Source organism: Dicentrarchus labrax, unplaced genomic scaffold (genome assembly GCF_905237075.1).
Source record: "Dicentrarchus labrax unplaced genomic scaffold, dlabrax2021, whole genome shotgun sequence".
In the NCBI taxonomy this organism is placed as follows: domain Eukaryota; kingdom Metazoa; phylum Chordata; class Actinopteri; family Moronidae; genus Dicentrarchus; species Dicentrarchus labrax.
The window spans coordinates 34,448,977-34,519,068 of NW_026136720.1; the positions used below are offsets into that span (position 1 = coordinate 34,448,977).

The 70,092-nt window shown below is 42.8% G+C and overlaps 5 protein-coding genes and 2 long non-coding RNA genes across 12 annotated transcripts; 1 reads left to right on the forward strand and 6 right to left on the reverse strand.

Moving 5' to 3' along the window:
* Positions 1-6,144: 6,144 nt before the first annotated feature.
* LOC127352626 (scavenger receptor cysteine-rich type 1 protein M130-like) lies at positions 6,145-10,463 on the reverse strand. Its single transcript, XM_051381162.1, has 6 exons — positions 10,431-10,463; positions 10,201-10,233; positions 9,614-9,893; positions 7,102-7,416; positions 6,725-7,009; positions 6,145-6,170 (listed from the first exon to the last, which is right to left on the reverse strand). The coding sequence occupies exons 1-6, from the start codon at positions 10,461-10,463 to the stop codon at positions 6,145-6,147; spliced, it is 972 nt and encodes a 323-aa protein (XP_051237122.1).
* A 6,882-nt stretch (positions 10,464-17,345) lies between these two features.
* On the reverse strand, positions 17,346-26,469 carry LOC127352697 (tubulin-specific chaperone E). Of its 3 annotated transcripts, none has more exons than XM_051381307.1 (17): positions 26,362-26,469; positions 24,418-24,541; positions 23,788-23,872; positions 23,319-23,483; positions 22,938-23,023; positions 22,693-22,792; positions 22,506-22,608; positions 22,302-22,378; positions 22,128-22,220; positions 21,372-21,436; positions 20,412-20,476; positions 19,371-19,523; positions 19,121-19,259; positions 18,952-19,020; positions 18,696-18,755; positions 18,529-18,620; positions 17,346-18,051 (listed from the first exon to the last, which is right to left on the reverse strand). In XM_051381307.1, the coding sequence occupies exons 2-17, from the start codon at positions 24,530-24,532 to the stop codon at positions 17,956-17,958; spliced, it is 1,563 nt and encodes a 520-aa protein (XP_051237267.1). In that variant the 5' UTR covers positions 24,533-24,541; positions 26,362-26,469; the 3' UTR covers positions 17,346-17,955. The 3 variants fall into 3 exon arrangements, with proteins under 3 accessions (XP_051237267.1, XP_051237268.1, XP_051237269.1); XM_051381308.1 differs by having other exon boundaries at positions 26,325-26,440; XM_051381309.1 differs by lacking the exon at positions 26,362-26,469 and adding an exon at positions 25,946-26,194.
* A 167-nt stretch (positions 26,470-26,636) lies between these two features.
* On the forward strand, positions 26,637-31,915 carry rbm34 (RNA binding motif protein 34). Of its 2 annotated transcripts, XM_051381315.1 has the most exons (12): positions 26,637-26,856; positions 27,619-27,790; positions 28,246-28,305; positions 29,145-29,269; positions 29,361-29,574; positions 29,791-29,850; positions 30,333-30,376; positions 30,468-30,551; positions 30,644-30,707; positions 31,064-31,106; positions 31,187-31,305; positions 31,398-31,915. In XM_051381315.1, exons 1-12 carry the CDS (start codon positions 26,834-26,836, stop codon positions 31,779-31,781), a joined length of 1,392 nt encoding a protein of 463 aa, XP_051237275.1. In that variant the 5' UTR covers positions 26,637-26,833; the 3' UTR covers positions 31,782-31,915. The 2 variants fall into 2 exon arrangements, with proteins under 2 accessions (XP_051237275.1, XP_051237276.1); XM_051381316.1 differs by lacking the exon at positions 28,246-28,305 and having other exon boundaries at positions 26,639-26,856.
* A 1,062-nt stretch (positions 31,916-32,977) lies between these two features.
* tomm20b (translocase of outer mitochondrial membrane 20b) lies at positions 32,978-36,117 on the reverse strand. Its single transcript, XM_051381355.1, has 5 exons — positions 35,874-36,117; positions 34,819-34,865; positions 34,305-34,386; positions 34,065-34,207; positions 32,978-33,527 (listed from the first exon to the last, which is right to left on the reverse strand). The coding sequence occupies exons 1-5, from the start codon at positions 35,995-35,997 to the stop codon at positions 33,483-33,485; spliced, it is 441 nt and encodes a 146-aa protein (XP_051237315.1). The 5' UTR covers positions 35,998-36,117; the 3' UTR covers positions 32,978-33,482.
* A 21,151-nt stretch (positions 36,118-57,268) lies between these two features.
* LOC127352738 (uncharacterized) lies at positions 57,269-59,633 on the reverse strand. Its single transcript, XR_007881174.1, has 2 exons — positions 58,304-59,633; positions 57,269-57,855 (listed from the first exon to the last, which is right to left on the reverse strand). It is a non-coding gene; the product is annotated as an uncharacterized LOC127352738 (long non-coding RNA).
* Positions 59,634-61,987: 2,354 nt separating this feature from the next.
* Positions 61,988-63,318, reverse strand: LOC127352731 (uncharacterized). 2 transcript variants are annotated; one of them, XR_007881164.1, is made up of 3 exons: positions 62,311-63,318; positions 62,205-62,259; positions 61,988-62,149 (listed from the first exon to the last, which is right to left on the reverse strand). It is a non-coding gene; the product is annotated as an uncharacterized LOC127352731 (long non-coding RNA). The 2 variants fall into 2 exon arrangements; XR_007881165.1 differs by lacking the exon at positions 62,205-62,259.
* A 184-nt stretch (positions 63,319-63,502) lies between these two features.
* On the reverse strand, positions 63,503-64,991 carry LOC127352713 (uncharacterized). 2 transcript variants are annotated; one of them, XM_051381338.1, is made up of 7 exons: positions 64,881-64,991; positions 64,791-64,820; positions 64,672-64,716; positions 64,567-64,626; positions 64,029-64,058; positions 63,700-63,759; positions 63,503-63,594 (listed from the first exon to the last, which is right to left on the reverse strand). In XM_051381338.1, the coding sequence occupies exons 1-7, from the start codon at positions 64,916-64,918 to the stop codon at positions 63,528-63,530; spliced, it is 330 nt and encodes a 109-aa protein (XP_051237298.1). In that variant the 5' UTR covers positions 64,919-64,991; the 3' UTR covers positions 63,503-63,527. The 2 variants fall into 2 exon arrangements, 1 of the variants encoding a protein (XP_051237298.1); XR_007881160.1 differs by lacking the exons at positions 63,503-63,594; positions 63,700-63,759; positions 64,029-64,058; positions 64,567-64,626; positions 64,881-64,991 and having other exon boundaries at positions 64,687-64,701; positions 64,776-64,873.
* Positions 64,992-70,092: the final 5,101 nt, after the last annotated feature.

A 70,092-nucleotide genomic window follows, 5' to 3' on the forward strand; every position in this document is an offset into this window, starting at 1 on the left:
CAGCTGCTGTTTCAGTGTGGGTATTTACCAATGGTGCTGGGATCATTACTGTCATATTTCCTTTGTAGCAGAGAAATAGAGCTGCTGTGTTTGAACTACTTTGTTGAGGATAACTGCCAACTTTGATTCAATCCTGCTTCTTGTTACATCTCACAACCTTTCAATCAGGAAAGACCTTATTTTGGAGTGGACAAATATATTTAGATGATATGTGCTCAGTGAAGAGGAGAAATGTAAAAGTCTTTGGCGATTAGACCCCATCGTAAAGTCATCGTATTTGAGGGGGTTGGTGGAGCTGTGATTAGTATAGGGAACCCCCAAAAGAATAGAAAAGAATGAGAAAGGAACAACGAACCAGGTAAAAATGCTTCAATCCTACCGTACCAGACAGCAGGGGATCACTTAAAATATGTAATATGTAACAGGAACATATAGCTGGAAGTAAATGATTGTACAATAATGCCATACTGAGGTTGTATTGACCATGACGTGGCAAATGAGATCGGACTAAATTACAACAAGCCGGCAAATGTAAAGGAGTGTTTTCACAGAGGAAATGTGAGCTTGATACTAGAAGAAAATGAGGTCAATTATATGAAATAATGATTAAGATCAGTATGTAACATAATGGAAAGTTCATAGGACCAAACAGAAATATAAAATATCATAATACCAAGTAGAAATTAAAGTCAGCAGTCACAAACTGAAAATGCAGATTTGTTGCATGAGGTCAGGGAGACCATAGGTGTAGCATGTGGAACCTAATAAAAGGTCATAAGACCGAACAACACCAACTTAAATAAAATGGAAAACAGAACTTAACGTCTGACAACTAAACAGAAATTAAAGTCAGAGATCGCAAACAAAAAATAGGGTCCGACAACCAAACTGAAAACAGTGAGTTTGTTGGGTCGAGGTCCTGCACACAGAGAAATAGGGGAATCATTTCTGTACCCAAAGGTACATTTGTTACAAAAGTCCCGTCTAAGGCACGAAAAAGGTCCTTAAGGTGATAAATGTGGACCTTTGTTTAATTTTAAAGGTACAAAACATGGCTGACAGAAAGGGGAACATAATTGTAACAAGCTTAAGGTAGAGGAAAATGTTTCAGCAAATCAGTGATCACAAAATCTTGATTTAAATAGAGAGTTGGGCTGACTGAAATAAAATAGGCTACTAGTAAATTTCCATTCAATTATTGGTCTGTGTGGCCTGGGAATAATTTCATGAACCAAAGAACTAGGACAGCACTTCCATTCAACTTTTTTAATTTTGCCACAAGGACGTTTCAGCGTGTATTGGCAAGTTCACAGTGGATCTATTTGAGTGATTTTGTTCATTTAATCCCGTAGCTAATTGTCAGTGTAGCAGAGTGGAATGCTTCCAGTAGCCATTACCATTACTCACAACTGTATTTTATTAAGTATTATCAATTCAATTCAATTCAATTCAATTTTATTTGTATAGCGCCAATTCATAACAGAAGTTATCTCAGGACACTTTTCAAATAGAGCAGGTCTAGACCGAACTCTTTAACATTAATTACAGAGACCCAACAGTACCACCATGAGCAAGACCTTGGCGACAAGGGCAAGGAAACACTGCCTGTTAAAAGGCAGAAACCTAGGACAGATCCTCCGGCTCAAGGTGGGTGGTCGTCTGTCTCGACCAGTTGGGGTGGAGAGAGAGAGAGAGAGAGAGAGAGAGAGAGAGAGAGAGAGAGAGAGAGAGAGAGAGACAGACAGACATACAGGTGCACAGCAACAACACTATTGGCAATGGCCGTCAAGCAGGACCATGGCAGGAGGCTCCACCAGGATCCATGAGAACCTGCGAGACGAGAAAGCACAGGAACTCCGGGGAAGAAGTGGAGTTAGTAACATGCAGTAATGGGACATGAATGAGTGCAGAAAGAGAGAGGAAGAGAGTAGCTCAGTGCACCATGGGAAATCCCCCGATAGTCTAGGCCTATAGCAGCATAACTAAGGGATGGTTCAGGACTCACCTGATCCAGCCCTAACTATAAGCTTTATCAAAGAGGAATGTCTTAAGCCTGCTCTTGAATGTGGTGAGGGTGTCTGCCTCCCGAACCACAACTGGAAGCTGGTTCCACAGGAGAGGAGCTTGGTAACTGAAGGCTCTGGCTCCTGTTCTACTTTTAAAGACTATAGGAACCACAAGTAGCCCAGCATTCAGAGAACGTAATGTTCTAGTGGGGTAATAAGGTACTATGAGCTCTTTAAGATATGAAGGGGCCTGACCATGAAGAGCTTTATAGGTGAGGAGGAGGATTTTAAATTCAATTCTACATTTTATAGGGAGCCAATGCAGAGTAGCTAGTACAGGAGAGATGTGATCTCTTTTTCTAGTTCCTGTCAGTACTGTGCTGCAGCGTTCTGAATTAATTGGAGCGTTTTTAATGGACTTATTGGGGCAACCTGATAATAAAGAGTTGCAGTAATCCAGCCTTGAAGTAACAAATGCATGGATTAATTTTTCTGCATCTGTCTGTGATAGTATGTGTCTAATTTTTCTAATATTACGTAAATGAAAGAAGGCGGTCCTAGAGGTCTGCTTTATGTGGGAGTTAAATGACAAATCCTGATCAAAGATAACTCCAAGATTCCTGACAGTGGTGCTAGAGGCCAAGTTAATGCCATCTAGAGTAACTATATCTTTAGACAATGAGTCTCTAAGGTTTTTGGGGCCAAGAACAAGAATTTCGTTTTTTTCTGAGTTTAACATCAGAAAATTGCAGGTCATCCAGGATTTTATGTCGGTAAGACATGTTTGTAATTTAGATAATTGATTAACTTCATTGGGTTTGATTGATAGATATAACTGCGTATCATCTGCATAACAGTGAAAGTTAATGGAGTGATTCCTAATAATGTTGCCTAAAGGGAGCATATATAAAGTAAATAGTATTGGTCCAAGTACAGAACCTTGTGGAACTCCATGACTAACTTTAGTGTTTATGGAGGATTCATCGTTAACATGTACAAACTGAGAACGATCTGATAAGTATGACTTAAACCAGCTTAGGGCAGTTCCTTTAATGCCAATTTGACGCTCAAGTCTCTCTAAAAGAATATTATGGTCAATGGTGTCAAATGCAGCACTAAGATCTAATAATACAAGTACAGAGACAAGTCCATTGTCAGAAGCAGTCAGAAGGTCATTATTAACTTTAACCAGAGCTGTCTCTGTGCTATGATGAACTCTAAATCCTGACTGAAAATCCTCAAATAAGCTATTGTTATGTAGAAAGTCACACAACTCTTTGGCGACTACTTTCTCCAGAATCTTAGAGAGGAAGGGGAGGTTAGAAATCGGTCTATAGTTGGCTAAAACCCCTGGGTCAAGAGTGGACTTTTTAAGAAGGGGTTTAATTACAGCTACTTTAAAGGACTGTGGTACATATCCTGATAATAAAGAAAGATTAATCATATCCAGTAAAGAAGTGCCAATTAAGGGAACAACTTCTTTAAGCAGCCTAGTTGGGATCGGGTCTAATAGACAGGTTGATGGCTTCGATGAAGAAATGATTGAAGTTAACTGATGAAGATCGATAGTAGAAAAACAGTCTAAATATATATCTGAGTTTACATTGGCAGAAGTCCCTGAACTTGGAGAGCCACTGATAACTGTTGATGGCAGTTGGTGGTTAATTTTTTCTCTAATAGTAATAATTTTATTATAGAAGAAGCTCATGAAGTCATTGCTACTTAAGTTTATGGGGATATGTGGCTCGATAGAGCTGTGACTCTCTGTCAGCCTGGCTACAGTGCTGAAGAGGAACCTAGGGTTGTTCTTATTTTCTTCTATTAGTGCTGAATAATAGGCTCCTCTGGCATTACGGAGGGCCTTTCTATAGGTTTTAAGATTATCTTGCCAAATTGAGCGATATTCTGATAATTTGGAAGAGCGCCATTTCCTTTCAGATTTCCTAGCTATTTGTTTTAACTGGCGGGTTTGGTGGTTATACCAAGGTGCTAGTCTCCTATGTTTTAATAATTTCCTTTTTATAGGAGCGATAGAGTCTAATGTTGATCGTAGTGAGCCTGCAGCACTATCAACAAGATTATCAATTTGGGAGGGACTAAAGTCGTTATAGGACTCTGTTAAATTCAGACATGGCATTGAATTAAACACTGAAGGAATGTCCTCCTTAAATTTAGCTACAGCACTGTCAGATAAACATCTGCTGTAGGAAGTTTTGCCTAATGGCTTATAATCTAATAGTATGAATTCAAAAGTTATTAAATAATGGTCAGATAGGAAAGGATTATGTGGGAAGACTATTAAATGTTCAATATCAATGCCATATGATAGAACAAGGTCAAGAGTGTGATTAAAACAATGAGTTGGTTTATTTACACTCTGACAGAAGCCAATTGAGTCGATTAATGATATAAATGCATTACTAAGGCTGTCATTGTCAACATCCACATGAATATTAAAATCACCTACAATAATTACTTTATCTGATTTAAGGACTAAACTTGATAAAAACTCTGAAAATTCAGATATAAAATCAGAGTACGGTCCAGGAGCACGGTACACTATAACAAATAGAACTGGCTGCAGTGTTTTCCAGTTTGGGTGAGAAAGACTAAGAACAAGGCTTTCGAATGAATTATAATTTAGTTTAGGTTTAGTGTCCATTAAAACGCTCGAATCATATATGGCTGCCACTCCACCTCCTCGGCCAGTGCCTCGAGGAATGTGAGTATTAATGTGACTGGGGGGGGTGGATTCATTTAGGCTAACATACTCCTCGTGGGACAACCAGGTCTCAGTAAGACAAAGTAAATCAATATCATAATCTGATATTAATGCATTCACTAAAACAGCTTTAGAGGACAGAGACCTGATATTTAACAGCCCACATTTCATTCTCTTATTTTGTGCTACTGAGGAGTTGGTTTTAATTTTTATTAGATTTTTATGTTGAACTCCTCTTGTTTTTATTTCTTTAAATAATTTAGGTGGTCGGGGGACAGACACAGTCTCTATGGGGTTTTGGGTGGGTGACTGTTCTAAAGAAAGAGCAGAGAAGTGTGTAAGACAGCAGCTATCACTGTTTTATTGTCAATGTATTTTCTCATTCTTTGTATTCCACGTTGGGGACTTGTTTTTCTGTATTTATTTAACTTTATTTGATGCTGTAGCCCTCCCTTATGGAGCCCCTGCGGAGTTGTGTAGTGCAACCTGTTTTTCCCCCTGCAGTCTGCTGTGGCATGAAAAGGTACTGAAAGTGTTAAAAGATGTAAACTAATTGTTATTTCTTTAAATACATTTTGGTGAATAATTGTAAAGCGGTGGCCTAAAGGCGGGTGGGGAAAGTGAAGAAGCAGCACTTGCCCCTCCCTCAATACCACCACTGATGTGCCCTTGAGCAAGACCCTTAACCCAAAACGCTGCTGTACAGCTGCTCAGTGGCTGTGCTTGTACTGGGCAGCTTCCAAGTATGAATGTGTAACAGTGGCTTCCTCTCAGTGAACCCTCCCTGAATAAATAAAGCTAAAAAACATTGAATTTAAGTGGTTTTGCCACATAAAGGTACAGAATGCCATGTTGCTCCAGCAGTACCTCATTAGACCAGAGAGCTGTTGCAACAGAGACGAAAGGTGATGAGCGCCCTGTGAAGCCCTGCTGAACACAGAGGCCAGCTGCATGTAGGCTTGGCAGCGACGAGGGACGCTGATTGGAGACATTGAGGAATTTTCTGGGAACTGATCGGTATGTGAGGACAGCTTGTACCTGACTGTGTTGATCTGGTTTTGTAGGCTACTGGTATTGATGCACGGTGAAAATTTCAGAAGTGAAAACATATTGCTGTGATTTGTTTGTTGGTGGTATACTGGCATTGATACACGATGGAAGATTTAAGGCAACAAAACATACCGACACAGGACCATGACTGGGCCCACTGCTAAAATATAGACTTGATGTGGTGCAGTAGTGGTTTGATCAGCCTCTCTCCGTCGTTATCTTAACATTGAATATGAATTGAGCTGAAGAATCCAAATCACATTTGCACAGAAATGACAGCTGAAAGCAGCAGAGAAAAGACCAGATTTAAAGTTTAACAGCAGCAACATGATTGGCTGGAGGAGATTGTGGCTAAATCTGATTGGATTAACTGAAAGAGTAAACGGCCATGGCTGATTAGAAAAGAGAGGGAGAGAATTGTGAATGAATGAGGCATAATGAGAAGGTCTTCCTGATTGAACTTACACTGAGCTTCATTAGGCCTGTAGGGTTCATCTGGAAACAACAGCAGTGAATACAATGATGTTGTTTTTAAGAACTCTTGGAAGCCATTGATTTACTGTTTCATTGTTATTGAACAGAAGAAAGTAGAGATAATCTGCCAACTAGTGTAAAATAACACGATGCTGTGGGTTGGTTTTCCTCCTGTCCTCCACAATGTTTGAGTCAGCAGCCACTGATGCACACACAGGACCTGGACACATGCATTAGTGGACAGATGTCAGAGTGATGAGGCTGCCACACAGTCGCTGCTCCAAGCAGTTAGGGGTTCAGTGCCTTGCTCAAGAGACCTCGGCAGAGCCCAGGAGGTGAACTGGGATCACTACAGGTGTGTGTGTGTGTGTGTGTGTGTGTGTGTGTGTGTGTGTGTGTGTGTGTGTGTGTGTCAGCATGGGTACATTACTGTCATTAATTATGTCATTGATGATGTCACTGATGGGCTTACCTGAACAGGTGAGTTTCAGAATGGAGGAAGAGGATTCTGATGTTGCACAGTCCCTCAGAGAAGATCCAGACTGAACACAGTAAGAGTAGATCCACCACACAGGTCTGTCTGAAGACTCCTCTCTCTCTCCTACAGAAACAGCAGAACCACAGTCCAGATTTCTACAGACAACATTTGCTCTCTTCAGGGTCCAGCCTAAGCCCCTCACTGGTCTCCAGTCTCCATTATGTTTCAGCTCCAGTGTTCCTGCACAGCGACTGTCTCCTCCCACCAACCTGACAGAATCTGAACAGAAACAAGAGAGTCATCAGTAAAAGAATAAAGTGAGTTTCATCAGAACAGAAATGAACCAATCAGAGCTGCAGCTCCTCTTCTACCTGAGCAGGTGAGTCCAACAGCTTTTCCAGGTGAGCAGGTGTTTCTAGCTGAGCCTGAGCTTCTACAGTCCAGGAGAGCAGACTCATGGCCTCCACACTGGAACTCTTTGGTCCACATTGGAGCCTCCACTTCTCCATAGAGCGCCCCCTGGAGGACTGAAGGAGCCCCACAGCCGAGCTCCCTACAGACCACCTCTGCATCCTGCTGGTCAAAGTCATCTTCACACACTGAGGACCACCACTGGTTAGACTGGTCAGACTTCACCTCCAGTCTGCCTGAGCACGGACTAGTCCCATCCACCAGCCTGACAGAGTCTGGGCAGATAATAGAAGATACAATAGAGAGAGAGAAAAGACACCAGACACAAATAAAAAGATGTCATCAAACATAATATAATGTTATTTTAACATTACACACATTGGCCTTAAATACACACACGTTCACTAGGGGATGCTGGTCCGTAGAGGCAGGGGAGGTTGTTCCTCCTCTATTGTTGAGAGGAAAGAGGGAAATAAAACTATAAAAAGATTGGTAACACTTTATAATAAGTACACACTATTAAGCATTAGTTAAGCATGAATAAATAATGAATTCATCATTTATAACACATGAATACACATTAGTATGTAGTTTATAAACACAGTTAAAAAAAATGTATTCATCATTGATAAGCACATTAGTTATGGATTAGTAAATACTGAATTCATCATTTATAAAGCATGATTCTGCTGTAAATAGTCATTACTATGTGGTTTATAATCACAGTTATAAATGTTTTACTCTTCATTGTACTGTACATTTCTGCATGCACTTGCACATCCACTATTCAGACATGTATTAATGATTAGTGACTGTGTTAGCAGATGTTCTATAAAACTCACAACAAATTCATTATTGTTATTAATGCAGGAATTCATGAACTGAGGCAGTTACAAAGCACTTACTACTCGTTAATTAAGTATTTTGTGCGAGCTCATCTAAAGTGAGCACTATCTATGGCTTATTAAGCATTTACCAATGAGATATAAAGGCTGACAATGCCTCGAGACTCACAAAATGTTCAGTTATCTTAACAGACGAAGGAGAGACACAACACAAAGGGATATAGAACATATTGTATTGATATTTACTGCAACTTCCCAACATATTGTATGAAGACGAACAAGGGTGGTTTATGAAGACATGCTATTGTTGTGATCTTCTCTGTTTGGGACGTGTACGTTGAGCTCCCGCTCTCAGCACGTCATCAGTGTGATGACGGTGGGAGGCGGGATGTTACGTCATATTTACGTTAACTCTCCGAAGTTTCTGACAGTGCAGCCAAGGGGAGCATGGAGAAGCACATTGGAGTCGGCGGCCGTCAGCGGCTCTAGAGGTGAGTATGTGTCTTTGTTTGGTAGCACACATTATGGTTGAAAGATAATGTTAGCGTTAAAGTTACCGACCCGCCCGCGGTGGCTAAGCCGACCTAGTCTAGTCTCGTCTAGCCGGGCGAGGTGAGTGCCTAGCAGCGGCAGGTCGGCTTAGCCACCGCGGGCGGGTCGGTAACGGTAGTAACGTTAGTCGGGGAGCGAGACACCTGCAGCTGCTGAATAATGTGTGCTACCAAACAAAGACACATACTCTCCACTAGAGCCGCTGACGGCCGCTGACTCCAATGTGCTTCTCCACGCTCCCCTTGGCTGCACTGTCACAAACTTCTAAAGGTTGTGACATCTGTCATATATATTTCCTTTGTAGCAGAGAAATAGAGCTGCTGTGTTTGAACTACTTTGTTGAGGATAACTGCCAGCTGTCTCTGAATACAAAGCACACACTACTTTAAAAAGCCCTGGTGAACCTGGACTTGTGATAACGCATCGTTGGGAATAAAATATTGGAAGTGAAAGTACAGTAAGCTTCGTCTGTCTGATTGGAAATGGGGCCAGCTTTGATTCAAGCAGCAAGTAGTCATCATCAGTCAGCACACTTTCCTTCAGGTGTTGAACACTGGCTGCTTCTTGTTACATCTCACAGCCTTGATAAATACTCTGTCTTCTGCATTAGGCCTGTAGGGTTCATCTGGAAACAACAGCAGTGAATACAATGATGTTGTTTTTAAGAACTCTTGGAAGCCATTGATTTACTGTTTCATTGTTATTGAACAGAAGAAAGTAGAGATAATCTGCCAACTAGTGTAAAATAACACGATGCTGTGGGTTGGTTTTCCTCCTGTCCTCCACAATGTTTGAGTCAGCAGCCACTGATGCACACACAGGACCTGGACACATGCATTAGTGGACAGATGTCAGAGTGATGAGGCTGCCACACAGTCGCTGCTCCAAGCAGTTAGGGCTTCAGTGCCTTGCTCAAGACACCTCGGCAGAGCCCAGGAGGTGAACTGGGATCACTACAGGTTGTGTGTGTGTGTGTGTGTGTGTGTGTGTGTGTGTGTGTGTGTGTGTGTGTGTCTCAACATGGGTACATTACTGTCATTAATGATGTCATTGATGATGTCACTGATGGGCTTACCTGAACAGGTGAGATTCAGGATGTATAAAGAGGAAACTGATGTTGCACAGTCCCTCAGAGAAGATCCAGACTGAACACAGTCAGAGTCGATCCACCACACAGGTCTGCCTGAAGACTCCTTTCTCTTTACTACAGAAACAGCAGAACCACAGTCCAGATTTCTACAGACAACATTTGCTTCCTTCAGGGTCCAGCCGAAGCCATCCACTGGTCTCCAGTCTCCATTATGTTTCAGCTCCAGTGTTCCTGCACAGCGACTGTCTCCTCCCACCAACCTGACCTCCTCAGACTCTGAACAGAAACAAGAGAGTCATCAGTAAAAGAATAAAGTGAGTTTCATCAGAACAGAAATGAACCAATCAGAGCTGCAGCTCCTCTTCTACCTGAGCAGGTGAGTCCAACAGCTCCCAATACACTGACACTGAATACACTGGAACACTTGGTATCCATTTTTAAACACTTTCAAACAATAAAACAACATCATCATCTGCAGATTCATCTATTCTGTTCCTTCTGCTCAGGTACTCCACAATCTTTGCTCTCCACACAAAGACGATTCTTTACTTCTCTTTTCTTTCTCTATTTACCTGTTGAGTTGGGTGTTCCTTCAGTCTGCAGTGCTGAGGAGAAAATCAGAAAATACTCATCAGTATGAAACAGCATTTTGAAAAGAGGACAGTCGATCCAAGTTTCTTGGAGCTCAGAAACATCTCAGTGAACTCTCTCTGGAACCGTTTTACCAGTTTACTATAGTTGAGATGAACATGTGAATGAACACGAGTCAGCAGACTGGTTTACACTGAGTTAAACTCAACACCTGCACACCAGGGGTGGACTGGCCATCTGGCATACCGGGTATCGTCCCAGTGGGCCGTTGACCCAATGTGGGCCGGTCCGGTCCGCTATGTGTTTTTTTATTTTATTCCTATCAATCATCTGTGAATCACTTTGAGCTGCACTAAACTGTATGAATGGAGCTATACTTATAAAGTTAGAGCTCCACATCCTCCAACTTACCAGCTGTTGATGGTCATTTTGGTCGTAGGTAATAATTTATTTAATTTTAATTGTACCAACACAGTAGTTGTCTTTCTTTGTATGGGTCCATTAAAGGTGATGTTGACATCCTGCAGTTAAACTCTCTGAAGTGCATTTCTGTGAAACACTGTCCCTCTGATAAATGTTCATTTGATCAGAATCTGCTGACAGATTACAGATTACAGGACTGTGGTTCCGTTAGCACGCTGAGCTCTTACTATCACATTAATGCTGTCAGCGTCAGGACATGTGACATGTGTTCACTAATTACCTGATATTTATTAGTTCTGATGATTTAGTGAAGTTGACCTTTGACCCCACAGACGCACAAACAAAAACAAAACAAACGTCAATATCTCAGCAACAACTTCCCAGTGACAGTACGCACACACAGCTACACACACCTTCTGACACCACTGAATTATTGCAGAGAGATAATTACTAAAAAACAATCATTGACTAAATAGTTCATTAAAAACTGGGTTTGATTTGATGAAAATCTGAAGGATTCAAACTTTACTGTGTACAATTTTACACTGTTTTCCTTTTTTTCTTCCTTTCATACATCAATGTGTGTGTGTGTGTGTGTGTGTGTGTGTGTGTGTGTGTGTGTGTGTGTGTGTGAGAGAGAGAGAGACACACAAATATTTCACCATCTTTAAAGCAGAGTCCTACCTGAGCTCCACAGCAACAGCAACAGCACCAATAGGTGATCCATGTCCAGGTAGAGCGTCTCTCTGCCCGTCTGTCTGCTGTCTGCTCTGATGTCTCACATGTGCTGTCCTCAGTGTCTGTCTGCGTACAGGAAGAGGTGGAGCTTTACTGGAGTATATCTGACTGACTCTGTCACAGTAGTTATAAAACAGACACAGTTAGAGTCTTTAAACTGAATTAAACTGATTTAAACTGAATTAAACTGATTTAAACTGATTTAAACTGAATTAAACTGAATTAAACTGATTTAAACTGAATTAAACTGTGTGTGTTTCCTGATGGTTCTCTTTGTTAAATAAAGTTTTAGTCCATTAAAGGTGATGTTGACAGTGTGTGGTCTGCAGTTAACTCTTAAATGGACAATCCTCTATAAATGTTTTGGACTTATAATTAATTGCTATTTTCTAATGTATGTAGGCTGAAATTATATAATTATGACCTTTATTTTCCAGTTTACAGACTGTATCTCCCGACATACATTGCCCATTGAGGGTATAAATTTAACATTTTTCCCTCTTGCGTAACCCTTTCAGTCCCGCCCACTGTTTAACTGCGTACAGGAACCGATCGCTCTATCTGGCTGCCAATCAGCAGATCAATATCTATGGTTTTTCTGAGCAGAATGAGCCGTCACTCTTCCTGTGTGTTGCTATGGTGATCCAAACCACATGTGAGCAGTTTGCTTGTCTGTTAGCACTCGCAGCCATTTTGGATTTAGTGGTCATTTATGGCGATTTGCACACGTTGTATTTGAACCAACTCCTCCTATTTGAATTGATCGGATACACTTCAGATTTGGACACAGCCATCTAAACACATTCACCATTAAAAGTTGTGCTATTTACGACATTCCGTTGAACGGCGTGCCCGTGGCCGTGGCGTGGAATTTCAAGGACTCGCCATGAAAGAGGGATTCGTCATAATTTCTGAGTACCTGATCTGATCTCAATGAAACTTCATGTCTGATAAGAGTCCCGCCCTGAACACGTCTATGTGATAATATTCAGTAATAGTGAGAGCGCCACTACACTTTTATGTATCTCTTCCAGCAGATTGACCAGATCCAGCTGAAGTTCTGTCATTTATCATAGAAACATCTGAACTAAACTTCTACTCCTCTCGTCTCTCTAACCCACAATGCATTGCTCACAGAGACAATGAATGTTAATGATCCTGTGGACACGAACCTTCAGACAGGAACCGACTCAGCAGGCGACCAGTCGGTGAGAGAGAGACAGATAATGTAACAATATAACAGAAATATAACAGATAATTAAAGCTGCAAGCAGCGTTGAGCGGGACCTCGCACTCCATGCAACTCGGGGTGCGCTGCCACAACACGAAAATGTCACGTAAATCAGCTCAAAATCGCCACGCAGCGCTTACCACCTGTTGCCGGAAGGTGGCGCTATCACTATGTCTTAATATTGTCATGTAGACAAGTTCAGGGCGGGACTGTTGTAACACATGTGAAGTTTCATTGAGATTGGACCACGTACGCTGAAGTTACGAGGACGTGTTCAGGGCGAGACTGTTACACAATATATGAAGTTCACTGGAGATTGGACAATGCACACTGAAGTTATGAGTGGCATTTCATGGCGAATCCGCTGAATTTGACAAGTCGTCACTGGCACGGTCATTTCACGTAACGCAGCTCAAAATCGCCACGCAGCGCTTACTTCCTGTTGCCAGTAGGTGGCGCTATCACTATGTCTGAATATTGTCATGTAGACGTGTTCAGGGTGGGACTGTTATCAAACACGTGAAGTTTCATTGAGATTGGATCATGTACACTGAAGTTATGAGGACGTATTCAGGGTGGGACTGTACACTGAAGTTGAGTACTATCTGTTTATGGTGACTGGTCGAAATTCAACGCAACGCCACGGGCACGCCGTTTGACGGAATGTCGTAAATAGCACAACTTTAAATCATGAATGTCTTTAGATTGCGCTGATTAAATTTGAAGTAGATCCGATAAATTGCCTAGGAGGAGTTCGTTCAAATACAAGGCGAAAAATCACAGAAAATGAGCACAGAATGCAAAATGGCTGACTTTGATGGCAAGCCACGGACACGCCGTTTGACGGAATGTCGTAAATAGCACAACTTTTAATCATGAATGTCTTTAGATTGCGCTGATTAAATTTGAAGTAGATCCGATAAATTGCCTAGGAGGAGTTCGTTCAAATACAACGCGAAAAATCACAGAAAATGAGCAAAAAACTCAAAATGGCTGACTTTGATGCCACGCCACGGACACGCCCTTCAACGTACATGCACAAATAGCACAACTTTTAATCAGCACCATTTCTTGACTGTACTCACAAATTTCGAAGTAGATCTGATAAATTCCCTAGGAGGAGTTCGTTCAAATAAAACGCGAAAAGTTCGCCGAAAGTGAAAATGAAAATCAAAATGGCCAACTTCCTGTGGGCTTTGGGGTATGGGTCCAAGAGGCTTTTTTGTATGTCCCGGCATGTTACACGTGCCTACCGAGTTTCGTACATATCGGTGAAACGTGGCGCTGGGGCTTCTGTTTTTTTATCCTGTAGGGGCGCTACACAAATGACGAACATGATTTTTGGTATGTGAGCTTCAGGCACTACTCTACACGTGCCCTGTGAATTTCATATTAATAACTATTACGGTATTCGCACAGTGATTTTTCATTCCAAAAGAGTGCCACCTAGTGGCGCATTTTGTTTTTCCTTTTTAAGGGAGCCTCAGGGAATAAGGGGGAAGCATCATACCAAGTTTCATCTTAATCACATATACCGTTGTAGAGATATAAACTTCTTCATTTTTAAAGAGCGCCACCTAGTGGCAATGGCCTGAAATTGTGCACGATGCTTAAGGAAGACATGTGGAACTTTGGACCCAAGTTTGGTGTCAATCGGACATACCAATGTGGAGAAATGGTCCACTTCCTTTTTTGACAAAAAATCTACAGGAAGTTGGAATTTTATAGCGTGCTTATTTTTTTAAATTTCAAAAATGTTCAAATTAGCCTTTTTGCCAGGGCGGTCCCCGGGTAGCAGGTGAAAAATTTCGTGCGAATCGGAAAAAGCGTGTAGGAGGAACACTTAAAAGTAGTTTATGGACATTTTGCCCTCTAGAAAAAAATTATTCTAGGCGGAAGTGGGCGGGGCTTATATGGGGAGATTCAGCTCCATTCACCGAACACGTGGATGTAAGTTTTTGAATGTGCGACAAACTATGCAGAAGTTATTAGCCTCAACGCATTTTTTATGATAGTAGCGCCACCTAGTGGCAGACCCGAAAGCGACGCATGTAATATCCCCATTTTCACCAGGCCTGACCACTTTGCCAAATAAAATTTACTTTTTCGTATATGTTCAGGGGGGCAAAAATGCAGTCAATAGGGGCTAAAAATAATAATAGGTAAGAAGAAATCGAGCAAATACAATAGGGACCTCCAGCGGTCGCTTGCGAGGTCCCTAATAACAGATAATAACATAATAATATAATAATATAATATAGTGATAATAATATAATAATGTGATAATATAATATAGTGATAATAATATAATAATGTGATAATAATATAATATAGTGATAATATAATAATGTGATAATAATATAATATAGTGATAATTAGGGACCTGCATAGCGACCGCTGGAGGTCCCTATTGTTTTTGCTCGATTTCTTCTTCTTACCTATTATTATTATTTTTGCCCCCTGAACATATACGAAAAGTCAATTTTATTTGGCAAAGTGATCAGGCCTGGTGAAAATGGGGATATTACATGCGTCGCTTTCGGGTCTGCCACTAGGTGGCGCTACTATCATAAAAAATGCGTTTAGGCTAATAACTTCTGCATAGTTTGTCGCACATTCAAAAAACTCACATCCACGTGTTCGGTGAATGGAGCTGAATCTCCCCATATAAGCCCCGCCCACTTCCGCCTAGAATTTTTTTTTTCTAGAGCGCAAAATGTCCATAAACTACTTTTAAGTCTTCCTCCTACACGCTTTTTCTGATTCGCACGAAAATTTTCACCTACTACCTGGGGACCGCCCTGGCAAAAAGGCTAATTTGAACATTTTTGAAATTTAAAAAAATAAGCACGCTATAAAATTCCAACTTCCTGTAGATTTTTCATCAAAAAAGGAAGTGGACCATTTCTCCACATTGGTATGTCCGATTGACACCAAACTTGGTTTCATAGTTCCACATGTCTTCCTTAAGCATCGTGCACAATTTCAGGCTATTGCCACTAGGTGGCGCTCTTTAAAATGAAGAAGTTTATATCTCTACAACGGTATATGTGATTAAGATGAAACTTGGTATGCTGCTTCCCCCTGGCTCCCTGAGGCTCACTTAAAAAGGACAAAAAAAATACGCCACTAGGTGGCGCTCTTTTGGCATGAAAAATCACTGTGCGGACACCGTAATAGTTATGAATATGAAATTCACAGGGCACGTGTAGAGTAGTGCCTGAAGCTCACATACCAAAAATCGTGTTTGTCGTGTGTGTAGCGCCCTCTACAGGATAAAAAAACAGTAGCCCCGGCGCCACGTTTCACCGATATGTACGAAACTCGGTAGGCCCGTTTAGAATGCCGGGACGTACAAAAAAGCCTCTTGGACCCATACCCGAAACCCCACAGGAAGTCGGTCATTTTGATTTAAAGTTTCACTTTCTGCGAATTTTTCGCGTTGTATTTGAACGAACTCCTCCTAGGGAATTTATCGGATATGCTTCAAAATTTGTGAGTACACTCAAAAAATGGTCCTGATTGAAAGTTGTGCTATTTGTGCATGTACGTTGAAGGGCGTGTCCGTGTCGTGGCATCAAAGTCAGCCATTTAGATTTTTTTGGTCATTTTCTGTGATTTTTCGTGTTGTATTTGAACGAACTCCTCCTAGGGAATTTATCGGATCTACTTCAAATTTAATCAAAGCAATCTAAAGACATTCATGATTAAAAGTTGTGCTAATTACGACATTCCGTCAAACGGCGTGTCCGTGGCTTGGCATCAAAGTCAGCCATTTTGTATTCCGTGCTCATTTTCTGTGATTTTTTGCCTTGTATTTGAACGAACTCCTCCTAGGGAATTTATCGGATCAACTTCCAATTTAATCAGCGCAATCTAAAGACATTCATGATTAAAAGTTGTGCTATTTACGACATTCCGTCAAACGGCGTACCCGTGGCGTTGCGTTGAATTTCGACCATTCACCATAAACAGATAGTACTCAACTTCAGTGTACAGTCCCACCCTGAACACGTCCTCATAACTTCAGCGTTCATGATCCAATCTCAATGAAACTTCACGTGTTTGATAACAGTCCCACCCTGAACACGTCTACATGACAATATTCAGACATAGTGATAGCGCCACCTACTGGCAATAAGAAGTAAGCGCTGCGTGGCGATTTTGAGCTGCGTTACGTGAAAGGACCGTGCCGGTGACGACTTGTCGAATTCAGTGGATCCGCCATGAAATGCCACTCATAACTTCAGTGTGCAATGTCCAATCTCCAGTGAACTTCATATATTCTGTAACAGTCTCGCCCTGAACACGTCCTCATCACTTCAGCGTACGTGGTCCAATCTCAATGAAACTTCACGTGTGTTACAACAGTCCCGCCCTGAACTTGTCTACATGACAATATTAAGACATAGTGATAGCGCCACCTTCCGGCAACAGGTGGTAAGCGCTGTGTGGCGATTTTGAGCTGATTTACGTGACATTTTCATGTTGTGGTCCCCAAGTGTTACGACGGCACGCGACGCGGCCGCAGCACGCCCCGAGTTGGGTGGGGTGCGAGGTCCCGCTCAACGCTGCTTGCAGCTTTAATTATATATGATATATTATGATAATAATATAATGTGATAATAATATAATAATGTGATAATATAATATAGTGATAATATAATAATGTGATAATAATATAATATAGTGATAATAATATAATATGATAATAATGACCCCAGCAGACAACAGTGAGTGACAGATTTTTATTTGAATTTCAATGTCAGACGATTTAAACAGAAACATAAAATAACATCTCTTGTTGTTATTGATACACATTGAATATAATATGAAATACAGTCAGTTTACTCACTGACAGAAAGGTTCATTTTGTCGTTTCTATCAGTGACTGAACTGATTATTTTACGGATATTCAGGATTTTAATGAATTCTGCGCAGATTATTTCCTGTGAATATCGAGAGATGAGTTTTCCTGATATTTTAAGGAACTTTTAACTTTTAAGGCGCCACAGCGCAGGCCGAACGCCGATTACTTCCAGGATATTTGCTCATTTTAATCAATTTCCAGGTGTTTCCATGACTAGCCTGTACTATTCCAGGTTTTCCAGGACGTCTCTCCGGTCTGTCGGAGCCCTAAAAGTCACAAAGCCGCAGATTATTGGCTCCGACTGATCATAACAACGCAAAGAGGAAGAATTCAGAGTGTGAAAGGTCTGTTTGTTTATTCACTAAATGTTAGAGGATGATTTCTCTGTGTGGTTTCATTTCTGTCGTAGTCTTTCTGGACTGTGGACCAGAGGGGGGGGGGGGGGCTCTTCACCTCCTGGGTCCAGGTCCCGGCTCAGGACCAGCGGACCAACACCTGGTCTCCGTCCTCTATGGAGTAAAACTGTAGAGTCTTCAGGTCGCTGTCGATCTCAAACTCCGTCCCAACTTTCTGGAGAGAAAAGAGCTCGACTGTGTTAATGTGGAGCTCAGTGCTGGAGCTGGCCTCTAGTGGCCATTAGAGGAACTGCAGTTCGCCTCTAGTGGACATTAGAGGTACTGCAGTCCGCCTCTAGTGGCCAGCAGAGGAACTGCAGCCCGCCTCTAGTGGCCATTAGAGGAACTGCGGTCCGCCTCTAGTGGACATTAGAGGAACTGCGGTCCGCCTCCAGTGGACATTAGAGGAACTGCGGTCTGCCTCTAGTGGCCAGCGGAGGAACTGCAGTCTGCCTCTAGTGGCCATTAGAGGAACTGCAGTCTGCCTCTAGTGGCCATTAGAGGAACTGCAGTCTGCCTCTAGTGGCCAGCAGAGGAACTGCAGTCCGCCTCTAGTGGCCATTAGAGGAACCGCAGTCCGCCTCTAGTGGCCATTAGAGGAACTGCAGTCTGCCTCTAGTGGCCATTAGAGGAACTGCAGTCTGCGTCGTACCTTGAGGCTGGTGTAGGTGAGCTTCAGATCTGCAGCAGGAACCTTCAGCAGTCGGTACAGGAGTCCCTTCACCTTCTGGACCTCCATGGAGGCTGCGGAACAAAACACAGTTACACTCATCCGGATTCTTTTTCAGCCGGAAACAGCAGAGAGAGGAGGAAGTTTACCTGGAAGTTTCTTCTCGATCGGCTTCCGCTCGCCGTCGTCTGGACACACAAACGTGATCTCTGGAGAGGAGAGAAGATCGGATCAGAACCGGCTTACTGCGTCTATTTTAAAGTTTTCTTAAACCTCTAGAAATCAAGAAGACCTCATGACCCCTTGTTAAGCTTTGGCGACCCCTAGTGAGGGTCGGGACCCTCAGGTTGGGAACCTGAGTGTTAGCCAATCAGAGGGCTGAGAGCAGAAAGAGGCAGGACTAACTTAACAGCTGGTTTTTCAGGGCAAACGGCTTCGGCTTCCTCAGCTCGCCTTCCTCAGGAGCTCCGTACTCTGTAACACAGAACGAGACCACGTTCACCTTCCACTGTAATCAATAACACACACACACACACACACACAGTCACATGGTGGCGTTGTGGGCGGGGCTTACTGTGGATGAGGCTCAGGTAACGTGGGTGCTGACAGGTGAACTCGCTGCCAGGCTGAGCCCCCCCGCCCGCCTTCAGCCAATCCTCTCCAAACATCTTGATGTAGTCGAGCTCCGCCCCCTTCCTGTCCTCGGGATGCACCTGATGGAAACCATGGCAACAATAACTCTAGATTTCTAGACTTTTTTGTTGTTGTTGTTGTTGTTGTTTAGCTGGGAGACCCCCCCCCCCCCCCGTATGTTTACAGCTCACCTTGCTGCCATTCAGAACCTCCAGTCCACCCAGTTTAGCGATCAGCAGCTGATCAGCTGTTTTAGGGTTTCCATCGCTGCTCGCCAGTTTGTTACGGCGACACGAGAACTGAACCAAACTACAGAGCTTCGCCAACTCGTCCACCACACTCCACTGAGAGAGAGAGACAGAGAGAGAGAGAGAGAGAGAGAGAGACAGAGAGAGAGAGAGAGAGAGAGAGAGAGAGACAGAGAGAGAGACAGAGAGACAGAGAGAGAGACAGAGAGAGAGAGAGAGAGAGACACAGAGAGAGAGACAGAGAGAGAGAGATAGAGAGAGAGAGAGAGAGAGACAGACACAGAGAGAGAGAGAGAGAGAGAGAGCACAGAGAGAGAGAGAGATTATCGGCCGTCGGACAGTCAGACGAGGTCGGTGACTCGAGTCGGTTCGGTGTGTCCCGTGCCGTCGTCAGTCGGAGTCGGCGTCGGCGTTCATTTTTGCCGATTCGACATGTATAATCGGCCAGTGGCCGTCGGCCTCAATGACCAATCTGATTGGTGGAGTGCTGGCCTTTGACTTGCGAATCAGTGAGTGCACGAGAAAACCGGAAGTGACGATGGTAAACATCCTACGCCAACGGCAGTATCTTGTTATTATTAGCCATCGTATTTTCTGTTCAGCGAGTAATGACAACAACGATCCTTCTTGACTACTATCAACACTCTCTGATGAAAACAATGACTGACGACAGCGTGCTCTGTGTTTACTAGGTCTAGAGAGATCCGTCATTTCCGGTTAGCGCCGCCTGCTGTTATGGGGATGTATTACGCTCCAGTCGGCGTCAGTTTGGTGTGTTCGGAGGCACTTTTTTGACCGACTTGGGGAGACGGGAGCCGACTGATCAGTCCAACTGCTTTTCTGCCGACGGTCTGCAGTCGGGTTGGTGTGTCCTGGCCTTTACAGGTTGAGAGGACCTCAGTATTTGGCAGAAACAGACACTGACCTCTGCTGACTGCTGACTGTTACAGGTTGAGAGGACCTCAGTATTTGGCAGACACTGACCTCTGTGATGTTGTTGTGGTCGAGGTTGAGCTTCCTCAGTGCCGGGAACATGGCTGTGTGAGATCCTACAGAGGGAACGTAAGAACAACTGTAAATATTAAGGCAGAGAGCAGTTAAATATTTACAACAGAGTGTTAGGGCCAGACTAAGAGAAACAATTCATTTTTTGTGGGGGAATTACGAGAAAAAGTTGTTACATTAGGAGAATAAAGTCGTAATATTACGAGAATAAAGTTGACTGTACGGTACGACTGAGACAAACAGCGGCTGCTGGGCTCAGGCTGAGGCTGCTGTTTGGTTGAGCTGCTCACGTCAGATCAGGAGGATGCTGTCCAGGCTTCAGTCCATCTTGAACAATGTCTCTCACCCTCTCTACGACACACTGGCCCAGCAGAGGAGCACCTTCAGCAGAAGACTCCTCTCACCCAGATGCACCACAGAGCGCCACAGGAAATCATTCCTGCCTGTGGTCATCAATCTCTACAACACCTCCCTCAGAGAGTCAGACACCCCCCCCCCCCCCTCTGTAATTCTGACTCTAAACATTGACAATCATTCACTTTTTTCACATTAATACTGTACATTTGATCTTGTATATATATATATATATATAACTATATAACTATATATATATCTATATATATAGATATATATATTTATATTTTTTGTGCTGAATGTGTTGTTTGTATAATATGTCGTTTGTATATCTGAATAATTTCCCCCTGGGATTATTAAAGTATTTCTGATTCTGATTCAGATCTTGATAACTCTATCGAAGCTTTTTTCTCATTAAAACTTTTTTCTTTTTTTCTCGTATTATAACGACTTTATTCTTGTAACATTGCAACTTTTTTCTCGTAATTTCCCAAATTTTACTTATTTTTTATTTATTTTTTTCCTTTTAGTATGGCCCTAATACTCCGTAGTAAATATTAAAATGTGACTTTAGGTTAGTTTTACCGGGAGCGGCGTCATCGAACCGAAGCTCAGACAGTCCGGTCCTCGACAAGTCCAGATCCTCCAGTCTGCAGTCAGAGAACAGAGTTTATTTCAGGAGCTTCAGACGGTCGACTGAACCGACAAGGAGAGTCTCAGCCGACCCGCTTTCCATCGGTCGGACAGTCGCAGAACAACAACAACAACAACAACAAACACAGAGACCATCGGGAAGAGGAGCCAGTTTACAGCGAGTTTTAGTGAAGTTGGAGAAGTTGGAGACTTTGATGTTACATTATTACAATGTTCAGTCTCTGTGCTGGTTGTTCAGAAAAACCAGAACCAGAACCGCTGTTTCTGAATGTAAACTGAGATAAACTGCAGGTTCCATAAGCAGCTTTAGTTCAGGGTCTGTCAGCGAACGGACGACAGCAGAGTTCCTGTTTCTCTTCTGCAGCAACGTCCATTAAAGTCGTTACTTTAAAGTTTGAGCTGAAGATTTCTCTGTAGACGTAAATACAGTTTCTGCTGCTTCAATTTAATTTAGGAACCAACATAAGAACTATTTCACTTAAGAAATGAACTCCTCCACACTGGATCAGAAACAGTTTGAACCTCTAGAAGAAGTTGATGGATGAATGCTGACTGGCTCCATGTTGGTTCTGTAGTTCTGTTCCAGGTTGACTGAACCGCTTTCATTATATGTGACAATTAAACACATTTAAAAGTGAAAGTTATATAACTGTTAGGCACTAAAACTCGATATAAATGAATACACACCTGGACAGAGCAGCTATACTGAGCACAGTCTCCTGCACTAGAGGATTGGAGGACAGACTGAGACTCTTCAGGGACTGCAGGACTCCGTCGGGCCTTCAAAACATCACAGAGACGCCAGTTAGACAAAGTCTGCGCAGCCTGAACGTCAGCGAGGGGAAACACAACCAACGTTACCTCTGCAGCTCCGTGATGTTGTTCTCCTGCACTGACAGATCCTCCAGCTGAGGCCACATGGGGGCGCACTCCAGGATCTGACCCCAGACCAGCACAGATACAGAAGAGTTCACAGGGAGAGGAAGTCGTTAGTCTGGACTTTTATTGTGAAATGTATCAACACTTAACAAACTGTCAGTGATTTGTTGGTAAGAGGGAGCGTACCTGCGGCCAGGTGAGGTCGCAGCTGTTGAGGACGAGGACTCTGAGGCTGCCGAACGCCTGGAGGTGAGCCGAGGGGTCGGAGGGGAAACGCAGCCTGTTGTTGCTAAAAGATAAAAGAAGAAGAAGTTCAGAGGACACACACACACACACACACACACACACACACACACACACACACACAGGGTACCTGAGCTGTAGTCCGTTCAGTTGGTCCAGCTGCTGGCTGATGGCGCTGACGTCCTCCCAGCAGGACAGCAGAGTCCCACTGAGGTCCAACCACTGCACGTCTGATCGCTGCTGTTAAAGTGTAACCGCCCCCGTCAACTCCCCCCCCACCTCAAATATAACAAATATACAAAATACACCAGAGACCTGCAAAGGACAGTGACTGTGGGGGGGCGTGTCCTCCACGCTGTCAGTGTAAAAAGATACTTGGTGTTGTTTTCCTGATTTCTCCGTCAGCTCCGGGTCCGTTCACATCAGAGCGAGTCAGCAACACCGATGGAAGAGTCTCCAAACTGTCCACACACAGAACGTATTATATTATAATAATAATAATATAATATACAGATTAAAACTCAACTAAACTAATATAATTTTACTGTAATAGCAGAATCTACTGTATTTATTACAATAAAGTTTTTACCATAAGTTGTTATATGAACGCTGTGATGATGGTTTACAGTCTTACAGTAATATATAAAAACTACTTCTTTCTTTTAAATGTTGTGAGATATCAAAGTGTCTTACTGTTAGAGAAACCAGTGCTACATGGAGGAAGTAATAAAGGATTGTTTGAGGATTGTTTGTTACCTGCGCTCCTCCACTGCCAACCATTTGAGCTTCTTAGAGGAGATGGAGATCTCCTCACGCAGCACCTCCTCGGAGTCGATCTGGTACTCCTGCTGCACGGCGGTCAGGTAGTCCACTCCGTAGCTCACCTTCGCCGGCCGCACGAAGGAGCCTCCTTTAGGGTGTCTGAGAGAGCGGGAACCCATCAGCCTCATTTTAAACATCATTCTTTCTCTGTTAAACACTGTAAGAGCTACACTGCCCTCCAGAGGCCAACCACAGGAACTACACTGCCCTCCAGAGGCCAACCACAGGAACTACACTGCCTTCCAGAGGCCAAGCACAGGAACTACACTGCCCTTAGACAATGTGCCACAAGATAAAACTGACAAACAAACATTTAAACTAAACACTAAACTTGAATGTGTCTTTTAATCCTCTAGAGGATCTTCGTCTCGATGATGAGCGACCTCCGACTGCTGAGAATTACCTGCACGTAAAATACTGGACTCCGTCGTGGCTGCCGTCGTGTTTGCCTCTCTCTGGATTATCCCACTCGACTCCGAGCCAAAGCCCTGAACACACCACGAACATTTGGTTAACGGGGAGGCAGAAGAACACCGGATTATTTTTGATTATTTCAACACTTAAAATAAAATAAACAAATAAAATGAGGTATTTTCTCCTGTATGGGGGAAACATCTTCACAACGAACTGCAGCCAATTGACTCTTTACTTCCAGTAGTTTGATGGCTCCAACCAAGACTCTGACTCCGGGGAAGATGAAGACACGGCAGGAAAAGGAAAATTTAAACATACTGCTCAACCCTAGTTCCCGCTCTTTTTAAGAAATCGTTTTCCAGGATCTTTCCAGGATCTTTCCAGGATCTTTCTAGATTGTTTTCTTGACAATCAAGGACAGCCCTTTCTGAAAATGGTGGTCATAGTTTCAGGGACACGTGTTAGCGTGCTGTTTTACGGCGTTGCTGATTTTTCCTCAACAGGCTAAAATACAAGAAACATTCCCAGGACAACATCGATTTCCAGGATATTTGCTCATTTTAATCCATTTCCAGGTGTTTCCAGGATGTTTGTGAATCTGACACACTCGGGCTCTTACCTGCTGTCGGTGGCACCGGGCCCACGTACCGTACTGTGGCCCGCTCCCCGCCGCAGGACACCCGCCTCCCCACCGCGTCCGCCGGCACCTCCGGCTCCGTCTGGTCGACTCCCATCGAGGCCTCCTGCCGAGGAGAGAAAACCGGGATCAGAGAGTTCACGTGGGAATCAGTTTTAATGGTTAACACAGCGAGTGTCACATATTCTTCAGCCTTTATGTCTTCTTATATAATAATAATATAATATTATATTAATTATATATATAATTATATTAATATTATAATAACAGCTTTATTATGAAATACAGACAACATGAACACCAAAGAATCAAATAATCTAATGAATGATTCCTGATTCAGATGTTATTCTAATATTTATTCTGCTTTAAATAAACAGTCTGACAGTATTTCCCACATTATTCCTTTCATATGTTGGAGAATGAGCATAATTAGCATTAATAATCAGTTATATGGATCTTTACTTGGCTGATTTGGACAATATAGGAGAGGTTTTGGGGTTATTGAGGACGCTGAATCCATTCCTGACATTGTTATATTATTATTACACATTTCAATTCTCACTGGGCTGATTTTAATTCACTCATTAGGAGTTGATTTTGAGGTTATTTATAATAACTTAATACATTAGACCTGCATTTAAGATTCAAGAAAGCTTAATGTCATTAGTGTGAATGTTCAGACGTAATATTTCTTGCTTTATGTTGGGATCTATAAAATCTATTGATCCACTCCAGACTGTACAGAACTCAGCCGCCTGGTTTTTAACTAGAAACCAAGAACTATGATCACATCACTCCAGTTTCAGCCTCCGTACTCTGGCTCTACGTGGTCTCTCCCCCTGCTGTATCTCAGACCTCCAGATCCTCGGGGCAGAGGTCAGTTCTGCCCGAGGAAATCATTTTATTGTTCAGAAGCATCTTTTACTTCATAAATGTTTGTTCTTGTTTATCTGTTAGTCTTGTTTTAAAATGATGATTTCTTTTTGGCATTTTGTCGTTAGTGTCTTATGTATTAATTATATAAATAACCTCAAGTCAATAAACTCAAAATGAATAAAAACCAGCCTACAAGGAGTTGAAATAATCCAGTTTAAAAGGTTATTTTGTATTGAAAATGTCAGAAATTGATTGGACGCCCTCCATATCCCCCCAAATCCTCTCCACTGAAATATTATAATATAACTAATTATTCTTATTCATGCTAACTGTTCTAATTGTTCAACATATTTCTAAATGCTGGAGACACAAACTGTACATTTCTAACAGAGTGTGATTCTGTAGTGGAGACTAAACGTTAACAATGATCCATATCAGCAGTTTGAATCCAACTAAAAGCTCCCTGCACCAAACTCCCTTTAAGAAATATCACATTTTAACAATTCCTAACGTGTTCGTAACAACACGTAACTCTAGAAACACGAGCTAAAGGCCGTCATATGTCCACAGTATGACTGTCAATACGGAATCAATATAATCAATAAAGATACAGTGTATACTGTACAAACTTTACATTTAGTCTCTTTAGCGGGCTCAGCCTCTGTTGTAGCTGCAGACTTTCAGTGAGTGAGGACCGCGGGAAAGAGAGGGCGGATCGTTTCAATAACTAACATTTCTCAGTAAAATAAAATGGTTGGTGGATCAGATTAAAGCCGAATTAAACACCGACTCATAACGCTGTTAATCCACCGTTTATTATGTGTGTGTCGGCATCGGAGGAGGTTTTCCGGCTGTTAACAAACTAACTACCCGGGTTGTTGCCTCCTGTCTGGTGCTGGAGAGAGTCTGTAGCTCACTGTCTGTAGCTCGTTATAACATAAACACATATAAATATATAAATATAGTTACAGTAAGTTTAGTGTCATTAACTCCCGTCGGTTAAAAACACTTACAACAACAACTGATCTGAAATCAGAGGCACATTATTACCGGAGACGTTTAAAGACGGAGCTTCTGGAGTTAGCTGTTAGCTGTTAGCTCCCGAACCAAAACATTTCTCCGCCTCACCGGAACCGACACATTTAGAAGTTGCACTCCTTTCTCACGAAACATTTCAAAATAAAACTGAAGATAAATATGTTTTTTGTGGGATGTACAAGTATTTTTGCGGATTAAATCGTTTAGTCTGTGAAAGTTTAGTTAAATCAACATAACTCGGAAAAAGAAGAAAATAAGGGGGAACCTTTGTGCCGCTGTGACCGTGTTTCCTGTGGGGGGTAATTCGCAGTAGGACACACGTGTGCTGGGAGGAAAGCGTGTGAACGTGTTTTAACTTTCATGTTATTGGAGTTTAATTTGTAGAAGTTCGTGTGAATGCTGCAGTTTACCGGATAAAGAACTGATCTCAGATTAAAGAACAGTCCGGAAGTGGAGTGACGACGGACGAATCCGTGAAAACACCATGAAGAAGAAACGCGACCAGAGGTTTGTTTACACATTTATATTTAATTTATATCAAAGTAATCAATACTCACATTATTAGAGCGTAACTTCAGCAGTCAGCTAGTGTTTCTGTAGTGGAGACTAAACGTTAACAATGATCCATATCAGCAGTTTGAATCCAACTAAAAGCTCCCTGCACCAAACTCCCTTTAAGAAATATCACATTTTAACAATTCCTAACGTGTTCGTAACAACACGTAACTCTAGAAACACGAGCTAAAGGCCGTCATATGTCCACAGTCTGACTGTCAATACAGGATCAATATCATCCATAAAGATACAGTGTATACTGATCAATATCATCCATAAAGATACAGTGTATACTGATCAATATCATCCATAAAGATAAGTGTATAATATATCATCCATAAAGATACAGTGTATACTGATCAATATCATCCATAAAGATACAGTGTATACTGATCAATATATCCATAAAGATACAGTGTATACTGATCAATATCATCAATAAAGATACAGTGTATACTGATCAATAATCAATAAAGATAGTGTATACTGATCAATAAAGATACTAGTAGTGTTCTGATAATCAATAAAGATGCAGTGTATACTGATCAATAATCAATAAAGATACAGTGTATAGTATTCTGATCAATAATCAATAAAGATACAGTGTATAGTATTCTGATCAATAATCAATAAAGATACAGTGTATAGTATTCTGATCAATAATCAATAAAGATACAGTGTATTCTGATCAATAATGACAGTTTGTGTCCTCAGTGGCGAGGAGGAGGAGGAGGAGGCGTCTCCGGGGCAACAGTCAGCTGACTACGTGGTGGGTCAGGTGTCAGGAAGTTTGTTCCAGAAGAACTCTGCAGCCTCCGGATCGTCACTGTCGGCTTTATTCAGAACCACAGCGCCGACTGCCCTACTGTTCCACCCTGCTCCTCAGGTAAAGGAGAGACAGACAGACAGACAGACAGACAGACAGACTACTGTTCCCTGCTCCACAGGACAGGACAGACAGACAGACAGACAGACAGACAGACAGACTACTGTTCCACCCTGCTCCTCAGGTAAAGGACAGACAGACAGACAGACAGACAGACAGACAGACAGACTACTGTTCCACCCTGCTCCTCAGGTAAAGGGGGACAGACAGACAGACAGACAGACTACTGTTCCACCCTGCTCCTCAGGTAAAGGAGAGAGAGACAGACAGACAGACAGACTACTGTTCCACCCTGCTCCTCAGGTAAAGGAGAGACAGACAGACAGACAGACAGACTACTGTTCCACCCTGCTCCTCAGGTAAAGGGGGCAGACAGACAGACAGACTACTGTTCCCTGCTCCTCAGGTAAAGGGGGAGACAGACAGACAGACTACTGTTCCACCCTGCTCCTCAGGTAAAGGACAGACAGACAGACAGACAGACAGACAGACTACTGTTCCACCCTGCTCCTCAGGTAAAGGACAGACAGACAGACAGACAGACAGACAGACAGACAGACTACTGTTCCACCCTGCTCCTCAGGTAAAGGGAGAGAGACAGACAGACAGACTACTGTTCACCCTGCTCCTCAGGTAAGGGGGAGAGAGAGACAGACAGACAGACTACTGTTCACCCTGCTCTCAGGTAAAGGAGAGAGACAGACAGAGACAGACAGACTACTGTTCACCCTGCTCCTCAGGTAAAGGGGGGCAGACAGACAGACAGACTACTGTTCACCCTGCTCCTCAGGTAAAGGGGGGAGAGAGACAGACAGACAGACTATGTTCCACAAGGAGGGAGAGACAGACAGACAGACAGACAGACAGACTACTGTCCCCCTGCTCCTAGGTAAAGGAGAGAGAGACAGACAGACAGACAGAGGGGGACAGACAGACAGACAGAGGGACAGAGGGACAGACAGACAGACAGACAGACAGACAGACTGACAGACAGACAGACAGACTGACAGACAGACAGACAGACAGAGGGAGAGACAGACAGACAGACAGACAGAGGGAGAGAGAGACAGACAGACAGACAGAGGGAGAGAGAGACAGACAGACAGACAGAGGGAGAGAGAGACAGACAGACAGAGGGAGAGACAGACAGACAGACAGACAGAGAGACAGACAGACAGACAGACAGACGGACAGAGGGACAGACAGACAGACAGACAGACAGACAGACAGGACCAGGAGTCTGTCTGTCTGTTCTATATAAAGTGTCATTGAGTGCTTCAGTGCTGCTCTGAGGTGTTTTATATTGTGAGGCTCAGATCCAGAATGTCAGCGTGTCCTGTTGTTTCATCGTCAGCCTGTTCAGAAGAGCCCAGAACCAAAGGAGGAGCAGAAGGAAAAGGAAGGGGTCAAAGGTCAACCCACCTCGAAGAAGAAGTCTGTTAAAGAGAAATCAGAAGCCGAGCAGAAGCTGGAGAACAGGTGAGTCCATCCTCAGAGAGATTCTTATTATTCCTGAAGGTTTTACCATTAAAATCGTGTTTCTCTTCGTCCTCGTTGTCGGCGGTTTCAGGGAGCTCGGTTTACTGAACGCCGACGGAGACGAGGAGACGCCCGGGGGGAAGAAGAAGAAGAAGAAGAGGAAAGCTCCGGAGCCGAGCGGAGAGAACGACGTGGAGCAGTGGGTGATAAAGAGACAGAGGCTGAGAGCCAGGAAGGAGGAGGAGGCCACGAAGAGGAAGAGGACGGTGTTCGTAGGGAACCTGCCCGTCGGCTGCACCAAGAAGGTACGGAACCGAAATAATGAACCATCAGAACCATCAGAACCATCAGCTGGACTTATTAAAGGATCCAGATGTTTTTATGTTTTCATCAACGAGTGGTTGTAACTTAAAACATTTTAATATATATCTATATATATTTTAATATAGCTAACCTGATTTGTTACCAGCTGATTCCAGTGAATGTCGGAGAGGAAGAACTTTATTATCTGTGTGTTTCAGACGCTGCAGAGCCTCTTCAGGGATAAAGGATCCATCGACTCCATCCGGTTTCGCTCAGTGGTAAACACACACACAGCTTCAGCTCGTAGCGGCTCACTGTTAAAGAAACACGGAATAAATAACTCTTCATCACAAAACTCAACTTGGCAGCAGAAAGTCGTGATGGCTACTCCTCATCGTCGTTTCAATCAATAAAACACGAGTTCCCAACCTTTAGTTTCATTTAGTAAACTGCTTTATAAAACAGACACAATTATCTGTCTGTGTTTGATTCAGTCATACAGACTTAAACGTTTTCTTTCCTGACAATTTACTTTATATTGACTTTACATCACAGAAGTGAACAAAATGCTGTTTTCATTTAGTTTTCTTCCGCACCTTAAAGTCCAGAAGGTCACGACCCGCCATGAAAGCTTTGGTGACCCTTAATGTTTGAGAACCACAGTGATGAAGAAGCTGTGCGAGCTCTCTCTGTAACTGTCAAGCTACCGCAGCGTCCGTTGGTCAGTGACACAAATGGTCTTGTCCTCCGATCCCCGCAGGTCAGAGAGGATCCCTCCATGTCCCGCAAAGTGGCAGTCATTCAGTAAGTTTCTGCCCGCGTCCGTTCTGTTGAAGAGTCGCTGGAACTGACGAACTGAATGCTTCAACTCTACGTGGTGTTTTCTTCTTCTCAGGCGCAAAGTTCATCCCAAAAAGCAAAGCATGAACGCCTACGTGGTGTTTAAAGACGAGGAAGGAGTGACGAGGGCGCTGGAGAGGTCAGACCCTCGTTAACTGATTCCCACCAACGGGAAGTGGCTCTGTGAGTTTAACCGTCAGTAAAGCTGATGTTCTGTTTGTCTGCTCACAGGAACGGCACAGAGATCGAGAAAGACTTCCACATCCGAGTGGACAGAGTGACGGACAACTCAACAGTGAGTGTTTTTATCTCATCTGTCTGTTGAATGTCTCCTTCAGACAGAAAAGTGTTTCAGGTATTTTCTTAATTTAACTAGCTGCTGCTAACTGTATCTGACAGAACCGGGCACGGCAGCCGGACCGGGATCGAACACAGCCTCCGACCGGCACCGTCGGTCTCAGAGATTAGATCCCGGGTCCGGCTGTGGTCACTGGAAGGTAGACGCTGTGATACACACTCAGCTCTGTTTACTGCCCGTTGTTACAGTAAACACATTAATATCAGGAATTCATTTCACATCTGTTGACAGTTTTTGTTCCATTTGGTGACGTTGTTGTTGTTGTTGATGTTGTTGTTGTTGTTGTCTTGCAGCACGATCACAAACGCTCTGTATTTGTGGGGAATCTGTCGTTCGGTGAGTAACTTCGTTGCTACCGTTGATGTCGAGTGTAACTGTCGTTCTGTGTTGACGTTAACCGACTCTTCTTCTTTTAGAGATCAACGAACTGGCTTTCCGGCAGCATTTTGAGCAGTGCGGCGCCGTGGAGGCCGTACGGCTGGTACGAGACCAGAACTCCGGACTGGGGAAAGGATTCGGCTACGTCCTGTTCGAGGTACTCAAATCCTGCTTTCCTCTTTAGCTCGAGTTCTGAAGGAGCTGTGACCTTTGACCTCCACTAAAGCTGTTTGTGCCCGTTCGTTGCAGAGCCCCGACTCGGTGCAGCTGGCGTTGGAACTGGACGGCTCCAAACTGGAGGGCAGGTCCATCCGAGTGAAGAGGTCGGTGAAGAAGGAGAAGCAGAAGAAGAGTAAAAGTGACAGCAAAGGAGGCGCAGGGAGGGCCGGCGGCAGGGGCCCCGGCGGCAGGGGCCCCGGCGGCAGGGGCCCCGGCGGCAAGACCCCTCCGAAGGGCCCGGGGCGCGAGAGAGGAGGCGGTCGCGGAGGTTTCAAGCCTCAAAATAAATTCTCGGGAACCCAGCAGAGGACGACCAAAGGCTCCTTCAAAGGAACAATGGTGGATCCGAACAAAAAGACTAAAAAGAAAGGACTGAAGAAGAAACAGAAGCCAAACAAGACTGTTCACATCTGAGCGACATCTTACAGAAATAAAAGTGACTCTGAACCGAACAGCAGGTTTCCACTGTTCCACCGTCAGTTACATGTTGTCTGTAAACTATTTTCTTCCACAGCAGCAAAACTCAATAAAGAATACACAACTTTTTATCTTTCTGTGGATTATATTGTGTTAAAATACACATTAAAGCTTCTATATGTCATTAAACTGTAGCTAACAGCGCCACCAGTGGCCGTTCAGTGAACTGCAGTCAACATCGACCAACACAAACACTGAACGCTGTAAAATAACTGACAATCATATTTAGAATAACGTTACTATCTGCAATGTTCCTATATTTTATTTGGACCGTTAGCTCCAAATGAGGGCCGGATGCTCGTAAAATAAAATAAAATTAAAATTGTATCTGAATGTTATTTTTTATCCTCTGTCAGTGTGAGCACTCTCATATTACCTGTACTGCAGAAAGCCACCAGGGGGCGATAGGGATATTTTAAGCTTCATAATCACTGTCACATGCAGGTTGTAGTTTGTGGAGAACACTAGAAGAAGAAAGGCCTTCTGAATATCTTTCAAGCATTAAAAATGGCACTCAAAGAGCCTTAAGCGTAAAGTTGATGCAGAGAACGAGAGCGTCTCTGCAGGCACAACAAGCCATTTACCAATGCTGAGGTTTTTAAGGAGTGCATGGTGGCTGCTCTGGCACCGTTGTGAATAACGACTATAAATAAAATGAGCACATGAAACAATAAAAGAGTTTATTGTCATTGTTGATTGAAGGCAGGTTGTGGCACAGGCTTTCTTTCATTGGATTTAAAAATAAATAAATATAGAAACATACCTTTCCCTCTTCACTAGGCTATTCCTGAACTCAGTAATATTCTGGCGGGCCAGATGTGGCCCGCGGGCCGCCAGTTACGTTCACTGTCTAGTGTCTTCACTATGAACCTGCAGTTCCTCTAACGGCCACTAGAGGCTCCATCAGTGAGTCTCCATAAGGCCTCATATTAAACTTGTTTACAGCCTTTTGGTCTCCAGAGATAATTTCCCCATTCATGACAACTCACCTGTTTAAATTATATTAAGGATTAAAGTTTTGTATCAGACTGCCAAGATGGCGACGGCCAGAACTTCACGACCCTCCGAGGTCCATTTACAGTCTCTGACTCTTCACCAACATCACGTAAAATAAAGTCAACACAACCTCAGAGTTTGTTCACGTTTTTTTATTTTTCCTAAAGAGGACGTTTCCTCTTTGAAATGGACTGAGAACATTTCATCACTTTTTAAAAAGTGTTTCCAAAGTCTAGACCGAACAGAAAACAATAAATACTGTATGAAGCATCCGGTAACTTTCTACTGATATCACGGTAACCACGGTAACCACGGAGGCGGTCGGTACAAACAGTGTAAACCGTGACGCTGTCGGGGTGTGAGCTAACGCCGCCCCGACGGTAGGAGCCGATTAATGTGTTCACCCGGTACCTGGTGGCGGGCTGATCCTCGGTGATACCCCCAGAACGGGTAAGTTGAGTAAAAAAAACAAACACTACTGTCATGGATAAACCAGGAACACAAAGTTCCCTTTTGGACGCCTTGATGGGAGGTGATGGACGTCGGCCGGAGCGATGGAGGCCGAGGCGTTGGCAGGTCGTTAACGGGAGGAGGAAGTCCACGTGAGGAAGAGGGTGGGGGGGTCGTTTCCTCTTCATCCTCTCATTCTATATCGTCCTCGCTCAGACTCTGTGCGCTCACGATGCGCTGCAGGAGCAGAAAACACAGTTTATATATTATAAACATTAATACATCAGCTAACATTATATTCTCTATACACAGAGTCACATGGTGTCTCTCTCCCTCTGCCTGTGTTGTATCGCAGCCTCTCTGTGGTTTGTTTCCATAGCCGGTCTGCTCCGACTGAAACTGCTGTTTTTATCGTCTACGTCGGTGAATTAAGGATTTATTTCCACCAAACCAGAGTTGGTGATTGTTGGAAACACTAACAGAGACGCTTTAATGAGTTTATTCTGTTTCTGTCCACTTTGAATATGTTTTACGATTATCTGGCTGCTCGCTATAATTACTAGTTTTGTCAGTGGAGTCTGGTGGGTCGTCGCTCTCGTTGTTTAAGGTCTGAGATTCTGGTTCTTTTGCCTGAACCGTCCGTGTGGAGATATTAAAAACTCAAACTGGAGCGCTGTCCTACTCTTTTGTTTACTGTGTGATTTTTAAATGTTGTTGTTATTGTTGTGTTATGGGCGGAGCTCAGGAAGCCTGACAACCAACCAGCGGGTTTACCTGGCTGATGCTGGGCAGTTTGGTGAGCAGCATCTGGAAGACGGGCGGCGGCAGCGTCTGCTGCAGCACCTGCAGCAGCTGCTGAGGCTGACCGCACACCGCGATGGCGTTGGTCAGGTGGTCCACGCCTTTCTCATAGTCTCCTGCAGGGCGAAGCACAAACATACAGACGCTCAGAGACTCCACAGAACCGCCACCGGAACCAGAACCAGAACCAGAACCAATGAAACCAGACGTTACCCTGAGCCAGCAGCTCCTCCCCCAGCTGGATCTCCTCCAGGAAGAACTTCTGCACCGCTTCAGCGTCCTTCAGGTCCGGGAGCTGCGGGACAAACGACAGGTGAGACGAGCTGGAAGAGTTTTACACAAACTTCCTGCTGTTATTGATCAGTTATTGATCAGTTATTGATCAGCTGCTGTTATTGTTATTATTGAACACTATAGGAAATATCTATAGAATATAGTCAGTTTGATAGAAAGTGGCTCCATTAAGTTGGAACCGGTTCTAAACTGGTGTTGTTAGATTCAGTGTTGGGCAATAATGAAGAATTAGTTACAGTTACTTCTCTAAAAAGTAATTACTTTATTATGTAACCAGTTATATTAAAGCCCCCGACCACCAGAGGGCAGCAACCACCTGTAATCTACACTTATTGCAGCAGACAGGAGGATCTAGCTCGCGCCCACGAGGACGGAGAAGATTAAAGTAAAACCTTTGGAGACGCAGCGAACGGCGGGAAGAAGAAGAGCTCACCTTTGCCATGCCGGCTCGCTCTTTGGCCGCCTTCTGCTTCCTCCTCCCTGCAACAGACACACAAAACCTTCAGAGCAACAGCAGACTGAACACAAACATTATATTATACGTGTGTGTGTGTGTGTGTGTGTTAATATTATAGTGATAATAATTCTATCATGTAAAAAACATTATCATAATAAAGTAATATGAATTAATAACACCACACTACAGTATAATATCAACCAGTATCTATTTATTTATTGTATGTTGAACACAAACAGTAACCCCCCCCCCAGGACAAACTGAAGTCACACCAGAGTCCACTATAAAATCTGTTGGTTTAACACGACCTTTCTAACAGCAGAGACTCTTCAGTTTGTGTACATCAACACATCCACTGCAGCAGCTCCTCATTCAGCCCGAGGATTCCTCTAAATAAATATATATATATATATATTAATGAATTAAAGTGACCTACTGCAGCTTTACATTGTCACTGATGGAGGTCAGATGTGACAAACAGCATTATAATGAAGTACTGTACTCTCTGCAAGGCATTGTGGGTCGGCGTTACCTCCACTGTACCTGTTACTGTGGGTCATTTACCATCAACACACATCCAGGTCACATTCAACACTCACATCTAATATTCATCCCTTTAAGAGATGAGGGAAGAGCTCAGCTGAACTCTGTAAAAACGGATAGAATTAAAATAAACGTGGCATTTTCCTTTAACTGGAGCTGTTCTGTTGTTCGATTCCCCCCGAATACACCCGAAGACCTTGTTGACTCGTGTGAGGTCGTTAAAACGCGCCGCAGAGAGTGTTTATTGATCATTTACCGAGAGGACGTTAAAATGTATAAAAACTGAATGGAGTTCGGCGAGAGCGCTTCAACCGCCGAGCCAAACCGGGTTGAACCGGGACTACAGAACCTTTAACGCGAGCTAACAACGACACAACCTCCAAACCGAACCGATCCGACCCGCACCGTACCGTACCGGAGCTCACAGGCCTGCTGCAGGTGAGGAGGAGGAGGAGGAGGAGGAGGAAGAGGAGGAGGTCAACACTCACGTTCTCGCAGCCTGTTCTTGAAGTTGGGGTCACTCCGTCTCTTCCGGTCGAAGTAGATGCAGTAACCGACGAGCAGAGCCCCGCAAACCCCCGCGGCCAGCGCGCTGCTCTTCCCGCCCATCATACCGACCGCGACCCGCTCGGTAGGACGAAGATTTCCGGTTGATTTAACGGTTTTTCCGCCGGTGGTCGGTTGGTGAGAGGAGGCTGGCGCAGCGGCTCAGGGCAGGAAGGACCCGGGAGGACCCCGCGGTTTGACAGCTTGTAGCCGTCCGCGCGGTGCCTGAGTGGAAACGTGGAGAATTAAAGTGAATCAATTCATTAATGAGCCATAAAAGAGTCTGTGATTTTAAAAGGTTTTATAAAATAAGTATTTTATCAGACTTGTGCTGGTTTTTTGTTTTATTTTGTGTAACTGCTGCCGTTCCTTTTCTACGGAAGCTCGTTTGTGCCAAAAAAGATTCTGTAGATTATTAAAATGAGAAACTGTCAAAATAATGATTAAGTGTCTGAAAATAATAAAATTAAAAATTGTAAGTTACACTTTATTGTTTTAAATAAAGTTTGGTGAAAATAAAATAACCCATTAAAAATGTTAAATTAAAGACTTAAAATAATTAAAATTGTTTTCTAACAATACATAGAGTTTTAATTTATTTCATTATGGTAGAATCTGGGGTCTTTAATACAGATTACACAGAATCTTTAACAGTATTAAACTGTAAAAAATATTTGCAAAGAAATTATTGATTTATTTTTCAATGTGATTTTATATATTTTATTAGACATGTAGGGGCTATTTTTGTAATTTGATTTAGATTTTTATGCCTTTAGACATTTAGTTTGTTTTACTTAAAATGTTTTGATATAATTAGTTTTTTTTAATAAAATGAACTGATTAACTCATTATCATTGAGTAAACAGACGACTCCTCACTGGTGACATATTTCATATTAAACTCAACAAACTCAAACAGTGAACTCTGCAGGAAGTTTGTGTAAAACCAGAGATTTGGATGAATTCTGAGCAGTTTATTTCCTGTAAATGTTGATCATTGACCATAATATTCTTTTAGAGAGTCTTGAGCATCAAACTGGCATTAAAGGAACCGCACTAAGCTGGTTTAAGTCATATTTATCAGATCATTCGCAGTTTGTACATGTTAACGATGAATCTTCAATAAATACTATAGTTAGTCATGGAGTTCCACAAGGTTCTGTACTTGGACCAATACTATTTACTATATATATATGCTCCCTTTAGGCAACATTATTAGGAATCACTCCATTAACTTTCACTGTTATGCAGATGATACGCAGTTATATCTATCAATCAAACCCATGAAATTAATCAATTATCTAAATTACAAACATGTCTTAAGGACATAAAATGTTGGATGAGCTGCAATTTTCTGATGCTAAACTCAGAAAAAAACGAAATTCTTGTTCTTGGCCCCAAAAACCTTAGAGACGCCTTCTTTCATTTACGTAATATTAGAAAAATTAGACACATCCTATCACAGACAGATGCAGAAAAACTAATCCATGCATTTGTTACTTCAAGGCTGGATTACTGCAACTCTTTATTATCAGGTTGCCCCAATAAGTCCATTAAAATGCTCCAATTAATTCAGAACGCTGCAGCACGAGTACTGACAGGAACTAGAAAAAGAGATCACATCTCTCCTGTACTAGCTTCTCTGCATTGGCTCCCTGTAAAATGTAGAATAGAATTTAAAATCCTCCTCCTCACCTATAAAGCTCTTCATGGTCAGGCCCCTTCATATCTTAAAGAGCTCATAGTACCCTATTACCCCTCTAGAACACTATGTTCTCTGAATGCTGGGCTACTTGTGGTTCCTATAGTCTCTAAAAGTAGAACAGGAGCCAGAGCCTTCAGTTACCAAGCTCCTCTCCTGTGGAACCAGCTTCCAGTTGTGGTTCGGGAGGCAGACACCCTCACCACATTCAAGAGTAGGCTTAAGACATTCCTCTTTGATAAAGCTTATAGTTAGGGCTGGATCAGGTGAGTCCTGAACCATCCCTTAGTTATGCTGCTATAGGCCTAGACTATCGGGGGATTTCCCATGGTGCACTGAGCTACTCTCTTCCTCTCTCTTTCTGCACTCATTCATGTCCCATTAATGCATGTTACTAACTTCACTTCTTCCCCGGAGTTCTTGTGCTTTCTCGTCTCGCAGGTTCTCATGGATCCTGGTGGAGCCTCCTGCCATGGTCCTGCTTGACTGCCATTGCCAATACTGTTGTTGCTGTGCACCTGTCTGTCTGTCTGTCTCTCGCTCTCTCGCTCTCTGCCTCTCGCTCTCTCTCTCTCTGCCTCTCTCTCTCTCTCTCTCTCTCTCTCTCTCTCTCTCTCTCTCTCTCTCTCACCCCAACTGGTCGAGACAGACGACCACCCACCTAGAGCCGGAGGATCTGTCCTAGGTTTCTGCCTTTTAACAGGCAGTTTTTCCCTTGCCCTTGTCTCCAAGGTCTTGCTCATGGTGGTACTGTTGGGTCTCTGTAATTAATGTTATAAGGAGTTCGGTCTAGACCTGCTCTATTTGAAAAGTGTCCTGAGATAACTTCTGTTATGAATTGGCGCTATACAAATAAAATTGAATTGAATTGAATCAAAAGTTAGTTTTTCTGATATTTTCAGCAACTTTTTATACAATTTATAGAAACCTCAGTCTGTATTATGTTTATTAACAATCATACAGATGTTCTCGTTCTTTTAGCTGCAGACTTTTCTAACGCAGGACAACGAGTTAAAAGTTTATAGCTTCAATAATAATCTTAAAAATAACAATTTCATTTAGTTTTCTTCACAGAAATGCCTCGTAAGCCTCGTGAAGCTTTGGCGACCCCTAGTGGAGGAACCACTGGTGTAGAGGAGACACTGAGGAAGAGGAAGAGGAGCGCTGAAGAGGCCCCAATAATCAATATGAGTTGGTTTCAGTGAATCAGATTCCTGTTTAACTCCAGTGTGTTTGTGTTCTCCAGCCATCGCCACAGATTCAAGTGTGAGTGTGAAATATGTTCCAGTCTGACTGAGGCTGAGTCACACAGACACAAACAGACTGCGACCGCCATCACGCCCCGCGGCATTATGGGTACAGCAGGCTGAAGACACCCGCACTGACTCCTGTCTGTCAGCAGGGGTAGCTGTTGGTCCATCACAGCGTCAGCAAAACACACACACACACACACTCACTGAGGATACACTCTGTCTGTGACAGTGTAACACACACACACACACACACACACACACACATACTGCAGTGTGTGTGTGTGTGTGTGTGTGTGTGTGTGTGCATCCTGTCAGGCTGTGATATCTTGATATTTGGAGGCCTGATGGTGTTAAGGATTTAAACAGACAGTCAGCAGCATGAATGAACAACACGCACACACACACACACACACACACACAATTCAAACTGCCCTGCGGCATTATGGGAGAGCAGGACGGACAACAAGCCAGATAAAAACTGTGTTTACAGTCGGTGTGAACATTAACCTCAGAGTTTCAAAATGGCTTCTTTATAATATTTCAGTCTTCCTCAGTTAAATTGTTTCCATATTTATATAATATATAATATATATATATATTCTGTGCCAAAACATTTACTCCATTTATTTGTATTTTTATATTAAATTCAATCATTGTGTCTTCCTGTAAAACTGAATGTGACGCGCGCTTACGTCAGCATGAACTAACTGATTTCAACCAATAACATCCCGACGTTCACCCGTCAATCAATCTGCCACTGTTAGTGACACGAGCGAAGATTCATTACAAACACACAACTTTATTATCGTAACACTTCTAATAATAGCCCGGGCGTTTATTTGCTTAAATCACTGAACTCCCCCTGCCTTTATTGGGGACAGGCCTTTATTGGGGACAGGCCTTTATTTGGGACAGGCCTTTATTGGGGACAGGCCTCTATTTGGGACAGGCCTTTAATTCCTTTAGCACTAAACTAAACTAAACTAACTTCTGCTTCTCTTGAGGTTTGTTCAGCAACATGATGATTATGATGCTTCAGAGGTTTTTTTCCGTCTCTCTTGTTTACCATGTTACCTGTAATTCAGAATTAATTAACGTTAAACTTTGTTGTTGATAGTTTTTGTAAAATATATTGAACGATTGAATTGTGGAGAATCTATAACTGATCTAATGATGTTCATTATGTTCATGTTGACAGAAGTTTAAACATTTATATTTGTGTAGGAAATTGAAACGACTTAAAACTCGCTCAATCAGGCGACCCGGTGGGTTTTAAGAGGTTTTAAACATCGCGATTCTATAAAATCCAGACCAGGCCTCTATTGGAGACCTGCGTTTATTTGTCAAAACGTGTAGCCACACCAGGCTTTTAAAAGAGACCTGCATCTGTTAGGGACCCTGCTTTTATTGGAAGTTTTACGGTATCTACGATTGTCACTTCGTTGGTCCGAACGGTTGAAGCTGCAGAGCTTGAGAGAAAAGGTAAAACTCCGCCCACTTTCACACCTGACCAATCACAGCCTGAGCTGCCTCGATATGGAAACAACCTGTTAGTGAGCAGTTTTATTTCAAACATCCATTTATAATATTATTGAATTTATTATTTACTATCTGTGTGTTTCAGCGAACATTGTTGGCCGTGTGTGTGTGTGTGTGTGTGTGTGTGTGTGTGTGTGCTTTGGCAGCGTCCTGCTCTCCACAGATGGCAGCTCTCTGTGTGAAGCCTCCACTGAGGGACCGTTAGCATGGCTGAAGCTGCTGAGACAAAGACGACCAACCAGAGCTCTGATCCAGCAAAATGGAGTACGAACACCATAAAGTGTGTGTGTGTGTGTGTGTGTGTGTGTGTGTGTGTGTGTGTGTGTGTGTGTGTGTGTGTGTGTGTGTGTGTGTGTGTATGTGAACTCAAGGTTACCTTCACATATTACCATTGTGCTCTTTATTCTGTATGTTTGGTTGTTTTGTCGGACTGAATAAATCAGATTCTGATCCTGGAGGTTGTGAGCGTTTTATTGTTGTCTGTTATGGCAACTGTGCCGTCATGTGCCCCAAACGGCAAAATGCTTCCAACACGGGACTGATGCATATTCAAAAACACACAAACACATAAAAACAACTGCAAAATATAAACGCTGCAAATTCACTCCACAAAACGGAAGTGTATTATAATTATTATAATATTATTATTATTATATTCTATAATATTATATTATTATAAAAATATAATATAATTTTTATAAGATTATGATATTATATTATATTTTTATATTATAAAAGATTACGGCCAAGTGTTTAAAAAAGACATAAAGGAAAACTTTTTACTGTCCTCTCCAAAACTTTCTTCTTCTTCTTCTTCATGTGTTTCGGGTCTGGTCCCAGAGGACTGGTCCACCCCTCAGGTCGGGTCCACCCTAGTGGCCCGGCACACTTCCGTTTTGTCGAGTGAATTTGCAGCGTTTATATCTTGCAGTTGTTTTATGTGTTAACATTTTATGTTTTATATATTTATAGTTATATATATTTATATTTTGTTCTTAATATATGTTGTTTGTATATCTGGAGTTTGTAACAGAAGTAATTTCCCCCTGGGATTATTAAAGTATTTCTGATTCTGATTGGTCGGCCAGAGAGGATGATGATGGGTGGGATTTCGAAGGGAGCGACACACACACACACACACTTAAACACACACACACACACACACACACACACATTCACACACACACACACACACACACACACACACACAGTTAAACACACACTCCTGAGCTGTGGGAGTCTCTGGAGGATTAATGAGGAGTTGGAAGAGCTTTGGTGGAGTTTCCCACACACACACACACACACACACACACACACACACACACACACACACACACCCCTCAGAGGGTGTTGGGCGGTCTCAGTCTGGGGGTGAAAGGCAGAGAGGGATCAGGAGGTCTGAGGGGGATTTTAAGGAGAAGGAGGAACAGGAAGTGATGGAGCTCTTCCAAACAAGCTGTTGTTTAGATTTCCAGCCTGTGTGTGTGTGTGTGTGTGTGTGTGTGTGTGTGTGTGTGTGTGTGTGTGTGAACAGAGCCATGTGGAGCTCTTCATGTTATCTCATGTTCTTCTGTTCAGGTTAAAAACCAGATGTTTGTAGATACTGAATATTAAAGAGTCGACGGTTAGCAACAACTAGCATAAACCTTTATAATTAAAATGAATTGTTTTGGCACAAATTGTTAAATATGGGAACAATTTAACTCTATGTGATCTTAAAGGGTTCATTATTTACACCAGAGCTCGGTTATAAGTGACCTCCTGCTGCAGCTCTGGGATCAGTCCTCAGCTGCTTATTGCTGCTCGGCCTCTGTGGGCGTTTTGTTCTGCTATCAGCACTCACACACACACACACACACACACACACACACACACACAGACATACACACACACACACACACACACCACACACTCACACACACACACACACACACACACACACACACACACACACACACTCACACACACACACACACACACTCACACACAGACACACACACACATGTGTCTCCGTTTGTGTGGGAGTCCGTTTGTAGACTATGAATAGGCCGACTGTGGTTCCTGCTCCAGTTTGTTGTTTTGGTTCCAACCAGATCACGGTACTGGATTCCCTGTCGGTCTCAGAGACTGTGTTCGGTCCCGGGTCCGGCTGTGTTCACACAGCGCTATTAGCTGCTGTAAAACCTCCCTAACCTCCTGTTTTTACAGGGTTTTGCCGGCTGTTCGGTCCCGTTCTGTGCATCTAAACTGACTGTTGTGGATGACTGACACTGAACGAGTCCGGGCCGACAACAAACTGGAATCAGAATCTGTGGATGTTCGTCTGTAGCGAGCTGCTACACCTTCAAACACAACCTCATTTGGCCATCCATGATAAAGCTACTGAACCTCCCACTGTTCTACAGTAACACACACTTCCTACGGGCACTGCACTCACAAACCGCTCTCTGCTTCCTGGTTCACGTGGACTCGAATGTTAGAATAAGTGACTGAAGACTGAGAGTGAGTCCGACAGTCGGGAGGAGTCGGCGTAAACGTCACAGATTAAACATTTACAGTGGAAAACAGAGCGCTCAGCAGCTCCTCACTTATTCATCCGTTATGTCAGAGACCAGAGACGCTGAGGGGTTAAAGCTGACGTCGCAGCCGCAGACACCTGTCGGGGATCAGGTGACCTCCGCGGTGTCTCGTGTGTCCAGGCCGGATTACAGCGAGGGACTGAGTGTGGGAAAAGGGGCTCGTTTATCGAAGGGCGTGGCACTCATTGTGTTTCACCGCTCGCTCTACGACATCGAGCGCCTCTGGACGGCGACCCCTCGAGGACGACGTGTGAGCGGATCTGATCCTGTTACGTGTTAGCATGTAGCGCTACGCTGCATTGTCTGGGAGACGAAGCGGCCTGTAACTCAACAGTTTAAAGAAAGACACACCTTCCACAGTTAATCTCAGTTTCCCAAAGATATCGGCTTCCCTTCTCAAAGACTGTTAATGTACCATCCACATCAAGGTGTCCACTTAACCCTTTAAGATCACATCCAGTTATATTGTTCCCATATTTAACAACAGACATAAATGTACATACAACACAAAAACTCATGATTTCAACCAATAATATCTGACATTCACCCGTCAATCAATAAATCTGCAACTTGTAGCGACACAGAGTGAAGATCCATTAGTCAGCAGCCTCCCAGTGAACAGAACCACAGAGACAGACACAGGACAGTTTGACGACAGCGGTACCGAGGTGATTTATGATCCCTGTTTCACTGCAAGAAGGATGTCGCTCTGTGATCAGTTTAACTTTAGGACTGTGTTTGGGGCAGAAGTAAACCTCAGCTATAAGACAGAAAACCCCCCGTAGGTTCGATACCGCTGAGACAGACTTTATGTTGTTGGTGGACAAATGAAAGTGCAGCAGAGAGTCCGGCGTTAGAGCTCCAGATGGTGAAGTGTAAAAGAGTTCATCCATCATGTTTCGTGACACTCAGACAGTTTGCATTGACGGCCGCCTCGCCGCAGACATCTGGGATCCGTTTGTTCGCGGCCGTGTTTGTTTACAGCCGGTGACAAACGGCCGCCGGCCTTTGATACGGCGCCGCTGTGTGTTGATCAGTGATGTACATACACATTAACTGTGGCCTCTGGAACAGTTCACTGTTTGAATCATTTGATTATAGCAGTGTTTATAAATCACAGACGTTTTCAGAACCACCCACGTTTAATGTACACGTTCACTGATTCATTACACGCTCTCTGTCCATCAGCTGGAGGAAACCTTCAACAGTTATTCACTGAGTGGAAACAGAAACTTTAAGTATATCACCTTAAAATGATCTTAGATGTTCAACCCTGTGTGAAGCGCCGTAATCAATTAACCCCTGCAGGAAGTTGCAATCAATTAACCACTCCTCAAAAACACACACACACCAAAAGATATTGATTATATCAAATAAAATAAACCTCAACGATAACAGATCACATTACCCTCTCCATCACATTACCCTCTCCTCCCCCACCATCACATTACCCTCTCCTCCTCCATCACATTACCCTCTCCTCCACCACATTACCCTCTCCACCACCACATTACCCTCTCCACTACCACATTACCCTCTCCACCACCACATTACCCTCTCCACTACCACATTACCCTCTCCTCCATCACATTACCCTCTCCTCCACCACATTACCCTCTCCTCCACCACATTACCCTCTCCACTACCACATTACCCTCTCCTCCACCACATTACCCTCTCCTCCACCACATTACCCTCTCCACCATCACACATTACCCTCTCCACCATCACATTACCCTCTCCACTACCACATTACCCTCTCCTCCATCACACATTACCCTCTCCATCACATTACCCTCTCCACTACCACATTACCCTCTCCCCTACCACATTACCCTCTCCTCCATCACACATTACCCTCTCCATCACACATTACCCTCTCCACTACCACATTACCCTCTCCACTACCACATTACCCTCTCCTCCACCACCACATTACCCTTCAGTGCAGCAGCGTGTTGAAGCATTGCGTAATACATTGGAGGTCCTGGCTGAACTGCAGCTCGCCGTTATCGTAGAATCAGATTTACTGTGGGAGCTGCGGTCCCGTTGGCGTGGTCACTGCGGGGGTTGCGAGTTTGTGTTTATGTGTGTGTCGTTTTTCTTTGAGCGGTTTTGGTTGTTTATGTGTGGAATAACATTCCTCAGTATTACCACACTGATGATAAGTGCAGTTCAGGCGGTCCACATGACCTCCAGAGAGCTGCCCGCCAGCGGTCAGTAATCAGGAGGGTGGAGGCGCCACCGGAAACCTCTGAATATATTTCACAGAGTCAACAACAGTAGGAAGGAGGTTGTGTGTCTCAATCTTTTACATTTTGTACAAGATGAACCCAACGCAGGCTAAAACATCTACAAACCCACGTGAGATGAACAGGAAGTGTCTGAGAACAGAAAAGACTGGAAGCTAGGAGTTAGCTTAGCTTTGTTGCTTTGACAGAAGCAGTTTCTTCTGCCTTTGTTGAAACAGTAAAAAGTCTTTGTGAGAGTATTTGATGTTTCTCTGTCAGCGAGGTTCATCTGAACGTATTAGATATGTCCTGAAGCTGTTTAGCCTAGCTTAGCCCAAAGACTGGAAACATGATAAATACTTTCATGATACCACGCGGCGGCGCCAGCTGATTGGTGCGGGTGGAGCAGCTTAAGGACTAAAATCAAAATTAGCATTTCTCAAAAACCTAAAAATGGACAAAGTTCAAATAACTTCTGGAGCATCCCGAAATATTTTGTTCACGTTTCTACATTTAGAAATATTTTGAATCACAGTTTTTATTTAAAGGACCAGTGTTTAGGATTTAATGGCTTTTAAATATGGTGGTGAAATAGCAAACGGACAACCTGGTAATTATTATTCTCAGGTGATTATACTCTAATGAACAGAAACCTATGAATATTATATTTCTGACAATAGATCCAGTTTTTACAATTTATGACTCAATTTCAACACTTTTTACAAGTATTACGGATTAAATAACCTCCAAGCGTCGGTCGTACAGACTTCAGGGCTCTGAATCATTTATGAATATTCACAATAAGGAACAACAGCAGAGTTCAGAGGGTGAACAGCAGATCTGATGTGTGTGTGTTTTCCAGGTAAACAGACGTATTTGGACGTCATCCTCCTCCCAGCGGCTCCGCGGGGTTTCCTGCTCGGTAACCCGTCGTCATGGAAAAGCCTCCCGCGCTGTGATTGGAGGAGAGCTGCAGCTGGAGTATCTTCTGTCAGACGGATGAGGTAGTCAGTGTGTTACATAACAGCTCTCTGGTTCATTCACACAACACAAACACTTTCTATAGAAGCTCTACATCAGTGGGGCCCAACCTGGGGGTCGGAGCCCACAATAGGGGTCACCAAAGCGTCACAGGGGGTCGTGAGTCCTTCTTGACTTTAAGGCGTAAAAATATACACAGTAGGCCTTCATCTACACAGTTATAACAACCGAAGAGCGAACAGAAGTTGATAACATCTGTATGATTGTTTAAATATATAATAATATATAATACAGACTGAGAACTGTATAAAGAAACTCATCTCAGATCAATATTCAAAGGAAATAATCTGCTCAAAACTCTGGTTTTACACAAACTTCCTGCAGTTACTGTTGTAATATTACTTATTATTGAATATAATATGAAATATACATAAAATATGTAATATAATAAGTGGTTATCAATGATAGAAAAGGTGTCAATATTAGTTATAAATGATCTCCATAGTTAAACCGTATCACGTCTCTCTAACCAGCTCTTCACTCCTCCTTTATTTTACTGTCATCTTGTCTCTTAGCTCATGTTTCTTCCTCCTCCTCCTCCTCCTCCTCCTCCTCTCTGCAGTGTCCTCCAGGGTTGACCAGGGGAGCCTTTTACACAATTACTGCCGGTGGAGAGCCGTAATTTCATTCTCTCTCCTGCTCTGTTGGTGGGTAGATGAGAATAAAAGGGAGGCGCTGCACCTGGAGAATACATAATGGATCAGAGAGCGTAGGTTAAAAATAGCCGAGGACAAGGAGGGAGGGAGGGAGGGAGGACACATGAGTCGGTCCTCCTCCAGCAGAGAGGCCTGTGGTTTACATCTGAACCTCGTGTTGCTCTGGGAGCGGAGCGGATGGTGGGGTTGGTTTTTTGTAGTTGGAAGACACCACTTTGAACCCGGCGCTGGCTTCTTCGATAAGACGCTGCGGCACTCCGGATTGAAGTCAGATGTGCGGCGCAGTTGGCAGTTCTTCCTCCATCATTCAATACAACCCCTGATGAATGAGTGGTTACAGTGTTTTATAACAAGCGGAGGATGAGGACTGAGGTGTTCTTCGAAAGCTGAGATCTTAACACAGAACTGAACTCAAAATGTAACAGATGGTTGAACCTGAAGATAGAGAATAACACACACATATATATGTATATATATGTATATATGTGTATGTATGTGTGTATGTGTGTACATGTGTCTTGTCCTGAGACCTCATCCTTAAGTTTTCTTCGAGTTTTACATTTTAAAATGTATATATATATATATATATACAAAATTCTCACGTCACACAAGAGCCTCTCAGACCAAAACAAAGTGGACAGAAACAGAATGAAATTAATCAAAAGCGTCTCTGTTAGTGTTTCCAACAATCACCAACTCTGGTTTGGTGGAAATAAATCCTTAATTCACCGACGTAGATGATAAAAACAGCAGTTTCAGTCGGAGCAGACCGGCTATGGAAACAAACCACAGAGAGGCTGCGATACAACACAGGCAGAGGGAGAGAGACACCATGTGACTCTGTATATAAAGAATATAATGTTTGTTGATATATATAAAACCTTTAACACAATCTTAAGACACACTAAGGTTTGATGCAGTGGTTGACGTACTCTCACCTTTCAGGGGGTTTAATGCACCTTTTCATTTAATTCCCTCAGGCCCTTCCAGACTGTTTATAAAGATATAAAACTGTGATGCAGCTGGAGCTCACACATCTGTGGGAAAAGTGATCATTTCACACCTGTGTGATTCAAACAAACATCCCCAGTGAAAGTGAAACTGAAGACCGCAGCGCTGGCTAACCCACAGTCTAACAGCTCTGATGTGTTGTCCTCATTAGCCTGCCCTGGGATCAGTACACATTCACATTTAGATGAGTTTAAACCATCGCCAACAAGATTGGAGAGCGTCCCAGCTATGAAGGCCGCGTCCTGGCTGCCAGCAACCACAACTAACCGTCGCTGCACAAATCAGATTCTTCTTTTTTTCTCAAATAAATCTCTGCAGACCAAACGGAGTCCAAGAATTACACTTGGCACATCCGAGATGTGCTGGAAAGGTTTCAGCCGTAAACCGTAAGCTTTCAGTCAATCTGACAGACCTCCCAAATCATACCCCCCCTCGTAAGGAACGGGTAACTCCCGGGTTTCCAGTGTATTTGTGTGAGAGAGCTCAAAGCATTCATCTTTCTGGCTCGTAACAAAAACAGGACGGAGCTGTGTAACCGGAGAGAAGAGAGTCGCGGTCACTGAAGCTGCTCCGTGAGGCCCAAATGAGAAACAAATGGCTGCTTCTCTGTTAGCCGCCGCCGCTGCTGGCTGGCGTCCCGGACTCCTCGTCCTCTGGGGGCCGTTCCCTCCGACAACATAAGAAACCTGCATCAGCATAAAGAAAAGCTCTTCCGTTCACAAGGTATCACATCACAGGACGTCGTATCGGCTGACTGACGCGTCTCTTCGGATTCTGGTCTGACCGAGACAAAAAACAGAGTGGTTTTAAAATAAACTGATCGGGGCTGATCACAATGTACCTCCTGTTTCCACTAGGTGGCGCTACTGGACCGAGTTCTGTGTTTGTTAGCTAAATGCTAATGTCAGTATGCTAACATGTTTAGCCTGTTAACAATGCTAACATTTGATCGCAAGATATTAAAGAAATAAATAATGAGAAAGTTAAAATAGATATTATATTGCAATATCTAACAAAACATATTTAAATAATAGAAAGATTTAATAGAGTCTAAGGTTTGGAAATTAATACAATAAGACGTTATTTACTATTTTTTACTCAATTATCTTTGTCGTATTTCCTTTTATTGTTAATTTAATTAACATTTTTCTTCTTCTAAATAATATATACTTATCATTGTTATTTATTTTCTTTGTTATTTCTGCTTTCTTTCTTTCTTTCTTTTATTGATCATAGCTTTTATTAAATACTATTAAATTAAATATAATCGTCTGTGAAGCACTTTGAACTGCTTTCTACTGTATGAAAGCTGCTCTACAAATAAAGTTTGATTAAAAAATAATATAATCACCAAGTTTATTGTGATTCATCCTCAGGGGACCACGAATAAAGAAGATTTCCATTAAAGTTCAACCAACAGTTGTTGTGTCCCTACAGCCGCTAAAATCAGACAAACAAAAACTGACCTGACGATAGAACGTAGATCAAAAGTGTTTTATTATATTATAACATTATTATATTATTATATTATTATATCAGTGTGGACTAAAACAAGACTAAAAACTTTGATTAATCACAGTTTGAGATGAGGTGCCACTCGTTGTGGATTCAGGGTTACGAGTTTGTTTGACTCAGAGCCGATAAGCTCTGACGATCAGACTCTCATTGCTGTTGGCAGACGGAGGATTAAAGCTGATTTGTGAGACCAGGTAGCGTCTGGTGGATCTCAAAGGGTCAGAGGTCACTGTGTCACGAGAGAGGGTTTGAAGAACGCTCTGAAACGAGTCATTCATCGAGGAGACGTTGGAATGAAACTTAAACATTAAACCTCAGTTCCTGCTTTCAGTTTTTTCCTGGACGCGTCTCGTCCCCGAACGGCAGAACGAAACGCTTCCAGCTCCGCCGATAAGAGGCTCCGAGTGGGTGTGTTTGTTCCTCTGGCAGCAACATCACAGCCCAATGTCCTCATTTCACTGGAAACCAGTAGAGGAGGAGGAGGAGCCGCGGGGGGGTTGATGTACGGTGCCTCAGGGTTTATTCCATCAGATTATCCGACCTACTTCAGATTCCCTCGCAGTGACCTCTGACCTTTAAAGACAGGAATCCCTCGACAGCCGGCCGGTAAACAAACATGTAAAGGTGCTTACGTTCATTAAGTCACTGAGTTCAACAGGTGTTTACAGCCACTGGTCACCTTCCTCCTCTATCACTGAGGGTCAACCTCTTGTTCACAGCTCATTAATAACGTTTCTCTCTTTCACACTTTGTAGTTCGCATCAGTTGATCAGGACAAAAACTAAAACAAACAATTACTGCGTCTAAATGCACAAAGTATTCCAGTTTCTGCTTTTAATTCTGGGAAAGACAATATTCATCAGTGGTTCCTTTTTCCTTCAGGGACGCTTTAACTGTCACTGAGTCAACAGACGACCCCTGACTATCTGCTACCAAGCAATTCGGATGAATTTTGAGCAGATTATTTCCTGGGAATATTGATCAGAGATGATTTTACTGATATTCTTTATCCAATTATCAGTTTTTATAGCTGTTATAAACTGACAGATTCAGTGTTTTCTCCTCATTGTTCTATCAGCTGGTTGTTTCCTAATGCAGGAAGAGGCTGTTTATCAGGGACTGAAGCTCTGTGAATGGAGTATTCAAGTCTTAAATGATAATCTAAAGTTATAAAATTAAACTTAAAATTAAATAAGTTTGTTTGTAAAACTAAAATAACAATTTTATTTACTTTTCTTCACAGAATTGAACCAAATTGCTGCGATATCGGACGACTGTGTATATTTTTGGAGTTTTCTAACACCCCTTAAAGTCAAGAAGACCTCCTGACCCTCTGTGAGGCTTTGCCGACCCCTAGTGGGGTCCCGACCCTCAGGTTGAGTATGTTTAATACGTTTAATTTCAAAAGTTTTTGGAGTTGTTCGACCATGTGAACACAACCTCCCTCCTTCATTCGTTCAACCACCTGCTTGAAAAGGTTCCAGAAACCTGTTGATTAAGTCTTTCATCACGTTGAACAGTCGGTTGGTTTCCTCCTTCCTTTGGTTGGTTTACAGACTCGACTGAAACCCGGCAAACTGCGGTAAAAACACCAAATGAGAGACTCGTATTCTGAATATATCCCACATGTCTTATCGGAAAATGCTCCATTCGGATTAAGACCTGATCGGGAATATGTTGTTTATATGACTGTTATCAAAGAGGAATAATAGATAGTCACTATAAAAGCACTGTGAATGTAAACCTGGTCGTTTATTCTGTAAATATACAGACTCGTCTGTAAAATGAACAAATGATCAGTTTAGTTTCTGTTCAACTCATAAAGAACGAGAGCGACCGGTAACTCTCTCTCTGTGTCTGCAGTTTATTTATGTTCTCTCACGATCAGGAGAGACTGCGTTTGAATAGATAGATATAGAGAACTGATATAATGAACCGATATAATGAACCAATATATTGAACTGATTCGTGCTCAATAAAGAGGAGAAATGTGAGTCTGACTGAGTGATGGATAATTTAAAACCCTCTGAGCAGCTGACAGAATCCAGATTTCACTGTTCACTTCCTGTCCTCCTGATCTCTGCTGAGGAAAGACGTGATCCCCCAGAGGAGGAAGATGATGATGATGATGATGATGATGATGATGATGATGAGCTGTGGTGTTTGGCCAGCGGCCTGCTGGGAAACATTGCGTGCAGGAGGAAGATTAAAGCTTTGGGCTCGCTGCTGACTGACCCAGTGTGAACCAACCAGCTCCACAATCAGAGGACAAGAGAGATTTCTCCTGTTCAGACTTTTATTTATTTTAAATAAATTGGCAAAAAATCCCAAAAATAAAAAAAGCAAGGTATCAGGAGAGAAGCTGCAGTCATACAGACTTCCTTTAAAGTCCATGAACCAGGAAGCAGAGCGGTTCAGGAGAGACTCGCAGATACAGTTAGCAGCAGTCAATTAGCAGTTAGCTGCTTTAGCTGAAGCTATTGGAGCTGGAGGACGTCAGACGGAAAATCTGATCCAGTTTCACCAAAACCTCTGAATACAGTTGTAAAGTTGAGCTAATGTAGCTATGAAGTCTCTTGTACAGTAATCAGTGAGGTCGTAGACGTCTGTCACACATCGGAGAGAAAGTGTTTAGTTTACGTCTTCCTGCTCGTCGGGAAACGATCAGTATATTGGTTTGTTTCTGGTGCGACTGTGTCATGATCTTCACTGTAGTTGAGTCGCTGCTGCAGAAATAAAAGACGTCAGATTGACAGTCACAACTGCGTCATATCGTTTGCTCACTTCCTTCAGACGTCGCTCTGGAGTTCCCCGCAGGACGCCGCTCAGTCGCTCCACATGTGTGATTACATGACTGCGTCTGTTCTGCATTATTAAGACGAAACCCTCAGCGGTGGAAGAGGCAGCTCGTGTTGCCCGTGAGCCCGGCAGCCGAATCCCCTCCGCCGCTCACAGGCGGTGACACAATGCGAGCGTGGGCGCCGCAGCATGTGTGAGCGCCCGTTACACAGCGGTGAATCAGAGCGGCGTGTGAAAGCGCCGGAGGGTTCATCTGCTGGGATTTCCAGGTTTGTGACTCAGTGGATGAATAATAATGTTTCTATCCTCAGCTCATTATAATAAAAATCATAAAGCGTAGCATTAACAGCAATAAGTCATAGCTGCTCGCTGTGTCTCGTGTTGTGTCGGGAGGGTTTGAGGCTTTCAGGTTTCATCAGCTAGAAAAACAACAACACAAACGCATCGACTCCTCCCGGCTCCTGTAATCACTGCCATGTGCTGCGCAGAGGTCAGAGGTCACAGAGATGTTAGCACGCCGCGCTAGCAGGTTCTCATTAGCCAGAAAAGGTCAGCTGAGCCGTGTGGGAGAGAAAGGTCTGTTTTATCCCAGAGGATTGTGGGTAAGAAGGAGAAACCGAGTCAGATAGCGAGAGAGTAAGAACTGGACAGGATCTTAAGTTGGTGGTAAAAGGTCAAAGGTCAACCTGCAACACTCAGGTTCAGCCAAGATCTCTGTATTTTCCCAGGAGCCTCTCACACACACACACACACACACACACACACACACACACACACAGACACACACACACACACACACACACAGACACACACACACACACTCTCTCTCTCACACACACACACACACACACACACTCTCTCTCACACACACACACACACACACACACTCTCTCACACACACTCTCTCTCTCACACACACACACACACACACACACACACACACACTCTCTCACACACACTCTCTCACACACACACACACACACACACACACACACACTCTCTCTCACACACACTCTCCACACACACACACACACACACACACACACACACACACACACAGCATTTTTCTCGGGGTGAATCCGGGTCGGAGGTCACAAGGTCAAATTCCTGAGCAGCAGTGTGTGGATTAAAAAACACACACACACACACACACACAGTCGATCATCATTAAAAACAAGAACTCATTGAAAACAAATGTGTTTGTTATGGAAGACGTTTTATATGTGAGTTTCATAAATAATAAAAGTGTAGATTGAAGCCAAAGTAACAGAAGCTGCAGTTCCTCTAACGGCCACTAGAGTCTGGCTCCAGCAGTGAGTCTCCATAAGGCCCCATATTAAAATGCTGTTTCTGCTTTGTGATATTACTTCATATTTATACAGAGAGTGAAAAACAAAGGAGATTGTTGGAGGAAAGGAAGAGAGAAAGTTGGAAAATATGTTCTTGTAAAGGAAGTTAGCATAGCTCTGATCAACCAAACTCCACTCAGAAAACAAGCATTTTAAACGTTTGCTGGTCGTCTTGCAGACCTTTTACAGATGATCATCACAATTTAGTTATTTCTGCATCATTATTAATTATTACTAATTAATTATCATCATTAAATGATTGGGCTTCGTACCGCCGTAGTAAGACGCGATTATTCTGGGTGAAACTGGCTCACATTGTTGTTTTCACGTTGCGTTCGTCAGACAGAGGAAAGTTTAGGAGAGCGTCGACCGCAGTGGGCCAGATTTGACCCCAGGTTGTCATGGTAACACAGCACTCATCTTAAATACGAACCCACCGGGACACCGCCAACGCTGCGAGCTTTGGGATGCAGGACGGATGGCTGAGAGTTGGACAGTGACAGACGACGTCAGCGAGTGTCAAAAACTGAAGAGTCCTAAAGAAGAGATTAGCACGCCACCGCTCTCTGAGGATCGTCAGCCATCGACCCGAGCTTTCACTCTTACTCACTGTAAAGACAGATTTTTATCACATTAAGTCGACTGTCAGACTGCGGAGGTCAGTCAGAGCGACGTTTATCTGTGTGGACGTCACATCGTTTATCTATCACAGTTAACATTCAGAGGAGATGTTTCTGACAGTGTCAATGCTTTCTGATGTATCTACTGTCTGCATCTACTGTCTGTATCTACTGTCTGTATCTACTGTCAGTATCTACTGTCTGTATCTACTGTCTGTATCTACTGTCAGTATCTACTGTCTGTATCTACTGTCTGATCTACTGTCTGTATCTACTGTCAGTATCTACTGTCAGTATCTACTGTCTGTCTCTGTCTGTGTCTACTGTCAGTATCTACTGTCTGTATCTACTGTCACTATCTACTGTCAGTATCTACTGTCTGTATCTACTGTCTGTATCTACTGTCTGTATCTACTGTCTGTATCTACTGTCTGTATCTACTGTCTGTATCTACTGTCACTATCTACTGTCAGTATCTACTGTCTGTATCTACTGTCTGTATCTACTGTCTGTATCTACTGTCAGTATCTACTGTCTGTATCTACTGTCAGTATCTACTGTCAGTATCTACTGTCTGTATCTACTGTCTGTATCTACTGTCTGTATCTACTGTCTGTATCTACTGTCTGTATCTACTGTCTGTATCTACTGTCAGTATCTACTGTCTGTATCTACTGTCTGTATCTACTGTCTGTATCTACTGTCTGTATCTACTGTCAGTATCTACTGTCAGTATCTACTGTCTGTATCTACTGTCTGTATCTACTGTCTGTATACTGTCGTATCTACTGTCTGTATCTACTGTCTGTATCTACTGTCTGTATCTACTGTCTGTATCTACTGTCACTATCTACTGTCAGTATCTACTGTCTGTATCTACTGTCAGTGTCTACTGTCTGTATCTACTGTCAGTATCTACTGTCAGTATCTACTGTCAGTATCTACTGTCTGTATCTACTGTCACTATCTACTGTCAGTATCTACTGTCAGTATCTACTGTCTGTATCTACTGTCACTATCTACTGTCACTATCTACTGTCAGTATCTACTGTCTGTGTCTACTGTCTGTATCTACTGTCTGTATCTACTGTCACTATCTACTGTCAGTGTCTACTGTCTGTATCTACTGTCAGTATCTACTGTCTGTATCTACTGTCACTATCTACTGTCTGTATCTACTGTCTGTATCTACTGTCACTATCTACTGTCAGTGTCTACTGTCTGTATCTACTGTCTGTATCTACTGTCACTATCTACTGTCAGTGTCTACTGTCTGTATCTACTGTCTGTATCTACTGTCAGTGTCTACTGTCTGTATCTACTGTCTGTATCTACTGTCACTATCTACTGTCTGTATCTACTGTCAGTATCTACTGTCAGTATCTACTGTCAGTATCTACTGTCTGTGTCTACTGTCAGTATCTACTGTCAGTATCTACTGTCAGTGTCTACTGTCTGTATCTACTGTCACTATCTACTGTCAGTGTCTACTGTCAGTGTCTACTGTACACCGGTCGCACTGTGCCGACAGAAGTACAGACACTTTTTCCAAACAACAGAATAACATAGAATCTACTATAGGATAAGGATTCATTCAACCAATGGGAAACATATGTATATAAGTCTTGCTCTCGTATCTCTGATGGCATTTTCGGGAGCTTCAGCGAACGGTCCAGAGGCTCACAAGCTAACGTCAGCGAATGAGTCTGCAGATTTGTTATCGTTGGAGAGTAGTGATGTAGAAGGGAATATTTGCCCTTTAATCTGGCTGATAATGTTGGTATGAGCCTAAAATAAACAGATGTTGCTGTGGTTTAATGTCAATAAACAGATGCTGAAATAACTTCATCATGAGTCTTTGTTGCTCTTTTAAAATGTTTGTTTTGTGAATGGAGTTTGGTTGATGAGGGCAGCTAGCCTGTTTTTACAGGAAGCAACCAGCTCTCTGATTTCTTTATTTAGCATCGCTGGTAGCGCCTGTGTTTACCCTACTAATTCATGTGTGGCTGCTGTGAAAAAGGTCTGTAGGTCTGAATCTGGAATATTTCTGGAGCTGAAGGTTTCTTTATTCTGGAGACAAAGAGTCAGAAAACAAAGACTGTGACACTTCCCTGTGGATGAGCTCATTTATTTCATCCACACACACACACCTGTGGCCCGCCTCCGAGGACCCAGCTGGCTGTCTTCACCTACTGAACCCCCCACACCCTCCCCCTCATCCTCCCCCACACCCTCCCCCTCCTCCTCCCCCTCATCCTCCCCCACATCCTCCCCCATCATCCTGGACTCCCCACCACTGGATCACCCCCCTCCTCTCTCCATCCACTGTCCTTCAACAGTCCTCACGTTTGAGTTCCTCTGCTCTGCTCTGCTGGCTGGCCCCGGCAACTGTCGCCATGGTTACCAGCCAGGATCACACCCAATCGCGAGACGGATGTGGCGCCTGAGGAGGAGAGAGCGCCGGGTGAGGAGGAGGGAGGCAGAGGCTGTCTGAGAGGCTCGCCGGTAACGAGGACGAATCGGTGGCGACTCTCAGGCTGCGGCTGACGAGGTCACTCAGAGGTCGGGAGATAAGAAGGACGCCACCTGCTGACACGTTGACCTTTGACCTGTACCACCGCCCCAATCCCAGGAGGTGTGTAGCAACAGGGAGACACTGTGTTACTGCGTCTTATAATAAAACTCCAGGTGTTATTATTGTTGTTATTTAATCTGATGAAGTTTAAGGTTTATTTAAATCAACACGTTACTGTAATCAATCCCAGATTAACTGATCAATCAGTTCATTTAACATTGTAACATTTAGCCTAACAATTAGCACATTTCTTTGATTAATAATCCAAAATATAATCATTAAAATCAACAGTAAATTCTGGGACATAAAGTTAATATAGTGTAATAGAATCAATAAAATATAAATAAATAGAATAATATTAGTTCCTCATTCACACATTAATGCATCAATAATTATAATCCAATAATATTCTGAACTGAAATAATCTGCACAATCAGTTCTTTTACTTATGATACTAAATAAAAACAGTTGTAACACTTAAAACACTTTTATTTGTATCTCAGCATTGATATTGATCTGTACACAGGAATACGGGGAAGTCTCTCCATCCCTCTCGTCTTTACTCGTTTTAATGCACGCTGTCTTTTGCTCCAACAGTAGAGATGGATATTTTATACTTTTAATTCTGTAAACAATAGAGCTGATAGAAACTTAAAAAACTCCTCTTTCTTTGGTTACTTCCTGTTTTATTTTGTAGTTTTCGTCCTCTTGTGTCTTGTTTTACTTTATACATCAATAATATTGTTTTATGAAAGATATCGTGTCCATAAACAAACTAATATTTGTTATTTGTTGAGTCCTGATGGATCCAGAAATGAAACAGAAACGGACTCAGTGTTGACGTCTGCTGAACAAACCAGGATCAAGTGGAAGAGCGGAAACCTCGCGGTGAAATCAATGCGGTCTCTATGACAACGACACTGTTCGAGTGGCTGTTTGTGTTCATTAGAGACTGCAGGAGCAACAATCTGCCTTCTCCTCCTCCTCCTCCTCCTCCATCAGTTCATCAGCAGGAGCCTGGGGGCCACACGGTGGAGGTCCACTGCTCCTCGTACCTGGGATGGAGGTCAAACACAGAGAATGAGAGTGTCACCAGCCAGCCCTGCCCCTTTAAGACAGTGGCCCTGTGTGTGTGTGTGTGTGTGTGTGTGTGTGTGAGACGTACAGGTGCAGGAAGGTAAACAGAGAGAGAAGAGGTAGACATCCACGGTGACAGACGGACGTAGAAGAGCTAGTTCATGTTAATGCCTCAGTGTTTAGTACACAGCAGTGTCCAGACAGAATTTGACCAGTTTAAATTTAAGCTATACTTCAAATGGAAAAATAATAAAATGGATTTTTGGAAGTTGTGAATTAACTGTTAATAAAATATAAAGACGTTAATAATAAAGTTTACATGGAAATAATTACTGGCTAAAAACCAAATAAAACTCCCTGTATGAGGTTTATTGGTTTATCTATCAGTGTTGGATGAATATAAAGCTCTCAGTGAGTTTGACTCACAGTTTGTGATGGATTCCTCTAACATCAGTCTGTATGCTGGTCAGAGGTCAGTTCCCACAGCACTGTCATTAGCTCTCCAGTAATAACAGAATAATAACTGGAATAACAGCGATATTTATAGTCCTGCTGACGGAGTGAAGTTCCTTAATGTCCATCTGTCTCGTGTTTATGAAAAAGAAAGCACTGACCTCTGACCCGGCCTATAAGCAAGACCTTCTCTGCAAAACAAAAACAAAATGGCAGCTGTGTCGTGTTTCTGAACCCCCCCCGCAGAGAGGTCACGTTTGTGGAGGCCCTAACATGCTCCTAAACCAAGATTTGGTGCTAGTGAAAATATAAGCATTCCATTGGCAAGGCCTTCTTGAAAGTTTAAACTCAAGGAGCTGATAGAACAATGAGAAGAAAACACTGAATTTGACAAAAACGATTAACTATTAAGTCTGTTTGATTGATAAAAATGAAAGAAAATAAATAATACAGAATAAAAAGTTCCTAAAAATATCAGGAAAAGAAAAACTCAATGCAATAATCTGCTAGAACTTCTTCCGAACTTCCTGCAGTTTCTGTGTTCACTGTTTGGGTTGTACAGTTTATCGGCGAGGAGTCGTCAGTGTATGACGAAGGTTGGGAATCACAACCTGTTTGGATAACAGCAGACTAACTGATTCCAATCGTACGAGCCACTACAGAACCGATATGTTGGTGGTGGTTGTTGTCTGGTCACACACGTCCAGAAATGTCCGTCTGACCTCAGAGCGACAACAGGAAGTGACACGTTGCCTCTGTGTTCAGGCCTGTTTGTCACTGCCGCTGTCTCCTGAAGTCAAGGTGAACTGCAGCTCGGCCAGCTTCAGGAGCATCAATCACCCTGACGACGGGGCCCTCGCTCTCTGCTGCTCCAGACCTCCAGCAGAAGGCTGCAGCAGCCGGGGTCGTAAACCTGCCAGCAGCTGAGCGCTCCCACAGCGCCGACCGATCACGCTCAAATCCTCCGCCGCTTAAACTCGAGCTGTTTGGGCCTCGAACGCTGGCGGAGCCGCTTCCTGCAGCGGTGGCGTGTCGTTTGGATTTATGAGCTCGTTTAGTTTTGATGAACAGCAGGACGGCCAGAGGACGCCACTACACTCCTCCGCCACCTCCTCCAGCTCCACCGGTCACAGCGCTCCGCTCCAGCAGCCAAAGATCAGCTTTCACCATCACCGACTTACAATACGAGCACGTTTTCCAAACCGTTTACCGTAGTTTAAGAGCCAGACGAAGCCCAGTAAAGTCCTGTTTATAGACTCTCACTCAGAGCAGTTAAAATAGTTCAAACCAGGACCGGACGCAGCAGGTACGTGGCCCCGAGCAGCCCCCCGAACGTAGCCCCCCAAACGCAGCCCCCCGAACGTAGCCCCCCAAACGCAGCCCCCCGAACGTAGCCCCACAAGTCAGATTACAGTTACAGATAAAGGGAAGGCTGGTAACACACAGTGAGGCTGTGGGTGGAGGATCAATACTTTACTGAAGATAAAGTACTAATATAAACCACAGTGAATGGCAAAGCTGTGTCTTATTTCCTCCGTTGTATATTTATTATTGCTCTATATTTCTACACTGTAAGTTAATAGGAAGTTACTTTAACTTAAAACACTGATTACAGCGAAAACTTTAAGTAAAACTAACTAATTTTTTCTAAGTTATAAAACATCTTTGATCAAGTAGCTACAGTCATTTTAAGTGACACTGACTAAATTTTGTAATTTTTATTTGTGCTGTGAAAACGAAACACCAGAAATGTTTCTGTGAGTTAGTGTCACTTAAAATTACCAGTAAAAGCTTTTTAGTTTTAGTTGTGTTAAATTAATTTGTCTGGTTTTACAGACTTTGATTCCTGATTCAGTACTTTTAATTAATTATTTAGTTTTTGTACAAATAGAAATGAAGTTATTCTCTCTTAAAATCACTAAAGCTACTTGATCAAAGATGTTTTTTTTAATTTACAAAATTGATTATAGATTATATATATAATTGATTAGAGTTTAATTAACTTACCTGGTTTTATAGTGCTGATCTAGAAGCTTTAATAATTTTAAGTGACAGTGACTTCATTTTGTCATTTTTATTTGTACTGAACTATTAATGCATCGCTGGCTGCAGCTCTGACCGGTGTGAGATCAATAATGTCCTCTTTCAGATGAGAGAGAATCTGATCCAACCAGGATGAAACTTTTCACTGTTGTTTCATAATAAATAAATCCAGTAAAGTGACTGCGAGGCCGACAGCTCAGCAGCTGCAGGCATCCAATCACTATTGTTATCTCTGATTGATCAACAGCCCCGGGGCAGTAAAGTGAACGATAGTGCCCTCGCAGGATGATGAGACGGACCGTTAATGAGCGGTCAGTGAAGGTGAACAGCTGCAGGACGAATGTGCTCAGAGCCGACAACAAGCTGCTAAACAACTGTGGTACAAATCATCTGTTCACTGGTTCCCAACCTTTTCCCTTCAGGGACACATTTTATATCATTTATTAAAATTCATCATATCTTATGGATATTTCAGATTATATTAAAACTGTACAATGAACCCAAACAGTGAACTCAGTGACTGCAGAGATTAGGTTGAATTATGAGCAGATTATTTCCTGTTTAGCGAACTTTTTATACATTTCTCTGTCTGTATTCTGGATTTTTATAAATTACACTTTACTTCAGACGGCTCTGATTGATCGATCACTGATTGATTGTAGAATCTAGTAGAATTTATTTTATTTTACATAAAGTTCCTCTTCTAGAAAGACAGTTAACATCGCTGTATATTTATTTATTAATTTTACAATACATTATTATTTACAATTACAACAACAAACATAAATTTGAATTCTGTTCACAGCTGCGGAAAAATTAGACTTAACGCCAAAAAGATCCAGGTGTTTCCACGACTAGTCTGCAAAATTTCCAGGTTTTGCAGGATGCATTGAAACCCTGCACACACCTCCTGTCTCTGTGTTTGTACCCTGAACGTCTCTCAGACTGATGCATCCTGCAGAGTGACCCTAAACGCACCACGACAGGACGTAAAAAACAATCTTCACACTAAAATGTGAACAGAGGGTTTTTTTTTTTCTTTGGGGATGTGACCCACATACCGCCTGCTGTCTCACACACACACACCACACACACACACACACACACACACACACATACACTCACTGCGGGGTGTCAGAGGGTGATACTCGCAGGTCGGTGTCGTGGGTTCATCGAGGCGTCCAGCCGGCCTTTCATGTCCGCTGTCACCCTGCATCTGAACAAACACACACACACACACACACTCTCTCTCTCTCTCTCTCTCTCTCTCTCTCTCTCTCTCTCTCTCACACACACACACACACACACACACTCTCTCTCTCTCTCACACACACACACACACACACACACACACTCTCACAGGCCTTTGAAGGTTCGACCAAAATGTCCTCACTTTCCAAAAATGAGCCGCAAAGGACGGAGGTAAAGAGGAAGGTGATGAAGACGAGGAAACAGTGTGTAAAAGCCCTTAAATCAATTTTAGATTTAACTGTAGATGGTGCGTTCAGGAACCAATAAACAGACACCAACAATGTTGATCCAGTGTGGAAATTGACACACATTCACACATACTCTGCTCCACACTGTCACACCAAACTCCATTCAAAAAACGTCTGTTTTAAGGAAGTAAAACCTTTATTTCCACCATCAGTGAGACTCTGATTCTCTTCAGTCTACAGACACAATCTGCTCACATTGACTCAGTAACATCATTAACTAACCTGTGAGGAAGAGTTGGACACACACACACTCACTGACTGTCTGTCATTAACTAACCTGTGAGGAAGAGTTGGACACAGACACACTCACTGACTGACTGTCATTAACTAACCTGTGAGGAAGAGTTGGACACAGACACACTCACTGACTGTCTGTCATTAACTAACCTGTGAGGAAGAGTTGGCCACACACACCCTGACTGACTGTCATTAACTAACCTGTGAGGAAGAGTTGGACACAGACACACTCACTGACTGTCTGTCATTAACTAACCTGTGAGGAAGAGTTGGACACAGACATCTTCATCCTCTCTGTGGATTAAAGCCACAGAGCTCTTCTTCTACTACTGACCTTCACTCTTTGGGGAAGTAAACTTTTAGACGTAGAACCACTGGGGGACTTTTACAGCACTTGTTTCACCCAAAAGGGGGCGTGGTCATTCTAAATAAACAAGGAAGTGACATATCGTCTATAGAGAATCCGGTACATTTTCAAAATAAAATGCCGCGTGCAGCCAGAAGTGAACCAGTCAGAGGAGATCTGAAGTGGAGGAACTCACTGTTGTGTTTTCTTTATGAGGATGAAATAGAAACAACGTCAGACCCAGCGGTCCTCCAGGGCGGCCTGACCTAAAAAAAACCTCAAAACTTTATTAATTCTGCGTCTCAGAGTCACAAATCACTGTTATATGAAAGGATGAACTCCCCCCGTCTCCAGACCGCTGCTGGTCCTGGTTTAACTTCCACACTCTGAGTGTTCACTGATATTAACGCCGTGATGCAACCTGGCTGCTGCTCGCTCACGTGGCGGATTACAGACCGAACCGAACGGAGGTGAATGAGCCCCGAGAGCTCTGACTAAACTGATTAAAATGATCTTTAGTCAGAACAAACATTAAAGGGATGAAAAACATATCGGATGAGAAAACACACGCTGGATTTGTCCTGCGAAGCGTGTCGGCATCAAACGTGTTTTATTTTGGTGAGACGTGTCAGAGGAGGCTGTGTAGTTCTGCCAGAAGAGCCTCCGGCGGCGGGAAACACTCAGCCTCCGTTTGCATCAGAGTTTCATCAGGTGTTTATTCCTCAATCTGAAGGGAAAATATACAGACAGCCTGAACGCACCGCCGGGGGGGCTCTGAATATTCACACCTGAAACAGCTAATACAGCAGGTAGCAGGGCCTCAATAATCACTGATATTCAGACTAATCAATACCTGAGTGCTATCAGCTCCCAACAGCTATCTTATCATCACAGGAAGGAGATCCACTCTGAAGTTTGTGGAATGAACTCTGACACTAATTAAACTTCCTCTTTCCTAACACAGATATGCTATGTGCTAAGCTAACCTATGTTGAGACAACCACATTTTGAAGATGATTAAAAGATAAAAGAGACACATCGACGTGAGCTAATGTAAACAGACCCTACCTAACTACTGATTGTAAACATTACACCTGTAAACATTACACCTGTAAACATTGTACCTGTAAACATTACACCTGTAAACATTGTACCTGTAAACATTACACCTGTAAACATTACACCTGTAAACATTGTACCTGTAAACATTACACCTGTAAACATTACACTTGTAAACACTGTACCTGTAAACATTACACCTGTAAACATTGTACCTGTAAACATTACACCTGTAAACATTACACCTGTAAACATTGTACCTGTAAACATTACACCTGTAAACATTGTACCTGTAAACATTACACCTGTAAACATTGTACCTGTAAACATTGTACCTGTAAACATTATACCTGTAAACATTATACCTGTAAACACTGTACCTGTAAACATTACACCTGTAAACATTACAGGTGTAAACATTCAGGTGTAAACATTACACCTGTAAACATTACACCTGTAAACATTGTACCTGTAAACATTACACCTGTAAACATTGTACCTGTAAACATTATACCTGTAAACATTATACCTGTAAACATTACACCTGTAAACATTGTACCTGTAAACATTATACCTGTAAACATTATACCTGTAAACATTGTACCTGTAAACATTACACCTGTAAACATTACACTTGTAAACACTGTACCTGTAAACATTACACCTGTAAACATTGTACCTGTAAACATTACACCTGTAAACATTACACCTGTAAACATTATACCTGTAAACATTATACCTGTAAACATTGTACCTGTAAACATTACACCTGTAAACATTGTACCTGTAAACATTGTACCTGTAAACATTATACCTGTAAACATTATACCTGTAAACACTGTACCTGTAAACATTACACCTGTAAACATTACAGGTGTAACATTCAGGTGTAAACATTACACCTGTAAACATTATACCTGTAAACATTGTACCTGTAAACATTACACCTGTAAACATTGTACCTGTAAACATTATACCTGTAAACATTGTACCTGTAAACATTATACCTGTAAACATTACACCTGTAAACATTGTACCTGTAAACATTGTACCTGTAAACATTATACCTGTAAACATTATACCTGTAAACATTGTACCTGTAAACATTATACCTGTAAACATTATACCTGTAAACATTGTACCTGTAAACATTGTACCTGTAAACATTGTACCTGTAAACATTATACCTGTAAACATTGTACCTGTAAACATTGTACCTGTAAACATTATCCTGTAAACATTGTACCTGTAAACATTGTACCTGTAAACATTATACCTGTAAACATTGTACCTGTAAACATTGTACCTGTAAACATTGTACCTGTAAACATTATACCTGTAAACATTGTACCTGTAAACATTACACCTGTAAACATCAGCATAGTAGCATGCTAACTTTAGCATTTAGCTCAAAGCACTGCTGCTAGCTTGATCTGCTCCTTGCTGTATTATTTATCTGTTTTTATATTTATGTCGGGGTTATTGACTCATGTTGTTCTTTATATTCAAATATTTTTAAATATTTGCTATTTCTTTACTATTTTATTGTATTTTTACCGTTTACTCTGCAGTCTCACTTGTAAATGAGATCTTCTTGTAACTTCCTGATAAAATATATATATATAAAGAGTACGTTTACATATATATATACATATATATATCTATATCTATATATAGAGCCATGTACAGTATATATAGTCTTACATTACTGATGGAACAATGCTCTGCTGTTATCCACTGAGTGTTTCACAGACGGTAAAACAGGCTGGGGTTTTATAGCACAGTCTGTAAAAACTATTAACGTGGCAGATTTACACAACACTAAAATTACAGACATGCTCCGGTGACGATTACAGTTCCCCGCCTCCTCGCCGTAACACTAATCCCGTCCGAATAGGGCTCACGAGAAAGCAGAGGCACGTCCTAACAGGGATTAGTGAGGTTAAAAAAGAAACTCGCTTCTTCTGCAGAGTAAAAGGAGCTATCGAGGAGCAGGTATTAGGCTCGGTGACGGCGTGCTGCTCCGCTGCTGTCATCAGGCCGTGGGAAGTTGTGGCGGTGGGATTGCAGACGGGTGAGTCAGAGCGGCGGCGTCGGGTGTTGTTTTGGCGAGGAGCACGGTAACTGAGCACAAAGGTTAAAGTGTTTTATATCACATATTTCTGCCATTATGTGTTCTCCAGTTTCTGTCCAACAGCGACAATAAAAGTCCTGTTTCAGGTATTTTAGGTATTTCAGGTACTCGGGTGCTAGCTTATAGTTTTTTGATTGCATCTTTGTACTCCAGCACCTTCCCATAATGCAATTCTTTTAACACAGCTGAGCAGAAGACCCTCCGACGTGCAGTAGAAATGCTGGGATGGTGGCGAACTCTCTGGTTGGCTATAAGATTACCCAGACTCCATCAGTCAGCGAGGCTGTGGGAGAGATCGGGTTGATCCTCCTCTCAACTCTGGAGCCGATCTGACCACAAACATCCTCACCAGCGAAGGTCAGAGGAGACAAACACTGCAGGAACGACACACAGCAATTTCTGTGTGATAGTAAAGATGTGTAAAAATGAGTCTCCAGACTGAGCTTGAACATTGTTGGAAACATTTGGGATAATGTAGGAACACATATAGAACATAGAGTTTATACACTGTTTAATGAGGACATGTTACTGATTATAACTTTAAGTTCAGGATCTCTTCCTCTCCTCTTGGGGCAACTGCATCCAACATGGTGGGCAAATGATCATCAGCTGACATGTAAATGTGGGAAAAAGCTTTAAATAAACAGGAACTGTGAAATATTTTGGTTTTCTGTGTTTAAGTCTGCATGTTTTCATCACATCAGATATATGATGAGTGTATCGTTATTAATGCCACAGAGCATCAGGCCTGAGAAACTCGTTGTTGTTGTTAAAGTTTGCTACTGTGCTGCTGTGTGCTCTGTGGTTTGACTGTACAGGACGCAGCCGAGCGAGAGTGTAACACATCTCAACCGCACTGTCAGCTGCACCCAACACTGTTGCTTCCTTCCACATTCGTATCAACACAGAGCGACCCCGAGCGCCGGGTCAGCGCTGTCATGTGAGCGAAAAAGGCGGGAAAATCCTGCAACCGTCAAACCTGAACTGAAGTCATTGACTCACCTCAGAAACACTCTCACTTCTTTACTACGGCTCTCACTTCCTCTTCCTCAGTGTGAGGAGGCTCAACACAGACAGAGAGAGCTGCAAAGTATATTTATATAAAGGAGTCTTTAACTAAAAGCTCCCTGCACCAAACTCCCTTTAAGAAATATCACATTTTAACAATTCCTAACGTGTTCGTAACAACACGTAACTCTAGAAAACACAAGCTAAAGAAAGTCTGACTGTCAATACGGATCAATATATCCATACAGATACAGTGTATACTGATATATCATCCATAAAGATACAGTGTATACTGGTCAATATCAGCCATAAAGATACAGTGTATACTGATCAATATCATCCATAAAGATACAGTGTATACTGATCAATATCATCCATAAAGATACGTGTGTTCTGATCAATATCATCCATAAAGATACAGTGTATACTGATCAATATCATCCATAAAGATACAGTGTATACTGATCAATATCATCCATAAAGATACAGTGTATTCCTATCCTCTCTTCCTCTCCTCTTGGGGCCTCGTTTTAAATAATGTAAGAGTTTAGTTTTTCTGTTTATAGGCATTTTGAAGTATAAAGTTAAATGCTATATCTTTAAAGCAGAGCTTCCTTTACTGTCTCTGAATCAGACTCTATTTGTACCCACTCACTCTTTACTGTACGTTTGTAACTCATTAACACTGTGACACATTTCTTCTTCAGCTCTTTATTTAAGCTCCTGGTTGAACAGCAGCTCCGCTCTGAAGGACGTCAGAGAACACGAGACACCGAAGAACAACCCCAACGGCCGCTTCCTCCTCGGCCGCAGTTGAACTCAGCTTTCTGTCACGCTGCGGTTTATGAAAAAAAAAAAAACCAACACAAACCAACTTCTGTCTGACTTCCTGTAGTAAAACGGTCGTCTGCTCAGCCGAGCAACAACAACGAAAACAGGAAGAGAGCATGCGGTGAGCTGCAGCATGACGAGGCACTTTAATAAAGTAACACGCCTCTGCAGTAAACAGGAAGCGAGTGTAGCATCGCTGCAACATAACTTCACAATGTGGAAGTTTTAGGTTGTAAATAATGTTTGTAAAAGTACTGACAGTCAGATTTACATGAAACCACATTTCTGTCAGTTGTTCACCTCCCAAACCCTAAAGGCTCATCATCGTCACTGTCACACACATCAGTCTCTCTTCTGCTATTAAAGCAACCAGCTGACAGTCTCATTGTAGTTCTTTTAAAGTCTCATTGTAGTTCTTTTAAAGTCTCATTGTAGTCATTTATTACGTCTTTTTCTGCATCTGTTTGTCGTTGATCAGTTTCTCATTGTAGTCACCTTTCATATTTTTTGTCATTTTGTTCGTCTGTAGTCATTTTTTACATCTTTTTGTGTTGTTTTCCGTCTCTTTGTGCCACATCATGAGTCTCGTTGTAGTCATTTTGTGTCTCTTTGTGGCCTCCCGAGCACTACTGCAGTTGACTCTAAGATATCAACCAGGCGTCTGCAGAGTAAAATCTCATTATTATCACTGTTGTCTCTCTCAGACGTGGATTCAACGAGACCATCAGTCTCTCTTCTGCTCTTCAAGCAACCTGCTGACCTCTTGAAACAAAGACAGTCTCATTGTAGTCGTTTTGTGTCTCTTTGTGGGTTTTATTGAGTCTCTCTGCAGTCATTTTTACATCCTACGTCTTTTTCTGCATCTGTTTGTCGTTGATTAGTTTCTCATTGTAGTCACCTTTCATATTTTTTGTCATTTTTACATCTTTTTCCGTTGTTTTCCGTCTCTTTGCGCCTCATCATGAGTCTCTTTGTAGTCGTTTTGTGTCTCTTTGTCTGTAAGATATCAACCAGGCGTCTGAGGAGTAGAATCTCATTATCATTGTTGTCTCTCTCAGACGTGGACTCGACGAGACCATCAGTTGGGTTCCTGCTCTTCGTGCGGTCAGCAGGTTGCGCGGCTCGTTGGTTCGCTGTCTGACTTATTGATGGATTGATTAACTGGTCAATTGATTTGGGGCTGCGTGTCAGCATGTTTTGATGTTGCTGTGTTGTTGTGAAACATGATCAGGGAGCGTGCTCTCCTCGCAGTCTGACAACATGAAGCTAATGAGGCGAAAGATTTACACGTCTGCTTCCTCTCTGCTGAGGCAGCAGCCTAATGGGCTCTAACTGACCTTTAACCCCTCTCACACACACACACGCAGACTGACTCCATATTTACATCATGTCCACTGTAATGTAAATGTAAATGTAAATGTAGGTTGCCAGATGGTGAGAGAACGCCTGTCAAGCTTCCCACTCTGGCGCAGCACATATTCACAATGATAACGGTGGCAGATCATTAATTTCAGACCAGCAGCACGAAATGTCGTGTGAATAACTTTCAGATTGCCAGCGGTGCATACGTCCATCCATCCTATTAAAGGTTATATATAAAATACTCGTGAAAAGGGCTGAAATCGCTACAACGTAAGCTAATGTGAATCCACTAACAGTAGTTGTTGTTTGTTCCACTAACAGTAGTCGTTGTTTGTTCCACTAACAGTTGATGTTTCTGCCACTGACAGACTCAGGTTGTTATTGTCAGTGTCTGACAGCATTATGGAAAGGATCCCTACAGAGATAGACCTTTAGTTTAACCACAAACAGCCGTAATATCACTATCACTCTCCACCAGACTGCAGAGACAGAAACACTCATTTTACCTTCACATCAATTCATTCATTCATTCATTCAAAGTGGACAGAAACAGAATAAAACTCATTAAAAGCGTCTCTGTTAGTGTTTCCAACAATCACCAACTCTGGTTTGGTGGAAATAAATCCTTAATTCACCGACGTAGACGATAAAAACAGCAGTTTCAGTGGGAGCAGACCGGCTATGGAAACAAACCACAGAGAGGCTGCGATACAACACAGGCAGAGGGAGAGAGACACCATGTGACTCTGTGTCTGTATATAGAGACAGTTTGTGCCCCGTGTGAAACCAAAAGTCAGCGTTGACTCATTCTAAACCTAACCAAGTAGTTATGACGCTAACCAAGCTGTAAACAAGGTAACCTTCTTCTTGCCTCAACACTTTCTTCTTATAGCGTTGTAAAGGTGATGTAGCGAGGCTTCAGTCCGGTGTCATTCATCAGGCGACACACTCAGCTGGTAAATTGGGTCAACGTTAGTAACTACGCGCTCTTAAATACCTTATTAACTATTTAAAATTTCCTTTTTCTGTGTCGGAAAATTCACCACAAGATCTGAAACGGCATCAAAGAAACTGTTTGTGTTCAGACTGTTTCATCACATTTTCAGAGCCGTCTGTCACATGAAACCGAGTTGTGTTTTTTAAATTCGAGATGTAAGAATTTGTGCCGATGAGTAATCTCAGAACATGAGAGAAGGAGAGAGGAAAAGATAGAAACAGGGAGGGAAGAGTCAGACATGATGGA

Bases quoted from the DNA above. Each gene is read 5' to 3' on its own strand.
- tomm20b (XM_051381355.1), bottom strand. From the start codon at position 35,997: ATGATGGGCGGGAAGAGCAGCGCGCTGGCCGCGGGGGTTTGCGGGGCT. The intron at 34,866-35,873 runs GTGAGTGTTGAC...TGTCTGTTGCAG, and splicing joins CAAGAACAGGCTGCGAGAAC to GGAGGAGGAAGCAGAAGGCG. The intron at 34,387-34,818 runs GTGAGCTCTTCT...TTTGTCCCGCAG, and splicing joins AGCGAGCCGGCATGGCAAAG to CTCCCGGACCTGAAGGACGC.
- LOC127352697 (XM_051381307.1), bottom strand. From the start codon at position 24,532: ATGGGAGTCGACCAGACGGAGCCGGAGGTGCCGGCGGACGCGGTGGGG. The intron at 23,484-23,787 runs GTAATTCTCAGC...CCGCTCTCTCAG, and splicing joins GTCCAGTATTTTACGTGCAG to ACACCCTAAAGGAGGCTCCT. The intron at 19,524-20,411 runs GTCAGTGTCTGC...TCTCTCTCTCAG, and splicing joins ACCACAACAACATCACAGAG to TGGAGTGTGGTGGACGAGTT.
- LOC127352626 (XM_051381162.1), bottom strand. From the start codon at position 10,463: ATGCCAGATGGCCAGTCCACCCCTGGTGTGCAG. The intron at 10,234-10,430 runs GTGTTGAGTTTA...TTTTCTCCTCAG, and splicing joins AGTCCACCCCTGGTGTGCAG to CACTGCAGACTGAAGGAACA. The intron at 6,171-6,724 runs GTAAGCCCATCA...TTTTCTAATCAG, and splicing joins TCTGAAACTCACCTGTTCAG to CCATGGCCGTTTACTCTTTC.
- LOC127352713 (XM_051381338.1), bottom strand. From the start codon at position 64,918: ATGCTAAAGTTAGCATGCTACTATGCTGATGTTTACAG. The intron at 64,627-64,671 runs GTACAATGTTTA...TAATGTTTACAG, and splicing joins TACAGGTACAATGTTTACAG to GTATAATGTTTACAGGTACA. The intron at 64,059-64,566 runs GTACAATGTTTA...CAATGTTTACAG, and splicing joins TACAGGTATAATGTTTACAG to GTGTAATGTTTACAGGTATA.
- rbm34 (XM_051381315.1), top strand. From the start codon at position 26,834: ATGAAGAAGAAACGCGACCAGAG. The intron at 27,791-28,245 runs GTAAAGGAGAGA...CCTGCTCCTCAG, and splicing joins TGTTCCACCCTGCTCCTCAG to GTAAAGGACAGACAGACAGA. The intron at 29,575-29,790 runs GTACGGAACCGA...TGTGTGTTTCAG, and splicing joins CCGTCGGCTGCACCAAGAAG to ACGCTGCAGAGCCTCTTCAG.